The 72,089-nt window shown below is 32.1% G+C and overlaps 1 protein-coding gene across 1 annotated transcript; it reads left to right on the forward strand.

The window, feature by feature from the left end:
- Positions 1 to 698: 698 nt before the first annotated feature.
- On the forward strand, positions 699 to 17,671 carry LOC146999461 (uncharacterized). The gene is made up of 2 exons (XM_085807336.1): positions 699 to 1,626; positions 17,517 to 17,671. The coding sequence occupies exons 1-2, from the start codon at positions 699 to 701 to the stop codon at positions 17,669 to 17,671; spliced, it is 1,083 nt and encodes a 360-aa protein (XP_085663462.1).
- The last annotated feature ends 54,418 nt before the right edge of the window (positions 17,672 to 72,089 follow it).

Consider the following 72,089-nt stretch of genomic DNA (forward strand, 5'->3'; position numbering starts at 1 on the left):
GAATAATCATTGTATTTGCTATATTTCAGTAGGAGCTTTTGTTAATGTGATTTTTGCCTATGGAAAAATATACAAAAGAGAAATTTCTAAAAGTTTTAAAAGTAGTTTAAATTTTAAAAAAAAGACACATTCTTAAACTATTTTTCTTTATTGAATTTCACGATGTTTAGAGTATATGAAATAATATGAACCTAGATATCAACAAGCATTTTCAAATACACAAAGAGCCCAGAAATTTCACAGTAAGTAATTTTTATCAATTATTATTTTCACCCTTTATTTAAAAGTAAAGAAAAGTTATTGGGTATCGAGTTAGCCAATTGAGTGGAATATAAAGTTGTATTTGTTTTCGAAATTGAGATTTACATACTTCACTTATCGCTTCTACAGTAAATTAAATATTAAATCATATCAGGGCAACACAAAATAACCAAAACAAATGAACTACTTCTACCCAAGAAATACGAACAAGTTACCATAACATTAACAACTGCTTTCTTGTATACCAGTTTTGCACAAAAATTGCGTTTGGCGATTGGAAAATGACGCCAAAAGTTCCTGGCGCAACGGTTGTCTCTGATTGGTTGAATTTCTCCAGTTCCCGGCGGGTTTTAGCCGCCCGTGGATTGTCGCTTTCTGTTCTACTTTATTTTTGTTTGAACGTGCTACTAATTTTCTTAATACGTCGTTGTTACGAAATGAGTTCAAAAAAACTGTATTCTCAATATTTTCGGCCTGCTTACAAAGCCGAATTTCCAACAATTAAGGAATCCTTCAAGGGAAATAACTATGCATTTTGCAACGTGTGCTTGTGTGACTTCATAATAAGTCACGGTGGAAGAAGTGACATTGTGAAGCATGTTAAGTCTAAAAAGCATGAAGTTAATGCTTCGGCTTCGACAACGTCAAAGAAAGTGGGTGATTTTTTTTCAAATTCGGCTACGAATTCGGATGCCGATGTCATTTTGGCAGAGTGTTTGTTTACTGCATTCCTCATCGAACACAACGTGCCGCTAAGCGCTGCCGATCACGCCGGTCAACTTTTCAGACGGATGTTTCCCAACTCCAGGATTGTTCGGAAATATGCTTGTGCTCGCACGAAAACATCTTCTATTGTGAACGAAATATCTTGCGATGCACAAAGTAAAACGATAGCTGCACTCCAGCATTCAGCATTTTCGGTGTCAATCGATGGCAGCAACGACAGCGATTGGAAGCTTTACCCCATCGTTGTCACATATTTCTGTGATGTTTCTGATGAAATGAAAACTCATCTTTTGCGTCTACCATTGTTAAATGGAGACGCTACGGGGGAAAATTTTGCCTCCTTGGTAATTAATGAGTTGAAACAACTGAACATCCCAATATCAAACTGCATTTCATTTGGTGTAGATAATGCTCATGTCATGGTGGGTGACAAAAAGGGTGTAACCTCTTTCCTCAAAAAAGAACAAAATGAATTAATTGTTATTGGATGCCCATGCCACTTAATTAATTTGGCAGCAGAAAAAGCTGCAGCTGCTTTACCATTAAATATTGACCAGCTTCTGATTGATGTGTTTTTCTATCTGGAAAAAAGTGTAAAAAGGAAAGAAAACCTAAAGAATTTCCAAGAACTGTGTTCTGGTGAAACGAGAAAAATTCTGAAACATGTATGCACGAGATGGTTATCCTTAGGCAGAGCGCTAGGAAGGTTTATTGAACAGTGGGATGCATTGCTAAAATATTTCCACGAAGAGACCAAAACGAAACCACAGATCCCATCAAATTTTTCGGCATATAAGATTCCGAAAACCAACTTTGCTTCTAATCAAAGGGAAAAGCCAACACACACAATCAAACCCTTTAAAAAGAAAATGCTTAGAAGACTCCTCAAAGGTCAACTTTGTTAAAGAAGTTGAAGGGAAGAAGAAACAATCTTCTATTAGCCGGGAGGAAAGGATTTTCTATCTTCTTTCTTCGGATTTGAACAAAGCATATTGTAGTTTTGTGTTAAGTACCATTAAGATTTTTGAAAGTGTAAATATCCTTCTACAATCAGCTTCGCCAAAATCTCCCCTGCTTATCCAAATTCTTAATGATCTTTTGAAAGAACTTTATGCTAAGTTTGTAAAACCGTCCGTTGTGAAAAACAGTGTGTTGATTCGTGTTGTTTATAATAGTTTGGCAAATCAAAAGGATGACAATGATCTTGTAATTGGAAATCAAACCAGGGAACTTGTAAATTCTTTGAAAGATCATGAGAAAAAGAATTTTTTCAATGTGTTAGAAAGTACTTTTCCTCAGCCTGTGATTACATTGTAAGGAAGTTTCCTTTGCAAAATGAAGCTCTTTTAAATGCTGAAGTGGCAAATTTGAAACAAATTGAAAATTAATCTTTTGAAAAGATTCGTTTTTTTATTGATAAATTTCCATTTTTGTTAACAATTAAAGAAAATGAATGCCATAATGATGCATTAGATGAACTACAGAACCAATTTTCTGCTGCACAGTTTGAAGACTTTGCCAGTTCTGGAGAAGATAGACTTGATGTCCTCGTTGGTACCTTAAAAAGAATAAAAAGAGCTGATGGAACACCAAAATATGATAGACTAGCAAGAGTTTTGTGTGCTATTCTCGTAATTCCACACAGTAATGCTGAGTGCGAGAGAGTCTTCAGTGTTGTGAAGAAAAACAAAACTATGTTTCGTTCTTCAATTTCACCAAGAACTCTAGAAAACATTTTAATTGCTAAATGTTATGAGGAAACGAATTGTTATGACAGGAAATTTTCCAAAGAAATTTTGGCTAAAGCCAAAAAATGCACTTTAAATTCATTGCAATAATTTTTTTGTGTAACATTAAGTTCTTGTTTTATGTTTCCTAATAAATTTTTTAGTTACTACTTAATTCAGATTTACTAATGTAAGTACAATTTTCTTTTTTCTATTTGTATAAATTGTTATTTTTTTTAATATCAATGCATGATATTAATTCTTCGTGTTCTTCTGAATTTTGGAGAAATCTTCCGAATTTTTATCTTTAGAGGTTGGCAGGTATGCAGAATACCAAGTTTTGTAAAAATCGTACGAGTAGTTTTTAAAATATTAGCTCTCAAAATTTTAACTCCTCAACGTTAATTGAATTTGGAAAATATTTATTAATATCTCTTTTTTTATTTTTCCTTCCACATTCCAAATAAAATTTACCTATTTTGGCACAGCTTTAGTATTAGTCCTTTTTGGCGAGAAATTTGTTTGGCGACATTTTGGAGCGATAAATGAAAAATTATAATAACCTTGGTAACCCTAAATACTGAGCTTCAAACATGCCGCCATTTCTGTCCATGTAACTTTAACGAATTTGATAGGTATCAGAGCTTTGATGGCAGGAGGGATAAATTGTGTGTTTTTCTTAAAGTTACTTTTGTGTTAGGAAAGCACAACATTTAAAATATTTTTTAAAAAGCCGAATTTTTGATAGTTAAAACTGGTGCTTTAAATATTACATCACATGAGTCTTGACATTTTTTCATATGTCAACTCTGCATATTATTATAAACTTCCCCCCCAAGGGAAAAAAAAACACATTTTCAGTAGCATGAGGTAAACTCTTGGTGTTTCCTTTGCTAAGGAGATCAAAATTACCATGGTCTAAAAATACTTATTTACCTCATATTAGAACTATAGGGATGTGTAATTGCATGAATTCATAGGTTCAAATCAGGACCAAAATCAAGTTTCGTTATTGCTTTTATAACATTTTCATAATTTGCCTGATTATAAAAAATATAATGTTGCTTAGATTATGGAATATTGCTTATAATTTAGAGTTCTCAAATTTTGTAAATCTTACAACCTAACAGCTGTATATGAATAACCTTCACTGAGTATTATTACTTTTATTAATAGTATGTTGACACAACAGTCGACTTTTTATTTTAAATTTTATGCAAATTTTCTACATTACTTAAACATTTTATCTAATAGAAATCTGAATTTTTTGTAATAAAAACTCTATAATAAAAGTAAGAGTACAATTTATATATAAAAATTTGACTACATGGCAAGCACTTAGTAAAGTTAAGAGCTTATTTTTTAGGATTGTTATTTAGTCTAGATCGGGTTTTGTTGACAATCCGCCATTTTTTTCCTATCTTCAAAACCGGGTCTACCTTGGCGACCGAAGTTTGTCGCCAAAAGGACCAATACTAAAGCTGTTCCCCTATTTTTTGTGTTCTATGTTTTAAATTTCTATTTTTAAATAATTTTTATAAGTTTTTCGAAAAAAAAATTGAATTAAAACCTATAAAATTTTTATCATCATTTTAAAGTAAGTGTATTTCTAAGCATACCTGCAAAAAATTAGACTTTTTTATTCAAAATTTTCTAAGATATACACGAATTTACATATTTTCCCGTTTTGAAATTTGGCATATTTTTTTTGAGCGATAATAACGCCAAATGTGGTTTATGGATTTTTGTTACAGTGAATTGCCACAGCTATTTTTAACCTTAAATTTCAAGTAAAATTTTATAGAGAATTAATTATATGAAATTTTTTCCCTCAATGATGCGTATTTAAATTTCTCTCTTTCTTCCTTGTTTTAAAAAAATATTTGCAAGAGTAAATTTTTATCTTCGGCGTTTTATCGTCTGCTACTTTAATTTAACTTCGTTTAAATCGAATTGTCTAAAACTGAGAACTTTCGTCTGATGTTTATTTGAATTTTACGAAAATATTTTATGACATTAACTGCATAATTTATTTCTAAACAAGCTGTTGCTTATGAAGTGACTGAAAGAGCAGATTATACTATCATCCATATTTTTAAAGCACAGTATATTTTTATAGAAACAAAGATTTAGAATAATCATTTTTATAAAAGTCAAGCTATGATATAAAAATATAACCCTCTAGAGACCGAATAAATGGAAGTTCAATGGTTATGTAGAAATGACCTTCAGCTACTTAATGGCTGGATAAGTCAGCAGGTTCTGTGGACAAGTAAGAATAATTATATAAAAGACACCCAAATTCTGGATTCAAATAACAACGAGGGTACGATGTTTATTAAATGAATTTAAGAAGTTTTAAACATAAAAAAATCAACTCATTTTTTATCCTAAAATGTATTTTTATACGTAGCGTATTTTCAATATATCCTTAAAATTCTATTTTAGAATGTAATTGTCAAGAACTGAATTCTAATCATCAGTAATATAATAAGTAATTATTACGGTTATTAATAAATCGTTCATATAAAGTAATTGCAAATATTTCAAAAAATGAAATATTCTGTCTGAATGCAAATATTTCTAATTTTATATTAATCAAGATTGCACACGATATTATTTATTTGCACTTCAATTCTTACCGTCAGCTCTAGTAGAAGTTACAAATCAATTATATTTAATTAAAGAATGACCATCTAAGTTTAGAAACAGCGTACCGTAACAGCAATTCAATTATTAGCGCTGTATCTTCATGTTACTCCCGATTGGTAAACTACATTGCGCTTAAACTAGGTTAGTTGGTTATTTGAACATAGAAAGAACATGGGAGCTATTTGGTTAAGATGCTTTCATAGAGAACCTGGAAAACTACGAAAACTAACCATGCAGCCTGGGTTAGACTTCGCAACAAACAATTAGTATTTAACAATCTTCAAATGCTAGACAACTGGTGAGGCTCCAATTTAATATTTTATTTGTAAATATTTGAAATATTGTTGTATTCTTAGACGCAGTTTTGTTAACTCGTTAGTAAACTATCAAGCCGTAGTGCAAATGAATATTCAATTTGTTTTGAAATAATTGTATTCACTTAATATTCTTGGAATATGAGCTAAAGAAGGAATGTTCTCGGAAGATTAAAGAAGTGTTTAAATCCAGTGATATTAGGTTTGTCTTACAAGCTCAGAATCAAAACGATTCTGCAATTGCCGGAGTAGTTGACTTGTAAATGGCTGTGAATTAAGCAGATGACTTTTATTCTTACGTTATTCAGTCAGAAAGCGTATTCCAAATGTTTTGTATTGCATGACAATGCACCTTTTCATTGTTCAATAACCAATCGGAGAACCGCTTGTATTCCGAAAATAAATATGTGTACTCAATCGTCCTGCATGTTCTTCAAATTTGTCTTATGATTTTTTTTTCTTTCCGCAAAACTAAAGTTGCCTTTCAAACGAAAGTATTTTGACATTGTAGAGAAGGAATTAGGAGATAAGTCAAATTGAATATTTTCGGATAATCCAATAAATTCAAGGTCGAAGTTTCAATATTTTATTTTCGGAGGGAGGGGGGATTTTTTTCAGTTTTGGTCTATTATCCCAAATATATTTGCTTCGATTCTTTATTTTTTCCATAAAAGCGAAAATCTTACGCATGGTATACGTATTACGCATAGCTTCAAATTAAAATTTAATAATATACAGGGTGATTATAATTAAAGTTCGACTTTGAAACGGTGATAAAAGGAAAACTACTGGATCAAATGGTATCAAACTTGGTAACCGTGTAAACGAGGTCATAGGAATTTATTTTCCACGAAAAAAAGAAAGTTCGAAACCTCCCCACCAGGGGATGAAATGGCGCTGTATGCAATATTGTTAAACGAAATATGGGTCGGAATATAACTTAACATTTTGTTACACGGTTTAATATGTTGTATACCCTTAAGAAACTTTGAAGTAAGCAAATTACCATTTAAAGGCGTTAAATTCCATAAAAGTCGAGTGCTCATCCGTGTAAGGGAGAAATTCATCCGTAAAAACCACGAATTAGCGATTAGAAAATCTGAGATCGCAACATTCGCACAAGTGCGTACAATCTAGAAATCGTTTTCTTACAGATCGCTAATTTGTAATTTTTGAAGCCTGAATTCGGCTCTAAAACATGAAGAATACTGATTTAAAGCGCTTTTAATCGATTTGGGCCAAAGAAATCCCTCACGTTATCTACCTAGTTCCATTGCATTCGATTGCATGGAATGACAGCTAGTTTCATAACTGAACCATTTTTCTCTGAATAGCAGTCGACAGCTGGACTACTGTGATTGCAGCTCGCTTAGAGTCAATGTTAAAATGTTTCGTGATACATGAACTGCAGTAACGTGACATTTTAGATACTGCGACTTTTATGCAGGGCTGGGCCCCACCACACAGTTACTTAAAAAACATTTCACGAATGAACGTCTTACAAGCCAACACTTTCCCTCTTCCCACCAGACCTCAAACCTCTGTGACTGTTATCTATGAGGTTATCTCAAAAGCACTGTTTATGGTGATAATCTAAACAATTTGGCAGAAATGAAAAATGTGATACACCGACATGTCCGTAACATTTCTCCTGATATGCTAACAGTTGCAGTTGAGAATGCAATAACAGGATTTAATTTGCTTTCGGAAAATACTGGACTTTTCATTGAACATGCTTTGTAACACGTTTCGGAAACAATTAAACACATTTTAAACAATTTTTTCATGTCTTATTTCATTTACCAATATTGCATACAGCGCCATTTCTCCCCTGGTGGTGAGTTTTTTAATTCTTTTTTTTTTTTTTTTCCCTGCGGAAAATAAATTCCTATAACCTCCTTTACACGATTCCCAAGTGTGATAACATTTGGTCTGGTAGTTTTCCTTTTATAGCCGTTTCAAAGTGGAACTTTAATTATAATCACCATGTAAATTAAATTTTGAAATGCAATTCATGTAATTGATATTTTAAAAAAATTGACAAGAATGCAAAATTTATGGAAATCTAGCAATCGAAAAATCTTAATTTTCTTGTGTGAGCACTGAAAATAACTGTAGAGAAAATTAGGGAGAAAAAAGTAAGCAAAAATTTGCAGGGAAATTTGGCTGTCAGACATACCAAGATGTTACAAAACGTTGGACGCTTTTGAAGATACTTTCAGAATACTTCAAAGAATTTAGGTGTTCAAAAAGAAAACACTTGGATGTGTAAACCAGCAAATACCATCAATTGAGCTTGCACGGTTAACAGAAAAGACAAAAACGATATTATTGCAGATTAAAGTGAAGAGCGACTGGTTTTAGACTATATGGTTGTATAAATTTAAATTACGTTATAGAACATCATATCCTATCATAAACGGAGAATCCCATGATTTCTCAATCGAAGTATTTGAAGATTCAGGAGTTTATCCAGTTATGTATGTGGATATCACCTAAAGACACGGTCCGAGGTTCGAATCCCGCGAACGGGCTGTCTGCATGGGCGTTTTCGTGGTTTTCCCCGTATGTAACGTGTATACGAGCGAGTTTCCCTTAGAAAGTCCTCCACGAAGGCATCCCTTCTCTTAGGCAGATAGCCCTAGTGTGCTTTGTCATAATTAAATAAAACAAAAACTCTGGATGAAACCAGTCTTTCCTTTTATCTCATACCTTCAAAATGCTTAACTTCTAAAGACTGATAAAGTCTCTGATGAAATGGATTGAATTGGATTATTAAGTTACGGCAAAGCAGGGCTATCTGCCTAAAAGAAAGGATGCCTTTGTGAAGAAATTTCTAAGGGAAACCAGCTGGCATACACGTTACACATGAGAAAATCCACGAAAACGCCCATGCAGCCAGCCCGTTTACCGGGATTCGAACCCCGGAGTGAACTACCAGTGTTCAGCGACTTTACCTCTCGGCCGTTTGAGGGCCTTTATGAAATGGAAGGCGATAACTTTATTTAAAATGATTGTCAGAAATACCAAGATGTTTAAAAAAGTTGGATGCTTTTTAATATACTTGCAGAATGCCTAAAGAAAAAGAGCAAGAATGAAGCAGAATGTGGATGTCACCTAAAGATGTTTTTTTTCCTTCCTGATGAAACAGCGGCCGAGCGGTAAAGTCGCTGAACACTGGTAGTTCGGTCCGAGGTTCGAATCCCGCGAACGGGCTGGCTGCATGGGCGTTTTCGTGGCTTTCCCCATGTGTAACGTGTATACGAGCCAGTTTCCCTTAGAAAGTCCTCCACGTAGGCATCCCTCCCTTTAGGCAGATAGCCGTAGTGTGCTTTGTCATAATAAAATAAACCAAAACCTTTTGATGAAACCAGTCTTTCCTTTCATCTCATACCTTCAAAATGTTTAGCCTCTAAAGACTGATAAAGGCTCTGACGAAATACTTCGTGAAGAACTTTCTAAGGAAAACCAGCTGTCATACGCGGTACACATGAGAAAATCCACGAAAACGCCCATGCAACCAGCCCGTTTACCGGGATTCGAACCCCGGAGTGAACTACCAGTGTTCAGCGACTTTACCTCTCGGCCGTTTGAGGGCCTTTATGAAATGGAAGGCGATAACTTTATTTAAAATGATTGTCAGAAATACCAAGATGTTTAAAAAAGTTGGATGCTTTTTAATATACTTGCAGAATGCCTAAAGAAAAAGAGCAAGAATGAAGCAGAATGCCTGAAGAAAAAATAAATTTTTGCGTAAAATTTAGTATTTGTACTTTTTTTCAATTTAAAACTTTTTAATCTTATGATATTTGATTCTCGCAATTTCAAAAATAAAATATTTGACTAAAATGTGAATAACATTTTAAGAAACCAAATGTAGAATAAAATTGTGTAAAGCAATGAGCACAATGATAAAACTGTTTAAAGCAGTATTAAAATGTCGGTTATACATCTCTCTTATTTAAATTTAAACAAATTTAAATTTTAACAAACATGTATATATGTAAAAAGCAAATTTAAAGTTAAAATTAAAAAATGTGCAAACATTTAAAAGATTTAATTTTCGAACTAATCTACAATATCATTTAAATTCAGATAGCATAAGTAAATCAAGTGAAAAACCAAACCATGAAAATAAATTCACCAATTTAACATGTTTGTTAAAATTTAAATTTCATTCCTTGCAGCAATAGCGCAAAGAATTAATTAAATTTGTATTTAAATTAAATTTATTTAAATTCAATTCTCTCTCTTATTTATATATATCTTTTATGAACTGAACATTGAAAGGCGAGTTAAGTGTGCTTTATTGTATTTTTTCTTTTAATATATGCAGTTTTCAAATGCATCGTAGTCTGGGTTACAAAGTATTCTTTCGAAAGAAGCGCAATTCAAAAAAATAAAATCAAATTCTGGAAAATTTATTAGTCCAAAGGGGCTTTGTCCCTGAAGGACTATTGTTTTCGTTTTGCGATTTTGCGTCGGACTCATAAACGTCGGTTCACTTTTCAAACTGTTGCCACAAAATGTTAGAGTCCTGCATTATATTTGAAGAAATTAAATAATGAAAAATCTGCATAAATGATTGTCTATTTCTCGCATTGTGATAAAACAATGGTACATAGAGCCATCGAATTTTGAATGACGAAATCCTACTGCGAATATGGGCATCTGAAATCCCAAATTTGGAATTTGTTTTATTATAGATTTTATATTTTGTAAAACTTTAACGAATTTTTGATTTACAAACTCAATGCTTTAAAAGCGAGAAATGGCAACGTTATATAGAAAAAAAATACTTTTATCTCCAGCTCGCGAGACTGTGTATATCGGAAATTCTAAAGATATGCTTAATTTAACATTATTTTGCGATATTGCTCTTGAACTGAATTTTATGGTTTAAGTGCAAAGAACATGATATTTAATAAATAAAGGTAACACTCAAAACGTTAAAAAAACGCCCCTTTGGACGTAATTTAAAATCTGAAACATTTCAATTTTTTTTTTTTTTTTTTTTTTTTTTTTGTTAATAAATATATTTAAAATGCTCAGTTTGAATGAATAAATAGAAAATTTTAAAATAATTATCTGAAGAGACAATGCAACACTGCAATTAAAAAAAAAAAGTCTAAAAATTTAAAAATTACCTAAAATAGTAACTATGACTAAAAATGTAGTATAAAGAAAACTATTTGAAAAAAAAAATAAAATAAACGATATACCTTTGATTTAAACTACGCAGTTCGAATGAATAAATAGAAATTTTTAAAACAGTTATTCGAAAGAAACTATGCAACGTAAACAATTAAAATAAAAATTCGAAAAAGAAAAAAAAAAAAAAAAAAAAAATTGCTTAAAGTTCATAACAATTATAATTAAAAATATAAGATAAAGAACATTATTTGAAACAAGGAACGATTGGGTCTTTTTTCCCCCTCACGCACTATGTAAAAATGGAAATGCAAGTAGGTTGCCACATATTAAGAAGTTCGCCGAGTGAACTAATTTTGGCGCAAACTGAATAAAAAGCGGCAACATAAATTGTTGAATTTCTCCGTAAATTTCGCACCAAATTTTACAAAATTTCATATTTAGGCATAATTTGAGTCGTAGAATCGAAATAATTTGAGTCAGTTGTAGATTTACCATTTAAAAGATGGTAATGATCAAACAAGGCAGGAAATGATTTCAAATGCAATGACCGTATATCGCTGGGAAGAGTAGGATCGTTGGGAGAGTGTTTGTATGCATGTACGTATATGCATGCTGTCCACTGTAGTGAACAAACTGTAGTAAATATTTAAAACGAAATTTGAATAAAATTAATTTTTTATTATTACTAAGGTTAAGTAGAAAAATACAAACATTTTCGTTTAACTTCTCTAGATTATTTGTATGCAACAAAGGGTTAATTTCGGAAAAAGCGCGGTTAAGGGCACATAGGAAATAAGCATTATATATGGAGTAAAATAGCTGGAACACCAAGAAAAAGTATAAAGGCTTAAAAATTGAATAAGAAAACCTCCGGAAAATCAATGAGAGATAATCTCTTATCAATGTGTGACGTCAGCTTATCAGCTACATGGACTTTATAAGAGATAGACTAACCCACTGAGCGGGCCGCGCGTCACCGACATGTCGGCAAGAAAGAGTAGGGACGATCTGGTTTATTTTAGCACTGAAACCTATGGCGTTTGTATCACATAACTCTTTTTAATTATTAAATGTGATGCGTTGTATAGTGATGAGATTATGAAAGCCACAGTTTTTCCCAAATAGGATTTAATATATCTCATTAAAGCACTTTTTACTGCATTTCGCGCATTTTTTTCACGCGTAATTCTTGTACAAACATCTTTACTTTGGTAAAACGGTAGAAACTCTAAGCACGCAATTTATGAACTTAATTTTGCGTACAAATAACGTAAAATTAAATAAGATTGATAGTACGTGATGGTTTGAAATAAATAAGGTAAAATTAAATAAGATCTGATAATTTTTTTAATTTAATGACCATTTTCAAAACTATAATAACTATAATAATCATTTATTTTATTATATCATCATTAACTTATTAACATTAAAGTGGAATATTTATTTTAGTAATTTATAAAATTCGGAGCATAAAATTTTCTGATGTAATGAAGGGGGGAAAAAAAGGTAAAATAAAATCTAGAAGCACTCAGATTTTATTTTACGCCCAAAAGTAAGCTTTTTTTAACGTTTTGTGTGTTACCTATATTTATTGAATATCATGTTCTTCGCCCGTAAACCACATACATTTGAAAACAGCATATCTTTCGAATTTCCTCGCTGGAGATAAAACTGTTATTTTCCGTACAGTGCTCGCTTTGAACTCGTGGAGTTTGTTAATCAAAAATTTGTTAAACTTTTACAAAATAGGTTAAAACAAATTTCCAATTCGGCCGTCCAAATGCCCATGTTCATGTGGAGGATTACATTATTCAAAATTAGATAGCTCTAGATACTGTCGTTTTTGTCACAGTGCGAGAAATATACATGTATTCATGCAGATTCTTCATTATTCAATTTCTTTAAATATAATACAGGGCGATAATATTTGGTAACAACAATTTGAAAGGAGACACGGACATTTATAGTAAAACAGCGCAAAATGCCGCTTTGAAACCAACAGCCTTTCTAGGCTACCACCCCTTTGGGCTTATAAATTAAATTAACAGTAAATAAAAAAAATTATGCAGAACTAAAAATAAATTTAAAAAAAATAATCACTATAAATGACAAGCAAAATTTATTTTTACGGCTAAATGCAATTTTAATATTAAAATTAAACGTATAAAAATGTTTAAGGAGTCAAAAGTGTTTATCACTATGATTTATTATTATATATAATTGAAATAAAATTCCTTTATAGAAATTGTGCTATAATATTGGTCTATAATTTTAAAAAAGAAGCACAGTTTAGAATTTTAAACACAACTTTCAAAAATTCGTTTTTAAATATTTTAGTATTTTTTACTTATTTACACCAATAAAAAAACATAAAAATTGCAAGAGAAAATTGCTTATTTGAAATTTTCTATTAGTTCAGATTCAAAATATTATTTTCTAAAAGAAGTAGTTACAAATTTCCTGACAGCATAGGATAAGCGAAAAAATATCCAGCCCTGAAAGCATGCAATAGCTTTATAATTATTTGGAACGTTAATTGTGCTTGGTAAATATGCTAAATTTTTAAAAGTCAATCTCAATTTCAAAAATAAAAATATGGAGAAATTCTAATTTGTGAAATGAGCCCTACAACCAGCTTTCTCTTGTCAATTATACACGCTGCAATAGGCAACCACAGTTAAATTTCTGAAAGTCGTCTCTACTCCTTCGGATGTGATCAAAGTGACAGCCGGGAACGCCTCAGACGAGGGAGAAAACCCATTTGGGTTAGTCTATTTCTTATAAGGTCCATGATCAGCTAAGGTAAGAATCAATAAACATTCCTTCTTATCTGCTGTGCCTCCGCGTACTCAGCCTTCCCAATCCGCCTGCGAGTTTGAGATCCTGCGCTGAACTTGCCTTTTCTTATTACTGATAATGCTAAAATTATATCCTTGTAATATTAAGGTTTTCTCCAGTAGTGCGAAGGTAACTAGCTTCCAAAGCTTTTTCACTTGAAGTAACAAAACCTTTCATTACCTCTTTACTATTTTTGAACTTCAATAATTTCCTCTTAAAATATTCCGATTTATCCTCGAAATTGGCATGCTTAGATGCGAGATGTCGATGGTTTCATACTTTGATTGCATAATATCATAGTTCACTGCAAATAACACATTGAGGTTGATGGTCCATTTCATTTCCATTCCAAGTACAGTGGAACCTCGAGATAAGAGTTTAATTCGTTCCAGTATTGAGCTCATATAGCGGGGGCCCTTAAATGGCCTGCTGAACTACATTTACATGTTTAAACTTAAAAGACGGATTCTATTACATATACAGTCAAAAGTCTTTAATCCTAACTTCGCCGATTCCGAATTAGGTGCTACTTTGGTAGACGGCTGCACGGATTTTGGCGATTTTTAGGCGATTTTCTTTTGGCAAGTAATACAACTTATGGTAAACCCACTGCTAGATAAGTTATTTATGGTAACCGATACTTTGTTGTCATTTTATTTAAAAAATAATGTGTTTTATTAAGCATAAATTCCGTGTTTTAAATAGTATTTATGGCTTCTAAATATTAAAAATCAATTTAATTTTGCATTTTTATTTGAAATAAAAATTTTATTGTTTATCATATTTTATGAAATTTTATGTTGTGGTTGATGTAATCAATGACGTCACCTTACTTTAAAAGTAATTGGTTTTAATATGTATAAATTTAATCTAATATTTTAAACTATATTTATGGCTGTTAAATATTAAAATACAATTTAATTTTGCATTTTTTTAAAAAATGATTTTATTATGTATGAATTTTTAAATAATTTTAATTCTAGGCGTGATGTAATAAGCTCTCTGACTGGTTATAGAATATTTGTGCATTAACAAGCTGTAATCAGCTCCCTGATTGGTTACTGACAATTTTTGCATTTCCACGCCGTTTTAAAATTTAATTCATATCTTCGAATTCCGTCAAAGATGTTATCTAAATTATGATTCCGATTTTTTTTTTTGTGGTACTTATCAATAAACAACATGTTAAATGACTCAAAAAAATGTAAGTATATATTTTTCTTTTCTTTTATAATTGTATTCTTCAATTTTTGTTAAAAAAATTAATACACTATTTTCAAAAATTGCTGAGATAATTGTTGTCCATATGTTTTAATGGTTAAAATGAGCTTTAGCCCACTGCTTGGCGATTGTTTTTCAATGGGCAATAAACGCGCCAACATGGCTAACTCGATGTTTTAAAGCTGTGTTGTTATTCTGTTGCCACTAAATGTTATCGCCCTGTGTTATATTTAAAGAAATTAAATATTGAAAAATCTGCATAAATGTTTCTCGCATTGTGATAAAACAACGGTACTTAGAGCCATCAAATTTTGAATAACATACGTTTCCAACCTAATATGGGTATCTGGAAGCCCAAACTTGGAATTTTTTTTTATTATCTGATTGATATTTTGTAAAACTTGAACAAATTTTTGATTAGCAAACTCAAAGATTTCAAAGCGAGCAACGGCAACACTGTACGGGAAAAAAAAAAAAAAAAAAAAAAAAAAAAAAAAAAAAACATTTTTACGTGCAGAGTGCAAATGTAAAATCTAAAAGCTTTCATTTTTTAAAATTTATTTATTTTTATTTTTACTTGTTAATTCTGTTGCGGTTTGAATATTCTTATGCGGTGGTTCTTTTTTTAATCGAGTGTTTTTCTCCCCTGTGGGTTTTAGCCTTTTTTCTGCATATATTACGGAAACGGCGTATGAAACGTTAGTAAATTTATTTAAAGATGAGGAGGGATCCAAAAGGGTTTCCCCCTGAGATAAATTCATATATAAAACCCCTCAAAAAGACTTTACATTTTTCTTGAAAAGGGTAAGTGAAAAAATTTTTCTTGTATGGTTCGTTTTAAAGTTGCTTATTTTTAATATTTTGTATTTCTTTTGGGCTCAATCCTAGAAGATTGGAAAAGCTGACGTTGTGCTATTCTCTGATTTTTTTTTTTTTTTTTAATAGATTGACGATATGTACATGGGCAAAGCCAATGCAGTGCGCAAGGCCGACGTTGTGCGCGATGCCGAGTATGTGCAATTCTGGGATTTTTTTTTTTTTAAGTGAAAATAGATCGATGTGCACATGGGCAAAGCCAATGTGGTGCGCAATGCCGAGGTTGTGCGCAATGCCGAGTTTGCGCAATTCTGGGATGTTTTTTTAAGTGAAAATAGATCGATGTGCACGTGGGCAAAGCCAATGTGGTGCGCGATGCAGAGTTTGGGCAATTCTGGGATTTTTTTTTAAGTGAAAATAGATCGATATGTACATGGGCAGAGCCAATGTGGTGCGCAATGCCGAGGTTGTGTGCGATGCCGAGTTTGTGCAATTCTGGGATGTTTTTTTAAGTGGAAATAGATCGATGTGCACATGGAGAAAGCAAATGTAGTGCGCAATGCCGAGGTTGTGCGCGATGCCGAGTTTGTGCAATTCCGGGATGTTTTTTTAAGTGAAAATAGATCGATGTGCACATGGGCAAAGCCAATGTGGTGCGCAATGCCGAAGTTGTGCGCGATGCCGAGTTTGTGCAATTCTGGGATGTTTTCTTAAGTGAAAATAGATCGATGTGCACATGGGCAAAGCCAATGTGGTGCGCAATGCCGAGGTTGTGTGCGATGCCGAGTTTGTGCAATTCTGGGATGTTTTTTTAAGTGAAAATAGATCGATGTGCACATGGGCAAAGCCAATGTAGTGCGCGATGCCGAGTTTGTGCAATTCTTTGATGTCTTTTTAAGTGAAAATAGATCGATGTGTACATGGGAAAAGCCATGTACATGTAGCGCGCAATGCCGAGTTTGTGCAATTCTCTAATGTTTTCTAAGTAAAAATAGATCGACTTGTACATGGACAAAGCCAAGGCAGTGCGCAATGCGAAGTTTGTGTAATTATCTGAATTTTTTAATCTTATTTAATTGACTTCAAATTGTATAGCAGGCTTTTCTATACACTGTTTCTGGTATGCATAGTGACTGATATCTCTTTAAGAAAATACGTATGCACGCAAATAAATTTTAACAAATGAATCCTTCTCATGAATCATGCATTTTGCGAGAAATAAATTTCCATGTTTGAATGAAAATGTTGTAAATTTCTATGAGGTTTAAACCTCTCGCATTTGTTGTGAATTACACGTAGCGTTTAAGCGAAACTAATGGTATTTTGTGTTTTAAACTTAAATTTCAGATTTTATTTTGTTTTTTAATTTCGTTATATTTGTTTTCTTTTTTTAATTTCCTATCGTTGACAATATTACTTATCGTAGCTTTAGATATCGAAAAGCCATGGCTTTCACAGCGTTTTTTAATAACTAGATACGAATAAATTTCTTCGGAGAGAGCACAAATGTCCGAAGACAAATTGTCAAGTAGCAGACGATAATTTATGCTTTCAAAAATATATACTTGCAGTTAAAAAGAATTTCCAAGCAGACGATTTCTTTTGGAATTTTTACTTCGTAATTTGAGCAGTTAATTCAGTTGCCGTTTGAATGTTCTTATTTGGTAGTTATCAATCGAGTGGTTTTATCTGTGTGTTTTTGCCATTTTTCTGCATATATTTCGTTAAATAACAGTCGCTATGGATTTATCTGTGATGCTGAGAGAGGTGAGTGATTGTACATGTAAATTTATTACTTTATTTGAAGTGCAAGGGAAACGTGCCGTCATTGAATGGTGTATGAAAGTTGGTTTGATTGCTACTTTTTTTGTTTGTTCGAAATGTGATGAAAATATGCGTTTTTGTGAGAGAAAGGGAAGTATAGATGGATTTGAATGGGATGTAGAAAGCAAGGAAAAGTGAATGCGCATGATGTTTGTAGGAGTATAAGGAGAGGTTCATGGTTTAGTCATAGCCATTTGAGTATACGTGATATTTTGAGAATTACGAGGTGTTGGTTTTTGAAAATGGGAAATGAATCTGTGATTCAAGAAGTGAAAGTGCATGAACATGCTGTTGTTGATTGGTTTATGTTTTGCAGAGAAGTGTGTATGACGACTGTGATAAATGATAGTTTTCCAATTGGTGGTAAAGGAGTAATAGTTGAAGTGCATGAGAGCAAATTCGGGAAAATGAAGTATGGAAGAGGAAAGCCTGTGGACGGTCATTGGGTAATTGGTGGTATAGAGAGAGGAACGAAGAGATGTTTTTTTAGAGAGGTTGAGAATAGATCAAAGGAGAGTTTGGAGAGAGTGATAGTTGAATGGGTGTTGCCGGGATCAACTGTGGTTTCAGACTGCTGGAAGGCATATGGTGGACTAAAAAATTTAGGTTATGGCCATCTGACTGTCAACCACAGTCTGTACTTCCGTAATCCCGAGTCGGGTGCGCACACTAATTCCATAGAAGGTACCTGGTCTGGAATCAAACGTCATTTACGTCGAAATACAAACCACGTAGATGGCGAATTTGATTCATATTTAGTGGAATATATGTGGCGAAAATGGCACAACCACTCACTAAGTGATGAACATTATCGTGCCTTTTTAGCGGCAATCATAAAGATTTATCCGCCGGAAACGGCCGATAAAACTGAGTAAATTTTCTTAAAGACGGGGTTTAGGGAGGTTTTCTCCCGACATAAATAAAAAAATAAGAAAAAAAAAAAAAAAAAAGACTTTTTATTTTCCTGAAAAGGGTAAGTGAAAATATTTTTTCTTTTTAAAATTGCTTATTTTTAATATTTTCTTATTTTCTTTCACTGTGAGAAATTAGATTTTTTAAATTTATTAATGTGTAGAATTCTAATACGAGAGTATAGAACGTGATTTAGGAACTTAAGAAACAGGGAAATGAAAGCTGTGTATGATGTTAATATTCAATCATAAATATTTTTCTTTTTTTATTAATGTAAAGCTTAAAAATTTTTAGAAAATAATGAAGATTGTTTACTTACTAGTATGTAAGAGATGGTGTCGTTACGTAGCAATAAGGTAATTTTGTAAAGATGATAAGTTAAAATGTTCCGGAATATGAAATTAAAATTTAAAAAAAAATCTGTTTTTATTTGTATAAATACTAAAGCTTAAAAATATTCACCCTGTATGAGAGACTGTGACGTTGTTTACAGTTTTAATAATTGTTACAATTCACTTACCGTATTATAGTAATTTGAAATACAAAAATTTTAGTATACTTATTTCTACATCTGTAGAGAATACATTGTGACGTCACAATCTTAGTCCCACCCATTTATGAACGTCACATAGCTCCGCCTTCGCAACTTTGTTTATGCAACGTATTCTGATATTTTACTGGCGATTTTCAAAAAATCGCCGCTGCTGAAAATCGCCAAGCAGGGGCCTAAAGCACATTTTCACCGTTTTAATGTTAATTATATTCTATATAACGTATTTTAAAGTATTTGAATTTAATAATATTATAATTCTTTTAAATGTTGGTATGATGGTTTTTAATTCGATATTCAATTTCAGTAATATTTTAATGTAATTAAACGTTGGCACAATGTTTTATAGCGGTGTTTTTATTCTCTTCTTTGCTATATGAAAGTAATAATAGCCTTACTTTAGTACTTTATACTCATAGTAAATGTATTTATTTACACTTGCCTGCCATCTTAAAAAACATTTTCAACAAAAAATTAATCCATTACTTTTAACGATATTTATTTTTTTTAAAGTTTCGAATACTTTACTATGCGTAAAAACAGCGTTTTTCAAGATGGCTGACGTTTGTAAAAACCGCGCCAACAATTGCGCCAACGTAAATCGCCAAAAATCCGTGCAACCGTCTACCAAAGTAGTACCCCGGATTATAGTTCATCAGTTTAAATCTGGTAAGATGGCATGCAGAAATTATAAAATTAAAAATATGAAACCGTAATTTATGAAATAAAGAGCAATTATGATCTAAAGGGTATCAAAATTTACAAAAAAAGTTTAATATTTATTTGCTTACTTTATTAAACATTTCTTTCAATGTAAGTTGTTTAAGTTGCTTCGTTTTATGTGCTAATACTTTTTCTTTAATTCTATAAACAGAGATAATTTCTTGTTCAGTTACAAAGTTCCGCTGTTCAAGTTCTATAATTGCTGTGTCGAGAATACCGACTAATGACAAATTAGTCGGTATCGAAATTTTTCCGTTTTCAATAACCTCTCTGTCACTTTCTTCACTATCGGAAGCGATGTTTTCTGGATCTAGAACCATACTACAGATTTCGCTGTCTGTTAATTGATTGATGATTGGGGCATTGTCGTCGCAATAAAAAACTTCTGTTATTATCTTCATTTATTACTGCTTCTCCACATTTCTTTACAAAATCCAATAACTGGAAAATTTCACCTTTAGTTTGCGATGTCCGAAAACCTTCAAATTTGCGGCTATCATCTTCATCCTCCTCACCATGAAATATGGTAGCTGGCCATAAATTATGCCAAGCATTTTTTAACGTATCTGGAGACACATCCTCCCACGATCTTGCGATGCTCCACATACCAGATTTTATGCTAAAAAATTTCAAAAAGTCTTGAATAGTCTTGCCACTGTTCAAAAAATTTAACATAGATTTAAAAAATGCTGCTTTTTATTTGCATTTCAGCGCGTGGCCTATTCCCATATCCATAGGATGAATAATAGACGTACAATTTGGAGGGAAGAATAATACGGATACATTATCTTTCACTAAAACTTTAAGTGAAGTATGAGCCGAACAATTATCAACAATCAGGACTATTTTTGAGTCATCAGGTAAACCAACAGAATTCAAACGTCGCCGGGCATCGGGTATAAAATGATTTTCAAACCAATCATTCATCAACACTTGTGGCATCCATGCTCTTTTATTCGCGCGATATATAATAGGGAAAATCGTTACTCCTTTAAACGCTCGAGGTGCGCACGCTAAAATTGTTAGTCTCGCTTTGGAATCTTTGACACCATTTGGAGCCTTTTCTATAGAGGTTGCCAAGGTATTTCACGGAACATATTGCCAGAAAAGACCAGTTTCATCAGCATTGTGAATTTGTTCTAGAGATAATTGTTCAGCAGCTTCAGTATCATCTGAAGATTTTTCACCTGAAATTTTTAATTGTCTTATACCATGGCGAATTTTAAATGTGGTTAACCAACCTGTCGAATATGCGCACTCTCTGTAAGTTCATTTCTTCATGAAATATTTTGGCTTGAGCAATTACCATTGGACCCGTCAATGGCACGCCCTCACTGCGATGCTGTCTGACCCATTCAATCATCACTTTGTCATGATCGTCACTTATACTACTTATAGCACAACGAACCCTTTTTCTGTTAATTCATTGCAAGTGGGGTGTCGGAATCTACAAAAAATTCAAAAAGTTCCTTTTTCTTTTTGTTTGTGTCATATACAGTTGACTTTCCAATGTTATACTCCTCGCATAATTTTGAGACGGATATGTCTTTATTCATTTTTTGCAGCAATTCCACTTTTTGTTTGATGGACATTGAAACATGCTTTCGCTTTGTAGATCCTATGGTAGCTCCAGAATCGGAAATTCTATTTGACATAATCGAAAGTTCAAGCTTACTTTTATAAAATTGCTCTAACAGTCTGCAAAAAATAATAAGCCGGATCCAATTCAAAGATTAAGGAACAACGCAATCTGCAACATTAACTGAAATAGATAATTAGATAATTTTAGCTTAAAAGCGCATGCGTAAACGTATTATACGCATGCGTGCAGAAAGTTTGTAGCTTTGAGATCCGGATTAAACACTTTTGACTGTATATAGAAGCTTTAATTCATTTTTCCCTGATAAGTTCGGAATTGGAGTTTCAGTAAAAGAAGATTAATTAATATTTTTTCCGCTTTCGCTTTTCATTTTTATTTTTAGAGTTTGTACTACTGTGAATTCTTATTTTAATTTTGATATGTTTGGATTTTGTGTTAAACCTCTTTTGCACGATTACTAATATTAATATAATTGAGGACCTTGCTTTGATGCCAATTTACTTTTAACTTTACAAACTTTTAAGTATATATATATATATATATATATATATACATATATAGTGTATAATAGAATTCGTCTTATTTTAAGTTTTTAAGGGTCCTCTTCCTATATGGTGCAGTGACGCAGTTCCGTATATGACGCAGAAAAGGGGCCCTTGGAAGCACATGAAACAGTTACATTCAGTGTTTGTCAAAGTTAATATTCCATCATTCGACTGTGAAATAGTGACCTACCCCAGTTCAGGACGGTTATTCTACGCTACGAGAGTCGACAGCAAGTTGTGGGCCGCCAGATGTCGCTGCTAGTAAAAAACAGGTCTGCCCGACATCCTATATTCTCTGAGTACGGAAGTTGTCGAAAGCGCGTGAAAAAATGTTGCCGCGTCGTCAATCAGGATTGTCCAGTTGACGTACTAAGTAGACAATGACTTGTATGCGTTTTCGCCGCTGATTTTTTCATATTTAAACGAAGAATACGGTCGTAGATCTCTGAATCGGTGGCGAATTTATAGAAAATATGTTGATGCTTTTGCTCTGCCAAAAGATGTTTTCATTGCGTATTTCAGATTCCCAAAATTTATAGTTATTTTAATTTGGGGTGAACTGAGAGAGTATTTGGAGCCACATTCAGAAAACAAGAACGCAATTTCTACTAAAAGAAAGGTTATACTATTCCTGAAATTATAGATATAAATTGTAATTGTACGCTTTAAAAATGTAGAAGATAATAAGTTTATCAAGCACATAAACCTTCTTCATTTAATACAAATATAGACATCCGATAAGCTTCTACTCGATTTATGTACAGCAAGAATTACGTTTACTTTAAAATCTAACAGTTGAATACCTTACGAATAATACTGTGAACACAAAAATGTCGTTCATTATTACGCGAAATTCACACTACTGTAAAATAAAATTTAAAAAAAAATAATAATAATAATTATAAAACTATAAAATAGATTTATATTTTTTTCAGTAATTGTACTACTATTAGTGTGATACTTTTAAAAATAAGTTTTAGCCCAGAGGGGCTATTAATTTCGTTTTGCCATTTTGTGGCGTTTCACGATAAATGGCGTTTCACTTTTCAAATCGTTACCACCAAGTATTATCGCACTCTATTATATTTAAAGAAATTAAATAATGAGGAATCTGCAGAATGCATGAATGTTTCTCGCACTGTGATAAAACAACGGTACCTAGAGCCATGAAATTCTGAATAACGTAATCCTCCATCCTAATAGAGGCATCTGGAGGGCCAAATTTTAACTGGGAATTTGTATTACTATCCATTTCATATATCATATTTTGTAAAGCATTTATGAGTTTTTGATTAAGAAACCCAACGATTTCAAAGCGAGCAATGGCAAAAAACATTTTCATCTCTAGCGCGCGAGACTATGTATCGGAAATTCTAAAGATATGCTTTTTTTTAATTATATGATATTGCTGTTGAATTGAATTTTATGGTTTAAGTGCGAAAAACATGATATTTAATAAATAAAGGTAACACGCAAAACGTTAAAAAAATGGTCCTTTGGGAGTAATATAAAATCTGAAGGCTTTCATTTTTTTTTTTTTTTTTTTTTTTTTTTTTTTTTTTTTTTTTTTTGTGTGTGTGTGTGTGTGTGTGTGTGTAATTTTAATACGTTTTAAAACTGGTTTTTAAGTGAGAACTTTCTAAGGGAAACTGGCTCGTATACACGTTACACATGGGGAAAGCCACGAAAACGCCGGCCAGCTCGTTCGTGGGATTCGAACCTCGGACCAAATTACCTGCGTTCAGCGACTCTACCGCTCGGCGGCTCGTGGGCTTGTTAGCAGAATTATACTGTATTATTATTGTATTATGCTATAAAGTAACAATGCTATAAGACTGAGGGTTTGTTCATGGAATAGTACTTTTGTAACCTATTATAGTATTAAAAAATCATTGTTTCTTTGCAAACTTAAATAAATAAATAAATAATAAAAATACTGTTCATAGCATTCTTATTTTTATACTAAAAGAGATATTGATTATTATTAGTTTTCTATTTAAAATGTGTCGAAACGCTGGTTTGAAAAGGAGCTTGAACTGCAGGAGACCTACACTGATTATTTTTACTTTAGTACTTCCATTGTGAAAATATTACTATCTTTTAATTATTTTCACAGAACAAAATCTTTTGAGAAGGAAGAATAATTAAACTAAGCAGTTCTTATATATATACAAAATTAAAATAACAGCAATGTAATATTGAAAAAAAGATATTAGTAATTGTGTGACAAAAATTGCAAAACGAATTAATCACACATACAGGATAGAATAATTTTATTTTGGTTATATATTTTATATTGAAAAAATATTTTCTTTCATGTTAATTATAGAATAAATTATTTAAAATAAAGCATTTTGATGCGTGTCTGATAACTGAATGCAGCAGCAATCGGCCATACTGTAATAGCGAATGAATTTTATTTCTTTTCCTGAAAGAAATAATTTTCATAGAAAAAGAAAATAAAAAAGGGAAGAAATATTAAGAAAGAAATATTTTCTTTTTAATTTCTTATTTAAAGAAATATTTTTCAAATAGTAACTGTAAAATAAATTGCGGGAAAACAGTTTTAATGTAAACATGAAAAAAAAAAAAAAAAAAAAAAAAAACTTAGTTTGCTATTAGATTGTAATGCAAATTAATCATATTATAAATTTAAATAATTAAAATGGTTTATTTCTAAAAGGATTTGAAGTAAGCTTAATTCATTTACTCTTATCTATTACCATTGCTTTCGTGGTATCCCATATCACTCTTTATTTTTTAGCTCTAAATTCCTGCGTTAACTTTCCCATTAAAAAACGAGATTTTCTTTCACATAACACAGCAGCATATTCAGCATGTATTGGTCATAATACTGTTTTGTGCAATTTTTTCGAACTACAAATGCAGCGTGTGAGTTAGTGAAATAATAGGAGAATATTCCTAGAACTTCAGCCAGCGCGCGTTATAAATTTCGTCACTCAGTCTGTACTGCGATTGGTCTAAAGCTCCTTGAAGCCTTGTCCCCTTCCAGTAAAGTTAAATGGACCCACCCGCCCACCAACTGAGGACCACAGAATGGCTTTCTCCGATAAGTTGGGATGGCTGTCCATACCGGTTCTTTTGAGTCAATATTGTTCGCTCAAGTTGTAGACAGATCCAGTGATCATAGAATAAGCGTCCAGGCCAGGGCTAAAGGGCTAGTTCATCAGCTTCTCGCGGCTGAAACCGAAAGAAGAAACTGATGACGTAGTTGGGTTCGCTTGCTCAGTTCTGCTGCTCAGTTTCTTAAGCATTTGCTTGAGAATCAAAACGCTTTGAAAAATAGTTTAATAACCAATATGAGCCGAGATGAATGAAATTGCAATATACATGCATTTATATATTTATATATTCAATATACATGCATTTATATATGAACTAGAAATGAATTTACGTCATACCAAATTAAACTCTAATATGCATAAAACGTAAGTAAAACATGCATAAACATAACTATTTTTTTAATTAACAATGCGTAAACATAACTAATTTTTTAGGTCGAGTGTACCCTAAATGTAGTAATTCTTTTTCATAATCATCTTTTTAAATATATGTAAATAGAAACCCACCTATAACATACGTAAATTTCTACATTTACGAAGAATTCTTTTTGCGTTAAAATATAAGTTAGTCGCAAAGTAATTTGCATTATAGAAATATTAAATAAAAATATGCAAATACATTTTGAGAATACATACTAAAGACATTACACATCTAGCTAATTAAAAATTAGTTAATGCTAATAATAGATTTCATAACATATTAAAACGAAACAAATTTCATTTCTTCCATTTTTGCTTTTCAATTAGCGTTGATAATGAGTAGTAGAATTTTGTAAGCTTTTGCAATGTCTATTATGAAAGCAATATTATAGAACATCAGTATTATTATTTAACGTCAATTACTCAAAAAATAATGACAATATTTTAAAATAGTATTTATATATTTTGGAATAATAGCATGTATTCTTACATTTTAAAAGTATATACTCTGATACTAATTTATGTTTATGCAGAATTTCATGGTTTATTTTATGTAGTAAAATTTAGCAGTCTAAATTAGTATATAATAATATATAATATTTTATATAGTAGTCCAAATAATTAACTGGAACGTGCATAAATTAGGTCACAAATTAAGTGAATAATAAAAAAAGTAATGTTTCAAATTATTATTTTTGGTAGGAATAATATGAATCAACTTTTTTCCTATATAGTTTGGTTCGATAATCCTCTATTACTCTTCATCCATTTATTTGCTTTCTGGTCACCTTTTCTTGCCGATACAAGGGTTGCATTCTTATTCAAGTGCCGAACCCTTATAAATGTTCGTAAACGGCAAAATAAACGAATTGCACTCTTATTCACGGAGGGAAAACGTTTCTCAAGTTCAGAAATGAGATTTTGAATTACACCTCTACCTTTTCGAAAAGAACTGCCATGAAAAGAACGGAAAACATTTTCTATTTTCATCATCGTTTCCATCCAAACTGGTGACGGTACAGTTAATCCTCCTTTAGATAATAAAAATATCCAATTTGAGTCGTTAGGAATATCTACGAATTTTTTTGATATTTCACCCAAAGTAGGATCTTTATCTTTCACACGATATGCAATATAACCTGCCACATAAGCGAGCGATTCTTGTTCATATGCAGATATATCTTTCGTTGAATCATAAATTTCGGTTTCCCAAGGAAGTGACGTACATTCATCATAATGTCTTCGTAATTAATTAAATCATCTTCGTATAAGGAAGACTCAAACATTTGCGCTTTTTCATTTGAAGAAAAAGCTGTTTCTAACAGCTGTTTTGTCAAATATGCTTCAACTTTCTTCACATCTTCACAGTCATTAGCATTTGTCTTCAACGACAATTTAGGCAATTTGTTTGCCAATAGCAACCTTTTCAGACGAATTATTACGTCTGATGGAGACGGATGGTCATTAAAACGCCCTAGACCCCGAATCTGGCTGAACAAGCTTTCTAATACATCTTGGGTCAGTCTTGATGTTAAAATATATTTCACATTTATAGATTTTACATCGTCAAATAAATCGAAAAGCGAATTTATCGATATGATAATACCTTTCTGAAAAGGTAGCATTGTCTTCTTTCCGCATATTCTGAGATCAAAAATCATTTGCTTAATCTCATTTAATTTTTCTTTTTGTACTTCATAATAGCTTTCTAGGCCGAAAGCAGCTTTTAAAGGCTTATTGCTAAGGGGTAATGGTACACTACTATTCATAATGTCAAAAAAATCATCAACCATTGAAAAAAAATTACTTGTTTCAGCATTACCAGTCAAATGCATAATTGCTTTAGCTGTTGTGGAGGAAAATAATGCTTTTGCTGGTGCTACTTTCTGTCTCTCGTTCCCTTTTTACAGATAAAAATTGAGGTTTCAGTTTATAGCACAGTTTAATTTCTCCGATATCTTTATTGAGTACTTCATATATAACGTCTTTGTTTATAATTGTACCATTTCCGAGAATAAAACCTTTATCAAGAAAATGGTTTCTCAAAAGCTTTATGCAATGCGGCATATCAACGAAAACCCATATTTTGGTGACTGTAAAAGAAAGATTTATCTGTTGAAATTTGTAATTCTTTCCAGAGAGTCTGACTACCTCCCATGTCAGATACAATTGCTTTGACTCGAAGCCCAGACGATTCAAGTGCAAACAAAATGGAAGACAGAAGATTTTCCTTCATTTGACGATCAAAATCAAAATAAATGGGCTGTTTCTATTGCGAAATGAGTCCTCGAACCAATACAAATTGAGTCTTTTTAAAAGGACCTAATATCTGATCTAATTTTAAATCATAACAGAGTCTTGAATCTATATGAATTTCATCGAAACATAATACGCATAATCTTTCTTCGTCAGTTGCATTTTGGCAAGTTTTTTTCATCAATAACAGTACATCATTTAAAATGCCAGGAATGCAACTGAATCTTGAGCACCATCTTTTCAGTGTACTTGCACTTGGAAGCGGAATACCCATTTTTCTTTCCAGAAGTGGTATGACTTTACGGGTAACGATCTGATTACTATGCTTTTTGAAATGTCGTCTGGAGACCATTTAATTCGCTTTTTTTTTTTCATTAATGCATTTATTTGAGTTTCGATAAATATGTTTTGAATATACGTTTTCATTTTTCTTAGTTTTTCATTTTCTTGATTCACTTTTTTAATGTCTTTCCTCAGTTTCTGAACTTTTTAAATGCTGCTTTCTCTCAGTCTGTAAAACAGAAACCTTATTCTCAAGAGCTGATAGTTTTGTGATTAAATCATTCACATTTTTCTTGGGGTTGGAACAGTTACAACATTGCTGAGTAATATTATTTTCAGTGAGTTCCTCATAGCTATTATTGTTATCGTTTTGAAGTTCCAGACATGCCCTTTTAGGACTTAAATTCTGAATTCTTTCAAATGCACTTTGTAAATTTTTTCTTTTTTGTTGCCTTTGCTGCCTTGGTTTATTCTGATAAATGACCAAGTCAGGAATACAAGCAGTTGGAATAGCAGTTGACTTCAGTATCTTTTTTGTCGGTAATCCTAGCAACCTATTTTTCATATCATCCTCATAATCAGATTCAGTGAAGTGATTGCTGCATATTCGAGCACTCTTTGTGTTAACAATATCCGCTCTTCGACACCTATGCAACCATTCTTTCGTTGACTGAATATTTTTGTACTGAAATCTATGAAATACCACGCTAGTTTCTTTCGTATTATGATACGCATTGCTACAGGTAGTAACGGCACACGATACCATTTTTTCAATGATTTCTCATTACAAGAACTTTCTAAATACAAAATCCATTTAAAAGTATCATCAGTTATAACTTTCAAGTAAAAAAAAAAAAAAAAAAACTTTCTCTGAAATTAACAGGACTAAAGAAAGAGAATCCAAGAACTAAAGATTCCATCTTTCGCACTTGATGCTCTGGTCAGTCGACGACGGGACGAACCCAGTGACGTCACATAACATCCGGTATGCTCCCCAAGAGGGGTTCGTGTCGGCATCGTTCTTCTCAAAGGGATGACTCAGCCCTTCTCTTTCTTTAGCCCTGAGTTCAGGCATAGGAGTCAGCAGAAAATAGGAAAAGTTCCTTTGTATTTCTTAGTCTCTTACCTGAAAATTATTAAATGCGACACCCTGAAGAAAAGATTTCTACCTTTGCAATCCGAACTCAAAAGGGAGTGGAAGTGGAAATTAATTGTAACTATTTATTATAATGTAATTTTGTATATTAATTTATTTCTATATAATTCGTTTCGAATAATCAATAGACACATTTCTAAGTATAAATAAAGAAGTTACTAGGCAGGATTCTGGTACTTAATTTCGAATGACCTTTGCAAATTAAGAGGAAACGTGGTACATTAGTTGCAGTTCGAAATTTTCATAATATATCATTCCGAAGTGTTTAATTTTGCTCATATATTGAATCTGTTACTAGCACTTCCATTGAACCCAAATCAAAAATCAGGACTAATATTAAGCTGGAAATTGAATTTATTAATGTGAATGATTTTTACAATTTAATATAACTTGTATTGCGTTTGTTCACCATAAACGGCGTATCACTTTTCAAATTGTTGCCACCAAATAGTTTCACTCTGTATTATTTTTAAAGAAGTTAAATAAGGAAGAATCTGAATAAATGTATGTATGTTTCTCGCACTATGATGAAACAACGTTATCTAGAATGTTTGAATGTATGGTTCTTATAATGTAAAAAACAACCGCGCAGTCGTACCAGGAGGCAGGGTATAGGGACGGAAAATTTTTGGATTTAGAAGTATGGAACATTCCAAAATAGCAAAGTTAAAAGCGGATTGACTTTTTTTTCTCTTTTTTAGACTATAATCTAAAATCATTCGTAAGTATTTCCCCCTGAGGGAGGGGGAATCATTCGTAAGTGCTAACTCCAGAATTTATGCTTTCCTTTCTTAAAGACACAAAAATCATTGACGTAAGTTGAGTAGTCGTGGCATGAAAGGACTTTGCCCCACCCACATGTCGAAATGGTGTCCTCGTCCAGGAAACACAAAGAATTTATTACATCACATTTAGAAAAGAGAGATTTCCCGTTTCTTAGGGATCTTTGAATGAATTCAAGGTCAAAGAAAAAAGGGGCAAGTTTTATGCGACAGGCTAAGAACACAAAGTTTCATTCTGGTTTCTTAAACATGAAGCGGCAAATATTCCAGTTAATTTTTTTTTTTCGTTAAATTTATCGAAATTCATGACTTCTTCTTCACTCATGGGGAGAGGAAATGGAATGGATGAATATTTTTACTTGAAATAATGAGTAAATCAATATTTATCCAATTTTTCATATCAAAATTTTCAAAATATTCTCATATTGCAGATAAACTGCAGGTTAAGAATTCTTTAAAATTCTTAAACGAGAATTAAATCTGAAGGCATAGAACTCGTAAAATGGTTGTAAGAAAAAATGTCACCGGGAAAAAAGGTAAACGGAAAGAATGTCCCCGGAAAATAAGGAACGGAAAACTGTCACCCTTCGTTTGCTATGGGAAATATAAGGCATGTTTAGAAAGATCGCCAAGCTGGGTGATAAAAGTTTTATCTCAACAACCGTAACTTCGGATTACCGGAAGCATGTGTGAGTAGAAGCAAGACAATCTGTTAGCTGCTGATTTCTTCGTTAAGGTTAAAAATAGAGGGGTGTTTAGCGGGAGAATCTTTCGCGATGGAAGCCAGCGGGGAAGGCGGGTTGTCCAGCGTCGGTCATTGTCAGGTCTTTAGTAATTACTCTCCTCGCACCGCATGTAGTTTGATTGACGCACAACAGAAAACGAATTCATCCTGAGCTTTGGTATAAGAAACAGTTGTAGATGCAATTTCAAGTTACGGTTTGCGATAAGAATAGTACTAAATTTTTTAGCTGATTAATTTTCGCATAATTTTTTTTCTCATTTGATTTTAATTAAAAGTAACGTATCTGCACAGGAAAAAATTGTTTAATTTTGCACTTAAGTTTGAAAACAAGAATACCACAGTTATTAAAATTAAGAGGTTTATTTCAAAATTATTAGTCCTTGAGGGACTATTGTTTTCATTTTGCGATTTTGCGTCGAATCAATCTGAATGTCCGTTTCACTTTTCAAACTGTTGTCACCAAATATTGTGATAAAACAACGGTACCTAGAGCCATCGAGTTTCGAATGACGTAATCCTACTGCGAATATGAGCAACTGGAAGCCCAAATTTGAAATTTGGAATTTGTTTTATGATCGATTTTATATTTTGTAAAACGTGAACGAATTTTTCATTAAAAAACTCAAGAATTTTAAAGCGAGCCATGGCAATGTTGGACAGAAAAAACATTTTTATCTCCAGCGCGTGAGACTGTGAATCGGAAATTCTAAAATGTGCTCAATTTAAAATTATTTTGGGATACTGCTCTTGAACTGAATTTTATGGTTTAAGTGCGAAGAACATGATAGTTAATAAATAAAGGTAACACACAAAATGTTAAAAAAGGCCCCTTTGGACATAATTTAAATCTGAAATCTTTCAGATTTTTTTATTTTACTAAAATTTTAAGATCTAATTAAAATGGATCCTATAACCACGTTATCTGGATTTAAACATTTAATATGCAATGAACCCTCTTATGGGGACCTCTTCCAAAAGAATTTCCAGAGTAGAAATTAACACTTGTGCCGAGCATTAGCTCTTTAAGACGACCACTTCCACCAAAGACCAAAATAATTAGAAACGTGGATAATCGTCTTAGAGGATTTAATACATTTTACAATGCAGCAATGCGTTATCCACTCAGAACCGGATCATCTAGTAGCCCATAAACGATTGGCGACCATCTCTTAAGACGATAACTTCCAAAAGTGACAGGCATTTCTATAGGTATAAACAAACACTTACACTGAATATCATCTTTCTAGGGTGATGATCTTCACAGAATACCAAAAATCAACTAGAAACATGGATGGATTAGGATTATTCAATTATGGCAAAGCGCACGAGGACTATCTACCTAAAGGGGGGATGCCTTCATGGAGAACTTTCTGAGGGAAACTGGCTCGTATACATATCACACATGGGGAAAACCACGAAAGTGCCCATGCAGCCAGCCTGTTAGCGGGATTGGAGCCTCGGACCGAACTACCAGTGTTCAGCGTCTTTACCGCTCGGCCGCTGATAGGCTGAAATATGGATGGATATCTTAGAAAGGATTTTTACTCATAGTAGTTATATTAATTACAATTACGTGTAAAGCTTATGGAAACTTAAAAGCGACCGAACGGTTAAGTTGCTGAATACCCTGGTTATTATATCTGGGTTTGATTCCTAGCAAAGCAGCTTTTCGTGGTTTTTTCCTTATATAACGTGGTTACGAGCTAGTTTTCCTTAGGAAGCTCTCTACGAAGGCAACCATTCTCTTAGGCAGATAACTTTCGTGCGCTTTGTTATAGTCAAATAAACCAAATTAAAGAAACTTATTCATTCTACTCTCCAAATAAATCATACATGGGAGCTTTTCGTATTCATAACGTAAAATGTATCAAAACGGAAAATAAATTTAATTATTTAACTTGGTTATCTAGAATTCGAGTTTTTAATATATCTCTTGTTTCCAAAAATCTAAGCATGAATAATTGTGTAATAAAGCATAGACCGATAACTTTGAAATTCAGAGAATAACTTAAATGAATCTGATTCGAATTTAAAAAATCTGATTCGAATTTTGAGAAAGTCGCTTCGAGGTGTACTGGCTCTTGTTCAGATGCACCTAGATGCCAAATTTCGTAGCGTTATCACATTAGCTGTTTGTTGCCGGAACAAAACGTTTGCAGCAACAGTTCTGAGAAACGGCCTTTGGCGAAATAGGGTTACCATCTTCACTTGGTAAACAGGCTGAAAGCCAAACAGGAATCAGTTATCGCTCAGATTGGCGAAAGTGACGTGTCCTTTCAAGTGACATTCGCTTCTTCGTGTTGTTTTGTATCGCTCACACGCTTTTCGTTTTAAACTTTATTGTTAGTAATGGAAGATAGTAATAGAAAGGTGATTGCTATCAAGTTAATCACTTTGATCTCCACTCTGGCACTTCATGTAACAGATAAACACACTTCTGGTTATAGCAATCAATTACATCAGTAATAGCCAAATTCTGTATACACTAAGAATAGTTTAAAAACATGTGCTGGATAAGTCTATTTATCACACATCAATGAAAATTTGATGGCTCACTGGAAAATTTGTGACCTGGTGAAAGCATTTTCTGACTAACTTTATGGCTCATAATTACTGTTCTGTCCATTCAAACAAACATAAAAAAAAAAAAAAAAAAAAAAAAAAAAAAAATGGCCCTCTATGACAAAAATCTATATGGCTGATATTTACCTTCTCACAGCCAGCAGATACTATTCAGCAAAATGAAGATCAAATAAAGCATATGAATACATGAGCAATCAAACATGTGCGAATTGTTTACTGTCCCATAGAACACTCGGTAATATACCTAAAACACATTAATTATACCAACTCTAGAAATTAGGTGTTCACATCATGAGTTTGTTTTATGGTTTGGTTTATTGAGATTACAGCAAAGCACACTAGGGCTATCTGCCTAAGGGAAGGGATGCCTTCGTGGAGGACTTTCTAAGGGAAACTGGCGGCTCGTATACACGTTACACATGGGGCAAACCACGAAAGCGCCCATGCAGCCAGCCCGTTTGCGGGATTCGAACCTCGGACCGAACTACCAGTGTTCAGCGACTTTACCGCTCGGCCGCTGGTGGGTTCAGTTTGTTTTATGTGATTACCGGAAAGCCTCGAGGGATAACAACAGGAGGGATCCCTTTGTAGAAGATTTTTTAAAACTGGCTCGTATACCAGTTACAAATGGGGCAAACCAAGGAAACGTCATGTAGCCAGCCCGTTCGCGGCATTCTAACCTGAGACAGAACTACCAGTGTTCAACGACGCTTCGGCCACTAGTAGGCCCGTGCACTTAATTGGAAAGTGCAATTCCTTATGTAAACAGACATGGAGGTGATAATCAGTTGTGCGCTGTTTTAAGTAATCAAATGTGATAAATGCACAGCTGTTACATTTCTTATTATTTATTAGTCATGTTTTTATTACGTAGATCATACATATGATATAATTATGAATTAACCCAATAACAAAATGTGTACACTCTTTAGTACTCAAATACTCATCAATTATTTTTCAACTGATTATTACATACCCATAATAATTTGCAAAGAACTGATAACTTTAGTTGCTGCCAATTACATAATCGTTATCTGAATTAAAAGCAACTTCAAATAAACTTCTTGGCAATGTTCATTTTTGTATTCATACATACATATATATACACACATCTAATAAGTCATATATTTACATACAGATAGAGAGATGCGATGGTTTAGAAGTTGTTAATATATATTTATTAGTATTAATGTAATGAATAAGATTTATATTAATGAATGTATATACAAATGTTTTTCATCATGCATAATAATAAATCCATAAATTTCCAATGTTTCAATATGTAGCATTTACAATAAAAGTATAGTTTCTAATGTATTTATAATCCAAAAAGTATTCCATTAATAACATGAAAATAATAAACAAATTTAATGAGTATTCTCATTATTACATAAGCTATGCTTTCCTTTTTTTTATGCATCTTTTATGCTGTTTAAAATGTGTCACTGATTATGCAATTAACAATTTAAAAGATAAGTAATTAGGAGAAAAGCCGCGCATATACTAACGGATTTAAAAAAAATTATTCAGCTTAAATTTAAGAAATAAAATTCTATTATATAACAGTGATAATACACGATCAGCACGAAATACGACAAATCTGGCGAACTTTTGGCGACGAACAATTTGTAAACAAATCCGAATTGCAAGAACGTCGTAAAATACTGTCAACTCTGAAATTTCCATGATTATATATTTAATGAATATATACACATTTAAAAAATGACTCAGGCAATTGTATTACAACAGAACAGCAATAATTAAATCGGCCTCTATTTCCATCGTCCATTACTTCACAATGAGAGCCATCGACATATTGAAAGTTACCCGTGATCCTTCAAAAGCAGAACTTTCATCTGATTGGTTGAACGTTCGAGGAACACGTCTCCAGCCGGAACATTTTCGGATAAGTTTTAAAATGTTGCTCGTAGCCGGGACAGGTTCCTTCACGCGACGTTAAATACAGACTTATTCCGTGCTTTTCTCCCATAATAACACATGGAGGTAGGAAACTTACTTCCTACCTCCATGTAATAACAGTTCAGCTGCGCATGCGCATAAACCTAGGGTTACCTGAAATTTGTCATATTTGGCGCTTTATCGCAAAAAATATTTCCATTATTTAGGAAAATAGCAAAGTATTGCCGAGAGAATAAATGATCCGTACTAAATTTATATGTAGTTTATATAACTTTTTTTTAATTAATGTTATTTATTCTCATCTTTAATCCAAAAAATTGTTTGAAAATTTCAGGCTGTTTATGTCATAGGACATAAAATTTCGTTTCGGAAAGAAAAATAGTTTAGAAAATTAACAAACTTTTGAAGATGCTTATTATTAATTTATGGTTTTTTCCTCATTATGTGGTAAACTCATATGAGAATAAAATGAATAAAAAAAGAATCGTTTGCCTGAAAGAAAAAATTACTCATGTATTTAGTAGTAAACTTGAGAAAGCTTTTTTCAATCAAAATTTTGTGTCAGTATGTATGTAACAGTAAACCAAACGGAAATATAAAATACATTCAGGAAGTAAATATGCATGATTTGTATGTATATTATAAATCAAAATATATTGTATACATTTTGTATACATACATTTCTGAATGCAGTCCCAATAACAGGAGAGCACGTCTCTGATTTCTATAAACACTGAAATATAGAACTCAAATTCAAAATTAACTTTTCTCAATAAGTTGAACTTTACATTATTTCAATTTTTTAAACACTCTGTTTAGTTTCAGTTCATGAAAAACTGTATTTTTCTGCACAATTAAGCTTTTGATTGTAGATAATTTTGTAGTCAACTCAGAGTTTTTTTTTTCCCTACATACAAATTAATATAAGTAGCCACACATATTTCCATAAGATTTTATTCTTTATATACAATTAAGCTTTTGATAGTAGGTAATATTACGAATTTGGTATTTAAAAAGCTAATGTTAGTAGTATAAAAATGGGCGTTCTGCGGCAGGTGGATCAGTGGATCAGGGGGCGTGGTCAATGACATCACAGAGGGCGGGGCCAAAGGCAACGTCATCACACTAGGAGGCGTGGTTTCGAGTGGAGTTGAGTTGTTCGTAGACTACTGATTGAGTTGTAGACCTCCTGCTTTTCATTTAAAGTTAGTTTTTTTAATTTGGCAACGGAGTCATGGCGTCCTCTAGGGACGAAAAAAGAAAATAATGTATTTAGGAATTGCTTATGGCGTCCTCTAGGGACGAAAAAAGAAAATAATCTATTTTAGAAGTTTCTTTTATTAAAAAAATGTTCTATGATTCAAAATATAGGATCGAACCGTGAAACAAAATATCTCACCAGCTGAGTAGTTTGAAGATTTTAACCACTAAGCTGACGGGATACATTCAGATTTAGGTAAAAAAGCCTATATAAGAAAATGGAATTTGAATCGACTCATCAATTTATTCTGATACTTTTATCCTTTCTAGTTTTTAATGAAACTTTAACTTATTTCTCAGGTTTTCTGTTTCATAATAACATATTCATTTACTGTCATATTTTTTAATACTTAACGTTTCTAATTTATTTGTAATATTTTATTTAATTTCCACATACTATTTTTTTTCATACCTTTCATAAATTTCAGAATACCTGATTTTTAACTTTTACGTTATATTTCACAAACCGCACGTGCTGTTTATTTGTTACATTACTTAATTTTAGATGCAATTTCACCCTTTTCTTTAACGTTATAATGTTTGTTCAATATATTCTGAATTTTAACTTCATTTACTTTTTTTAAACCATTCTAGTATTCTATACACACTTTAACTTAGTGGTATGAAATTGTATTTAAAAAGAAACGTTTATTTTTCATGATCTTAGTTCTTTTACTAAATTTTCTACAGAATTTCTAATTTCTTTCACGTGTTTAACAATATCTTCCTTACATTACCGAATATTTTTAAAAAAACTTAAGTCTATAACTGTTAATTGCTTTTCTTACGTTCATGATTTCCCTTCTGTGTTTATATTTCTTAATTCTAGCTTAACTTATTTATCATAATGTTTTTATTTCTGTCTCATCACTCGTAATTCCAACATTTTATCCCTTTTTATTCATTTTAACGATATGGATTGTTTTCATTTACTCCATATTCAAATATTTCCTTACAATTTTTATAATACTTGTTTTATTCCTCGATCATAATAGATCATCTACACGTTTTACTCAGAAATTTCCATTCACAACTTTACAGTTTAATACAATTTATATCTAAATGTATTTCTTTCTCATATAGTTTTATGGTCTTCAAAGTTTCTAACATCATATTTAGTTTTAAATCCCGATTACCTTTAAGTGTGTTGATAATTTTCATTTCTAATTTTACAGCTACGTTCAGTGTTTCATCCACACATACCAAAATATTTCTTACATTTTCTGATATTTAGTCTATGCCATATTTCAGTACTTCAAATGAATTTACACTGCTCACACTATTATTTTTTCATGTTTTAGAGACACTAACTATACTAATTTTACTATTTTTCCTGCACTAATTGCATCTATGTCAGCACTCATGATAAACTAGCAATTGTTTTGCATCACATGCATAAAGAAATTCTTAAAACCAACTTTTTCAATATCGTACTCAAATTACTGTTTTCCAGATAGGAATTACCAGTATTCTTTGGTTTTACTCTGTTACATCTTTTTAAATTTTAACATCTTACCTTTAATTCTAACATACATCTTTTAAACAGTTTTTTCTTTTAATGATAGCCTTACCTTATTTGTTCAAATTAATTCTTTCATTCACCTTCTTTACTACCTTTCAGTACCTTCATAATTCACTATGCAAACGCAATGTCTTTCACTGACATTCTGTTTAATAATACCACAAGTTTCCTTAATTGACAAAAGCGAATTATTTCTCATTTCAAAATAGAACTACTATATTTTTGCACAAACATTTCCTTTATCCATTCAAGCCACCCCTTAACCTGTAACTGATGTAGCGATAGGAAAGGAGATTCTTATCATATGCTCTTTCGACATTTGAGGTTTCTAGAACTTCTTTGACAAGTATATCAATACCATCAGGAAATATACGTAACACTTTTACCCAGTTTAAAGGCAACATACTGTTATAAGAATGGTTTTAGTTAAATTTATAACACAAATAAACGCATTTTGTGCTAAATAGGCATAAACATTTAGATTCAGAGTATTTCTTTTTAATCCGATGTAAGACTTGAATTTCATTCATGATACGGATTGTCTCTTGATTTTCTTTTTGTTTACCTTACACTAATAGAAAATTTTTATTTTACAAGTTCAGCTTTTAATGAAATAGAAATAAAAACTACGATACACCTGCTGATTTTAAGAAAAGGAACTTTGATATATTTCTGGAAATGTAAATGCTTTTAGAGTTTTCTTTCAATAACGTTGATTTTCATTACTTTACTAACTTCAATAATTCTCTTATTAGCTAATATGAATGAAAGAAGATTGTCAAAAATGTGACACAGTATAATTCTTACGAACATATGTACCTTTACCAGCATACAGATATTACCGATTGAAATGAAGAAAGATACAGATATTTTACTCCAATCTACATTAAATTAAAAAAAAAATATTTAAACTTTCATACATTCCAAAGAATAAACGAAAACTCAATAGATATTGTCATGTTTGTATATATGAGATAAAAGTTTTATGAATGGTATTTAAAGTAATGCTTAGAACTTCATAAAAGCGAACATTCACTATGTTAATACACATATCATCAGTTATTTACATTAATCAATGTAATATTAATCATTACATATACTATATGCATATATATTTAAAGTTTAATTGTCTTACAATTGAATAATTAACTATTGAGAGAAAGAGGTTCATATCTTACACTATTTAATTCACATGGAACAAATTTTTCCATCAACCACATTGAACCAAGTTTATTAAATTCGCCAAAGCTCTTTTATTTCTGCATTTTCACACTCATGACACATTTTAAATGTAACTATTGATCACCATTTCAAACACATATATAACTCAGTGTAAAACTCAGTGTAAAACTACATCATAACTCATTTTTTCCCTACTAACTACAATTTTATATATTCAAGAAGTACATCTAAGACATGATCATTTTCTATGTTCTAGCAAATCGATTCAATTGCGAACATACTATTAAGACTTGCGATTTTAGAAGACTTGTATGTATTAACGATGTCAACGTTTCTTCGTTTTTATAGGATTCACATCAAATCATGTCGCATTCGAATGTGGTGTAAGAGATCACTTTTTCTTTTAAACACTTGTAAACAATGGATGCAATTTATAAGAAGAGAAGTATCATGCTGTTTCAAAACATCATCATCAGCATATTTCTGTTTCTTTTGACACCGGCGAACATTCAATACGATGTAAAGATTCATATTGTTTTAAATTCTTATGCTCACTAAATATTTTTTATCACGATTTACTCTTAAAAGTAACTTTATAAGTTTTCATATCCTTTTTACATGAAAAGAACTTGTGATTATTCACTACAAAATTCTAAGACGAGAAGCTTCGCGACTTTTCAAACTACAAACTTAAATTTCTTAGGACATACACTACATCTGATGTTTCTTTCATGAGATTTCAAATATCTCTTCAGATTACTCCTATTCAAGAAACCTTACAAATATATCACATAAGTTCAGCGAATAATCGCTTCATAAACTCTTAAATTTTCAACACGAGTGAATCACTTGATGCATATACTGCACTGTAAACATACAATACTTAAAAAAATTGTTATAAAAAATAAAAATACATTCATTTGACCAAGAAGCTTTTCTATTTAAATACATTTATTTAAATACATTTATTTATTTCCAAAGAACAAGTTTCTGTATTATACATAAAATATACTTAGAATTTTCTTTCATTAGTTAATATCAAATTAACAACAATATCCATTTACTGATATTTGATATACATGTTTGCTTTAAAATTAAAACTAAAATTTCAATATATTTCTATTAAAAAAAACATAAGGAAAAAAAAAAAATACTCATAACATCAACCAAAGACAGAAATTTAAATAGAATAGCTGTACTTATATTAGTGCATTTTTATAATCTTCAAAACATTTCGATTCAAAAAAACCTATTACAAAATAAATGAAACATTTTTTTCTGCCTTAAAGAATCTCTTATATTTTTAAAATTAATACATAAAAATATATCTTCCCCAATATATTTAATTCTATCCTCAACACTTATTATAATTCAATCATGTCTTGTTTGTGAAGGATGATTTACAATACAACCTTCGCATTTAAATAGTTTTTTAATCACTGAATTTAATTCAGTTTTGATAGAGTTTATGAGTTCTTTAAAAAGTTCATCATCATCACTTACCATATCCGAACAATTGTTTTTACATTTGATTTGCAACGGTAAAATAATTTCAAAAATACTTTTATATAAAGTATTAGATACATCAGGAATAATTTCTTTAAATTTTTTTAAAATATCACAGTTTACTTTTAGGTATGTAGGTTTTAGTTTAAAAGAATTTTCATCTTGTTTAAAAACTTGTTGAAAAATACACTCACCTTCTTTGTTGAAAACTACCAACTCATTATTGCAAATGATGCTGGCAGTCGTATAGACAAGATTAAATTCATATATTTTTGACCTGAAAGTGATATACCTATCATCAGTTTAGGTGCAAAACGTCAAATGGTATTTACCAGGCGAAATTTCACATCTCGAAGCGTGGACTTAACTCATGGAACTCTCCTTGTAATGAAACCCCCAACGAATCAATTTTGGATGCACGGAATACCCTCTCAACCTGACGTTAAAGATCCTAGAATTAGTATCACATTCCGAAACATAAATATTTCGAAAATTAAAAAACGACGCTTGGAAGATAATGAGGATGAACTTCCAGAGGATGACTGGTTTGCCCACTATATGAAGTCTGTTCCTGAAAATATCTTCATGCCGAATAATCGAGAACAGAAAAAAGAAAGTTCGAAGTTGATTGCACAGTGGACTCTTGGTTGGGGATATTTTGTGTCCATAAATCAGTTTGAAAACAGAATGAACATTCATCTACGTGAATGTGTGGAACAAAATAAAATATTATACCCTACTACACGCGGTGTTGTTATAACTCCTGCAACATGGCAAGAATTTTCGTCAAAAATATATGAATTTAATCTTGTCTATACGACTGCCAGCATCATTTGCAATAATGAGTTGGTAGTTTTCAACAAAGAAGGTGAGTGTATTTTTCAACAAGTTTTTAAACAAGATGAAAATTCTTTTAAACTAAAACCTACATACCTAAAAGTAAACTGTGATATTTTAAAAAAATTTAAAGAAATTATTCCTGATGTATCTAATACTTTATATAAAAGTATTTTTGAAATTATTTTACCGTTGCAAATCAAATGTAAAAACAATTGTTCGGATATGGTAAGTGATGATGATGAACTTTTTAAAGAACTCATAAACTCTATCAAAACTGAATTAAATTCAGTGATTAAAAAACTATTTAAATGCGAAGGTTGTATTGTAAATCATCCTTCACAAACAAGACATGATTGCATTATAATAAGTGTTGAGGATAGAATTAAATATATTGGGGAAGATATATTTTTATGTATTAATTTTAAAAATATAAGAGATTCTTTAAGGCAGAAAAAAATGTTTCATTTATTTTGTAATAGGTTTTTTGAATGGAAATGTTATGAAGATTATAAAAATGCACTAATATAAGTACAGCTATTCTATTTAAATTTCTGTCTTTGGTTGATGTTATGAGTATTTTGTTTTTCCTTATGTTTTTTTTTAATAGAAATATATTGAAATTTTAGTTTTAATTTTAAAGCAAACATGTATATCAAATATCAGTAAATGGATATTGTTGTTAATTTGATATTAACTAATGAAAGAAAATTCTAAGTATATTTTATGTATAATACAGAAACTTGTTCTTTGGAAATAAATAAATGTATTTAAATAAATGTATTTAAATAGAAAAGCTTCTTGGTGAAATGAATGTATTTTTATTTTTTATAACAATTTTTTTAAGTATTGTATGTTTACAGTGCAGTATATGCTTCAAGTGATTCACTCGTGTTGAAAATTTAAGAGTTTATGAAGCGATTATTCGCTGAACTTATGTGATATCTCATGAAAGAAACATCAGATGTAGTGTATGTCCTAAGAAATTTAAGTTTGTAGTTTGAAAAGTCGCGAAGCTTCTCGTCTTAGAATTTTGTAGTGAATAATCACAAGTTCTTTTCATGTAAAAAGGATATGAAAACTTATAAAGTTACTTTTAAGAGTAAATCGTGATAAAAAATATTTAGTGAGCATAAGAATTTAAAACAATATGAATCTTTACATCGTATTGAATGTTCGCCGGTGTCAAAAGAAACAGAAATATGCTGATGATGATGTTTTGAAACAGCATGATACTTCTCTTCTTATAAATTGCATCCATTGTTTACAAGTGTTTAAAAGAAAAAGTGATCTCTTACACCACATTCGAATGCGACATGATTTGATGTGAATCCTATAAAAACGAAGAAACGTTGACATCGTTAATACATACAAGTCTTCTAAAATCGCAAGTCTTAATAGTATGTTCGCAATTGAATCGATTTGCTAGAACATAGAAAATGATCATGTCTTAGATGTACTTCTTGAATATATAAAATTGTAGTTAGTAGGGAAAAAATGAGTTATGATGTAGTTTTACACTGAGTTTTACACTGAGTTATATATGTGTTTGAAATGGTAATCAATAGTTACATTTAAAATGTGTCGTGAGTGTGAAAATGCAGAAATAAAAGAGCTTTGGCGAATTTAATAAACTTGGTTCAATGTGGTTGATGGAAAAATTTGTTCCATGTGAATTAAATAGTGTAAGATATGAACCTCTTTCTCTCAATAGTTAATTATTCAATTGTAAGACAATTAAACTTTAAATATATATGCATATAGTATATGTAATGATTAATATTACATTGATTAATGTAAATAACTGATGATATGTGTATTAACATAGTGAATGTTCGCTTTTATGAAGTTCTAAGCATTACTTTAAATACCATTCATAAAACTTTTATCTCATATATACAAACATGACAATATCTATTGAGTTTTCGTTTATTCTTTGGAATGTATGAAAGTTTAAATATTTTTTTTTAATTTAATGTAGATTGGAGTAAAATATCTGTATCTTTCTTCATTTCAATCGGTAATATCTGTATGCTGGTAAAGGTACATATGTTCGTAAGAATTATACTGTGTCACATTTTTGACAATCTTCTTTCATTCATATTAGCTAATAAGAGAATTATTGAAGTTAGTAAAGTAATGAAAATCAACGTTATTGAAAGAAAACTCTAAAAGCATTTACATTTCCAGAAATATATCAAAGTTCCTTTTCTTAAAATCAGCAGGTGTATCGTAGTTTTTATTTCTATTTCATTAAAAGCTGAACTTGTAAAATAAAAATTTTCTATTAGTGTAAGGTAAACAAAAAGAAAATCAAGAGACAATCCGTATCATGAATGAAATTCAAGTCTTACATCGGATTAAAAAGAAATACTCTGAATCTAAATGTTTATGCCTATTTAGCACAAAATGCGTTTATTTGTGTTATAAATTTAACTAAAACCATTCTTATAACAGTATGTTGCCTTTAAACTGGGTAAAAGTGTTACGTATATTTTCTGATGGTATTGATATACTTGTCAAAGAAGTTCTAGAAACCTCAAATGTCGAAAGAGCATATGATAAGAATCTCCTTTCCTATCGCTACATCAGTTACAGGGTAAGGGGTGGCTTGAATGGATAAAGGAAATGTTTGTGCAAAAATATAGTAGTTCTATTTTGAAATGAGAAATAATTCGCTTTTGTCAATTAAGGAAACTTGTGGTATTATTAAACAGAATGTCAGTGAAAGACATTGCGTTTGCATAGTGAATTATGAAGGTACTGAAAGGTAGTAAAGAAGGTGAATGAAAGAATTAATTTGAACAAATAAGGTAAGGCTATCATTAAAAGAAAAAACTGTTTAAAAGATGTATGTTAGAATTAAAGGTAAGATGTTAAAATTTAAAAAGATGTAACAGAGTAAAACCAAAGAATACTGGTAATTCCTATCTGGAAAACAGTAATTTGAGTACGATATTGAAAAAGTTGGTTTTAAGAATTTCTTTATGCATGTGATGCAAAACAATTGCTAGTTTATCATGAGTGCTGACATAGATGCAATTAGTGCAGGAAAAATAGTAAAATTAGTATAGTTAGTGTCTCTAAAACATGAAAAAATAATAGTGTGAGCAGTGTAAATTCATTTGAAGTACTGAAATATGACATAGACTAAATATCAGAAAATGTAAGAAATATTTTGGTATGTGTGGATGAAACACTGAACGTAGCTGTAAAATTAGAAATGAAAATTATCAACACACTTAAAGGTAATCGGGATTTAAAACTAAATATGATGTTAGAAACTTTGAAGACCATAAAACTATATGAGAAAGAAATACATTTAGATATAAATTGTATTAAACTGTAAAGTTGTGAATGGAAATTTCTGAGTAAAACGTGTAGATGATCTATTATGATCGAGGAATAAAACAAGTATTATAAAAATTGTAAGGAAATATTTGAATATGGAGTAAATGAAAACAATCCATATCGTTAAAATGAATAAAAAGGGATAAAATGTTGGAATTACGAGTGATGAGACAGAAATAAAAACATTATGATAAATAAGTTAAGCTAGAATTAAGAAATATAAACACAGAAGGGAAATCATGAACGTAAGAAAAGCAATTAACAGTTATAGACTTAAGTTTTTTTAAAAATATTCGGTAATGTAAGGAAGATATTGTTAAACACGTGAAAGAAATTAGAAATTCTGTAGAAAATTTAGTAAAAGAACTAAGATCATGAAAAATAAACGTTTCTTTTTAAATACAATTTCATACCACTAAGTTAAAGTGTGTATAGAATACTAGAATGGTTTAAAAAAAGTAAATGAAGTTAAAATTCAGAATATATTGAACAAACATTATAACGTTAAAGAAAAGGGTGAAATTGCATCTAAAATTAAGTAATGTAACAAATAAACAGCACGTGCGGTTTGTGAAATATAACGTAAAAGTTAAAAATCAGGTATTCTGAAATTTATGAAAGGTATGAAAAAAAATAGTATGTGGAAATTAAATAAAATATTACAAATAAATTAGAAACGTTAAGTATTAAAAAATATGACAGTAAATGAATATGTTATTATGAAACAGAAAACCTGAGAAATAAGTTAAAGTTTCATTAAAAACTAGAAAGGATAAAAGTATCAGAATAAATTGATGAGTCGATTCAAATTCCATTTTCTTATATAGGCTTTTTTACCTAAATCTGAATGTATCCCGTCAGCTTAGTGGTTAAAATCTTCAAACTACTCAGCTGGTGAGATATTTTGTTTCACGGTTCGATCCTATATTTTGAATCATAGAACATTTTTTTAATAAAAGAAACTTCTAAAATAGATTATTTTCTTTTTTCGTCCCTAGAGGACGCCATAAGCAATTCCTAAATACATTATTTTCTTTTTTCGTCCCTAGAGGACGCCATGACTCCGTTGCCAAATTAAAAAAACTAACTTTAAATGAAAAGCAGGAGGTCTACAACTCAATCAGTAGTCTACGAACAACTCAACTCCACTCGAAACCACGCCTCCTAGTGTGATGACGTTGCCTTTGGCCCCGCCCTCTGTGATGTCATTGACCACGCCCCCTGATCCACTGATCCACCTGCCGCAGAACGCCCATTTTTATACTACTAATGTTAGTTCAATTATAAAGTAAATGGTTTTATTTCTCGCGCAGTGCAGCGCGTGACGAATATTAAAAGAAAGCTAAGCCGGAAAATTGAAAATAGAAGAGCGCGTGCATTAAATAAATAAATATTTCTCTTTTTGATTTCGAGAAAGTACTGGAAAATTCTAGCGCGTGATTTTTAAAATCTTATAAAAGGAGGAAAACATCTCAGTTAGTTGTTGTTGCTTAGTTTGTTGTTGTTTAGAAAACTGCTCTTGTTGATTGTAGCGAATTCGCGGATTAGCTTTCTTTAGCTGTTTTGAATTATGTTCTATTGGACATTTGAGTAGTTAAAAGATAACTACTGTGAGATATTGTAATACTGCACGATTATTTGAGGACATTTAATCATATTTGTTGTGATAATAATAAATTTTTGTTCATTTTTCATCGGACTTGTGCATTCATTTCGTAACGAACCCGTACGCAAGCAACAATAATTTTGTAGTCAACTCAGAGTTTTTTTTTTTTTTTTTTTTTTTTTTACCTACAGACAAATTAATATAAGTAGCCACACATATTTCCATAAGATTTTATTCTTTATATATATATGTATTGCATAACATCTGAAAGTACCAAGAATGAGCCCTGTAAAGCAGAGTACTTTTTAAAAATTTATAGTTTAAATTAAGGATTGCCAGGCTTTTTCTTCATTAACCCTTTTATATTTTTCTCTATAATATATAGCATACAACATAATAACAATACAAATAATTGTGCATGCATAAAATTTCTTAATTCTTAAATCAACTCGTTTAGAAATATTCAGCATGTTTCTTGATTTCCGTAATAAGTTATTGACTTGACTAAAGCTTCTTTCCAGTGGGTAAGAGGAAGAAAAATTCTATAATATTGGTTTGGTAACATCTTTAATTTTGGGATATTTCTCTCAGATCATTTATAAATTACTAAACTTAGTGCACTCATATGTTTTGAATATGACTTGATTTATTTGCATAATAGGGATTTATTATTTATTTGCATAAGTAACTGTATAAATATCAATATACAGTTACTTATCTTCTTTCTCTCTCTCTCTCTCTCGCTCTTTTTTTTTTTTTTTTTTTTTTTTTTTTTTTTTTTTTTTACAGTCAGTGGGATCTTGATTGTGCTGATCACTTGTCATTGCATATTTGAATATCGAATCGTTGACCATAGAGACCCTTTAAAAATTCATCAACCCAAATGAGAAACCCTGGTCTAAAGTCTAACTAATAATACTTTTAAACATTTTTAATATTAGAATTCATTTTAAATTGCTAAAGGTTTTGCCCAATATCTTTGCATAAACCATTTTTATAAAAACCTTTTTAGTAATTATTTTATGTAAGATCAGATTGGATTGGATTATGGTAAAGCACTTAAAATTCCTATTGAGAATAAAAGTATTTGTGGAAGATTTTTTAAGCAAAACGTAAAAAGGACAAAATTGAGCCAACCCATTTATTTGCCATTTCAAAACTTCCACCATTTACATCAGAAAAATTCCACCATTTACATCAGATAGTATTGATGTAAATGGTAATTCCACCATTCAAAGCTATTCCACCATTTACATCAGAAAGTATTGCTAAAGATAAAAACTTAAAATAATTGCCCATATACTTATCTCAGTATAAAATATGAAGAATGCATAATGAATTAAATTTATAGGTCTGGATGTTGTATTCATCAAAGAATGAAAACAGTCTATAGTGCTCATACGACAATACTAATTAATGCATATATTTTTAATTATGTCCAAAGAATACATTATTTTCTATAGGATATCCATCAATGTTCTGAGGCAATATCAATATTGCATGGTACACTTAGATAAGGACTGAATTCAGTTTGGGCAATTCCTAGAATTAGATGGTGGTGTAGTGTATTTAATTATGGCAAAGCACACAAGGGCTATCTGCGTAAGGTGAGGGATGCCTTCGTGGAGGACTTTCTAAGAGAAACTGACTCGTATACACGTTACACATGGGGAAAACCACGAAAACGCCCATGCAGCCAGCCCGTTCGCGGGATTCGAACCTCGGACCAAACTACCAGTGTTCAGCAACTTTACCGCTCGGCCGCTTGGTGAGCCTCCTAGAATTAGAATTTGTACTTTCTGGATTGATTTTCGTTCCTGAATTATGTCTGATTCTTATTCGTATAATTACTAAATGACCTCTGGCAAGGAAAATTCACAATCCTGCAGTTTTTCTGTCATTAAATTTTCTTTGAATTTTCAATCTTACCTTCAGTTCTAGTATGGGCAGAGATTTGTTGCAGTTACAGAATTTCATCAAGTAACAAATGTTGTCAGATATTACTTACTTCATAGGCTGCCTTAGAAAGCTAATTGTTATTATTTATTTCCTTTATTGAAATGTGTTAGAGATTTGAATAAGTTAACAGATGTAGATTGAGGAATGTGTTGCATCAATTTTCTTATACGTATATTATTTTTACTTCTTTGTATGAAGTAAAGAACGTTATGTAATCACAAAAAATGTCAGGTATCATATTTCAACAGAAATATCCATATCGACCAATCCAACAATAAAATAATCCATCATTTAGGTAGCAGGCCATCTCACTGTGTCAATGCCACCCAGATGGGAAAATGGTTAGTGATGCTGACTGTACAAAGGATCCAGTTTCAAATCCTAGGAAAAGCATGAATGTTTGTAATCATTTTGAGCGCACCTGCACAGCAAAGGCGCACTCAAAAATACATGGTGAGCTGAAATCTTAGCGAGAGGTTGGTGTTGGAGACTCTCGGACCGCAACCTAGGATGCTGTTTCTCCGAACTCCATCTGGGACGGAAGTAAGCAATAAGTAATTCTGAAAGAACGCATGGATGTAGTGCATATAGTACACTAGGTGTACCCGCCCGGCGTTGCCCGTGCATTTAGAAAATGCAGATAAGTGAATAGCGCAGGAATAGTAGTGTAGGACATGTAGACTGTCTCTCTCTCTTCCCCCCCCACAAGCTACAAAAAAGAAATGAATTGTAATTAATCGATTTAATGTATCGTCAAAACAGCAAACTAACGCTAGAATAAAGAAATCAATTGTTACAATCGAACGTTATTTGAAAACAAATAATAATATCAGTGAGTCAAAAAAACCGTGATTAATAAATTATAAATAATTTTTTTAAAATTTTTCTAATTCAAAAATCGAAAATCGGGCTTCGAGGTCTGGTGGCCAGCCCCTTTGTGCTTCCGTATAAAAAATTCCAGGTCCCTGCGTGCGATAGATTTGGCTGGAGAGCTCGGTCAGACAGACAGACAGACACATTACACTTGCTTTTATTATTATAAAAGATAAAGCATATAGTGCTTGTGTGGTAAGGGGACACTCAACACGCACAAAAAGGATAAATCCTCTCAAGAAGTTGGTGGTAGGGAATGAGGAACAGAAGACCCTCAGAATTCCATTCATGGTGGAGTTCAGTAATTAGCAAGACCACACAATACCTAATATGCCTACTTGGATGCAAAATGTCAGTCTTGCTTCAACTTGTGTTAAAAAGGTACTGCATTATCTTACTTGAATTTGAATTTTCAATTATTTTTTATTTGAGGAAACAGCCACAGTTATGATAAACAGTAAAATAAACTTTTCCACCTCAAATTGTTGTGAGAAGTCATCAAAATAAATTATTTGTCTAGATAGTTGATGTAATAAGATTAAGAGTTATAGTCTTATGTGATAAAAATAATGTATATATATTTTTGGTATGGTAAGAGTTAATCATTTTGTGTATGTATTTATTTATGATACAAGTTATGTATTTTGTGTATATATTTAGTTATGCATGTATTTCTATGATGAGAGTTATGTATTTTGCAAATAAAATCTTTCACCTCAAGTTGCTGTGAGAAGCCATCAAAATACATTGCTAGTCCCGGCAGTTGATTTAGTAAAATTAAGAACTATAGTTTATGTGATAAAAGTACAGTATATATTTTTTTACTAATACTACACATTAAGCTTTTGTGATAACAGTTATGTATACATTATCGTAGTAAATGAAAAAATCAAGACAAGTATCTCATGTACATTTCATACATTGTTTTTTTTTATTTAATTAAAGTTATATTATTATAATCAGATTTATATTATTTGTCTAAGTTTCTGAAAGTACTGCGAACCCAGAGAAAATTTTACAGTATATTTATTGATGTGCATATATGAAACTAGAGCAGTTCAAAGGTTCACTTTTGGAATAATTTATTAATATTTTTTAAATGAAGACACAATAACACGCCGAATAAATATTAATTCAGAAGTCAAACAACAAAAATCAGCGTTATATTTACAAAACTAATTCAGAAGTCAAAGAACAAAAATCAGCGTTATATTTATAAAATTTTTCACAGGACTAGTTTCGATGGTTTTACCGAACCACCATCCTCAGCTGCAAAACCGCAAAATTTTGTAAATATAACGCTGATTTTTGTTGTTTGACTTCTGAATTTCTTAAATGATTAAAATGTCTTATAGACAATAACATATACAATAATATAATTAGATACTAATTATCATGATTAATGAAAACTGGCAAAGCGTTCTGAAGAAAAACGGTGTACAGACTTATTCTTTATCAACTACGGGTCGAACAAGTATCAATAAAAATAAATTGAAAGAAAATGCATAAATTTATCATAAAGCAGCAGTCAATAGTCTGTTTTCAAATTCTATATTCATTTCATTTAGATGAATAATAGCCGATTTATTGTAATTTCTAGCTTTGCAAATGCAAAACTACTGTTTACTTGCACATGATTGCTCATATCAATACACTTCACATCACAGATTTTGTTTGATAACGTAATACGAAACTGGCGGGAAAATGAGACTCTTTTGGCGCAATCTATGGCGAAATTTCGGACAGGGATCAATCTGTATTTAATGTGACCGGGTTCCTCCTACCTAGACGAAACATTTCTCGGAAGCCTGCCGCTTAAAGCCGTACTACTAGAATCTCGTTTCTCGGAATTGTCCCGTGTTGTACCTCTCATCATACAGCGAGGATAAGTCTGGCAACAGCTGCAGGAAGAAAAACTTGGCAGTGCTGGAATAGCAACAGCGGATGATATTCTACAGATTTTAATATTTTGATTTTGACTCGATGTTTTCTTGCGTCTTTTGCGATACTATTGCGTCACCACATTTGAGTTTTGGGTGAATGAAATGAATCCGCTGTCCCGCTGCAGATATTAGTAAAATATATTTAGAAAATTAGCTGCGTTGGAAAGGATGAAACCTTGTGTTTGAATTTGCGGTAATTTTCCTCCTAAAATTGCGTCGAGTTCAGAATATTATGCCAGGTTTATTCACGCTGTTGCAGATAAGTTTAAATTTTGTTTGTCGTGTTTATAGTGTATAACTTGCAAATATATGAATAGAATTCTATTAAATAAACATTTAAATTTCTGGAATGGTGTTTTTAAAATTTTAGATGTAGAGTATTCACATTGCTATGTCGGAGCCAGTGGCAGTCAGGTGTAAAGTAAAATTGTTTTCGCTCCAAGACATAACAAAATGGCGAGCCAGCCAGGATTGCGATCCTGATTCGAATGTGTTGGGATTATTATATTAATATAGTTGAGAAAGTATTGTGTTTGCTATATTATATTATTGTAGAAGTAAATATTAATTTAAGTGTTATTTGGAAACGTAATGCGTTTTATCGTCTGCAATGTTGAATTTCGTATTTGTATTCGAATTAGTTTCAATTTTCAATCGAAATGCTATGCGTTAAATCGTCTGCAGTGTAAACGTAGAAAAGGTTATGCGTTAAATCTTCTGCGGTGATATTCAAAATAATTTTGTTTTGCTGTATTATGAATGTTATGACATATTGTTATTCATTTTTATTATACTGAGTTATATTTTTGGAATTGCTGAGTAAAGACGAATTTTGAGGATTTGTCGGATTGGTGATAACATTACAGATTTTAAGTTTTGAGTGGGTCTACATTTAAAGATAAAATGGATGTTGATATGTTGAAGAAAAAGCGTGCAACGGCACGCAATGCCTTTACTAGGACGGCTAAGATTCTAAAAACCGAACTTTGTAAAGATGTTCAAGCGGATAGAGATGTATTGAAAGACAAAATTTTGAAATTGCAGATGATAATTGCTGAGTTGAGATCTTGCGATTCAGAAATACTAGATTCAATGATTAAGGGAAAAGCCGTTGAAGATGATCTGGAAACAGAGGTCATAGGCTGCGAAGAATATTCAGATGAGTTTATCACACTTAATCGTCGGGTGAAAGAGAATATATATAATGCGTTTGACCGTAGTGTCAATACGAGTTCTAACACGGATAGTAGCATAAGTGCTTCTAATGGAAAACGGTACAAGTTGCCGAAAATTCAAATTAAAAAATTCGATGGACAATTATTAAGTTACCTTACATTTTGGGGTCAATTTAAAAAGATCCATGAGGATAAGGAGCTTAATGACGTTGACAAATTCCATTATTTAGCTCAATCAATGTTACCCGGAACTCGGGCTAGTGAGTTCATAGATAGTTATCCTTTAACGGCTTAAAATTACCCGAAAGCCATTTCTGCTTTTGAGGAGCGTTTTGGAAACAAGGAAATTTTAACTGAGATATATGTGAGGGAATTGTTAAAATTAATTATCCAAAATGTACGCTCACAAGGGAAAGATCGGTTGCCGCTACTGTCACTGTTTGACAAAATCGAATCCCATCTCAGATCTCTAGAGTCTTTAGGCTTACCCCTGGATACTAATGTTTCCTGGTTATATCCCATGGTCGAGTCTTGTCTGTCTGCCGAGATGCTTCGAGTATGGCAGAGAAGCGTTTTGTTCAGTAAAGAAGGATCACGTCTCTCAAATCTCCTGGAATTTTTGCGTAAAGAGGTCGAAGGAGAGCAGAGTTAAACTAGCTAGGTCTGGATTTGAAATTTCTTCTACTTCGCGCAATGAACATTTTAAAGATGTAAAAGTTAAGACCAAAAAACCAATCGCTAGCGCAGCAAGTCTAGTGGCTGTCAAAGAACAAAAATGTGTTTTTTGCGGAAAATCTCACGAAAGCAAAGAATGTTTTACAACTCGATCGATGAGCTTAAAGGAAAGATTAGAGAAATTAAGAGAATTAAAATGCTGCCTCCGCTGTCTTAAACCTGGGCATTTTGCGAAGAAGTGCCCACAGTTTATTCAATGCTATTTGTGTAGGCGATCTCACCCTATAATTTTATGCCCGGAGGTATCAGAAAACAATGCTGACAATAAGGAAAAACGAAACGAGTCAGTAATGGTACAATGTCTTCTCCCTTATGTATGAATGAAGTCACTCTTATTACGTTAATGGTTGAAATAGTTGTAGGCACTGTAAAGAAGGTGGTCAGGTGCCTCTTGGATTGTGGATCCCAACGATCTTACGTTTTACAATCCACAGCTGAAGCTTTAAATCTGAAAAGCACTTCCTCTGAAACTTTAACTCACGCGTTATTTGGCGGAACAAGGACGGAGTCAAAAATTCACAAGAGATATTCTATAGGTCTAAGCCCGGTTGGGAAAAACAAAGTGTACCAATTTAGTTTTCTGGATCAAAATACTATTTGTGGAGACATACCACGCATACCTAAAGGACCGTTATTGAAGGAATTAAAAAGACACAGAATTTGGATTTCAGATGTCGGTGAGGGTCACCCGGAAATAGAAATCCTCATAGGGAGTGATATTTATGGGCAAATACTTACTGGTGAAGTAATTCAGCTTGAGGGTGGTTTGACAGTCATAAATACTAAACTGGGATGGACGCTGTGCGGGGAATCGAAAAGAACGATTATCCAAAGTTTTGAGGGTACCCCATCTATGTTAGTAACTAATCTTCTTATTCAAGACATGGAACGTTCCTTTATGTGGAAGTTAGAAACTATCGGCATTGCAGATGATGCGCAAAGCATTTCCAGGTTCGCAGAAGATCAAGCAGCGAAAGAGCAGTTTCTTAGGGGCCTTCGCAGAACCGGAGATGGTAGATATTGCGTGAGTTTACCGTTGGCTCTAAAATTCCCTCCTGATATTCCCTCTAACTGGCATATTGCAGAAAAGAGACTCTTTGCTATTACGAGAAAATTGAGAAAATTAAATAAATTTGATGAGTATAGTACAGTATTTAACGAATGGCTAGCGGAAGATGTCATAGAAATTGTCCCAAAATCAGTAAAGAATGACGGAGGGCATTATTTACCACACCATCCAGTAATAAAATTAGGTAGCCTCACTACCAAGATTAGGCCTGTATTCGATGCGTCGAGCAAAGTCGTTGGTTCGCTTTCGCTAAATGATTGCTTGATTAAAGGTCCAAACCTTGTAGAAGAAATCTCAGCCATTCTAATGCGGTTTAGTGAAAAGGCAATTGGTGTAACATCCGATATTAGGCGGGCCTTTTTACAGATTGAGGTAGAGCGTGAGGATCAAAATTACTTTAAAGTTTTTGTGGTGGGTAAGTAATAGAATTGAAGTGTTTCGTCACAAGAGGGTTGTTTTTGGGTTAACTAGTAGCCCCTATTTATTGGCAGCTGTGATTTCATTTCATTTGCCCCACGTTTCACCTGAATTCAAAGCTGTTGCGAATAAACTTGCCAAATTATTTTATGTTGACAATTGTGTCACGTCAGTCGATGATAACGAAGAGCTAAAGGTTTTTATGAGCCAGTCGATTACTATTATGGCAGAAGCCAAAATGGATCTTCGAATGTGGACTTTTAATCAATATGGTGATCAAGAGCTAGCAGCTGAAGATAGTGATCCAGTCTCCGCAGTTCTAGGCTTGCAGTGGGACTGACGAGATGACAGCCTTACAATATCCGTCCAAAGAGAAATCGTTAAAAGAGACTTATCAAAAAGGAGACTATTGTCTCTAATCCATGCTGTTTTTGATCCGCTAGGTTTCTTTGTGCCCGTCATATTACCTGCGAAATTAATTCTTCAAGAGGCTTGGGCAACAAAATCGACCTGGGATAAGCCATTACCGGATGAACTTCAAACAAGATTTGAGAGATGGTACGAAAGGTTGCCTAGTCTTTCCAGCCTTAAATTACCTCGTCGCATGGGTCATGGAATTAAGGATTCATGGACTCTACACGTCTTTTGTGATGCCAGTCAAGCTGCTTATGCAACTGTCATTTACTTACGAAGTAAGGAAGAAGACAAAGTTTTCGTGAAATTCGTCATAGCAAAATCACGGGTATCGCCCTTAAAGAAAATAACTATTCCGCGTTTGGAGTTGCTAGCCTGTGTTCTAGGTGCACGCTTGGCAAGGTATACTATTGAAACCCTGTGCTTAGTCGATGTCCCGATATATTACTGGACAGACGCTACTGTGGCTCTTAGCTGGATACAACGAGAGGAAAACCGGAGAGTATTTGTGAATAATAGAGTAAAGGAGATTCGGAAACTCTCGAAGCAGGAATGTTGGAGACATATCCCTGGGAAATTGAATCCGGAAGATGTGGCATCTCGTGGCTGTACGCCTGAACATTTGCGGCAATGCAATTGGTGGGAGGGCCCCGAATTTCTGAAAAGCTCTCCGAAAGAATGGCCAGACTTTGAGTTTACTCCAGACGAAAATTCTGTTGCAGCAGAAATTAAGAAGGGAGTAATTGTCAATTTGAGTATAAAATTAGAAGATTCTGAGTGGTACAAACGTTTTTCGAGTTTTTCTAAAATAGTTCGAGTATTCTGCTGAGTTCTACGCTTTACTAATAAACTCCTAAAAAAGCCCTCGTATTCCTCGGATACCTTAACAGTAGAAGAAAAAACTAACGCCGAAACATTTTTGTGGAGTTTAGAGCAAAGGAAGCACTTTCAAGAGAAAGGAGATTCCGTCCATGGATTAGTGGTAGTGAGAGACAACGACGGAGTCCTCAGGGTCAAAACTAAAATCATTGAACGTGATGATGAATTCTGCTTCCTTTATCCCCTGTTGCTTCCGTCAAAGCATTATTTAACTGAATGCCTCATAAGAGAGTATCATGAAAAGAACTGTCATGTGCAGATATTAGCTGCTAAGTTAAGAGAGCGATACTGGATCATTTCGTCGAAACGTAATATAAGATCTTGCGTAAGTCGATGTGTAGTATGTAGCAGATTTACCGCTAAGGCTTTATCTACCCCTCCGATCCAGTTACCCCTTGACAGAATAAGAGATTCGGCAGTCTTTGAAACAACTGGAGTCGATCTTTGTGGACCTTTACTTCTGAGACCAAAGAGTAAAGCTTGGATCGTCTTGTTCACCTGCGCCGTATACCGGGCAATTCAACTGGAGCCTGTCACCTCTCTGAGTACCGAAACGTTTCTACAGGCTCTGAGACGGTTCATTGCCAGACGAGGCCGTCCTGCGACAATGTATTCAGATAACGGAACCAATTTTACTGGAGCAGACAATGCTCTGAGATGCCTGGATTGGAGAAAAATCACAGAAAACGAGTGTTTTCCAATAAAATGGAAATTCACCCCCTACGGCTGCGTGGTGGGGGGGGATGGTGGGAGCGCTTAGTTTGTTCCACCAAGACTCTTCTCGTGCGAATTCTAGGGAGATCGTCGGTGAATTTCGAGGAGTTACTGACCGTCCTGTGTGATGTTGAATCCACATTAAACAACCGTCCTTTAACATACATCTATGATGATTCGGAAGAGCTCGTACCTCTGACACCTTCCCTGTTTTTGCAAGACATAAAACAAGTGGGGGTACCAGATCTGGATTACATCGATTCCCAGAAACTGTATGTGCGTGTAAATTACTGCAATACGTTGAGACAAGAACTGAGAAGTCGCTTCCGCAAGGAATATCTGGCTCAATTAGTGCAGAAGGCAAGCGCTTCATGTCAAAACCTAAAGGTGGGGGATGTAGTCCTCATAGAACTAGACAATAAAAAACGTTTAATGTGGCCAATGGGCAAAATTGTAAAAATATTCAGTAGCAGAGATGGGGCTACCAGAGTGGTACAGGTAAAAACAAGCAGTGGATATTTGGTAAGACCAATCAAAAAACTAGAAGTTTCAACTACCAGTGATCCTGTGCTAACTCTGGCAACTGAAAACAGATCTAGCTACGGTAGACTCTTAAAACCAAGGACATGCTCTTAGACATAATGTACAATATAGACAATTTGGACTTATATCCTCTTTTCTTTAGCAATGACTTTAATTAGAAGTTTATTCTTTATTGATCTCATTTTAGTATGATCTGTCATATATATTGTATGTTAACCGAGTTTCTTTTATGTGTTTTCGAAACTAATACATAGTACTGTTTTGTTTTATTCGTAATGTTAGAAAATTATATGCAATGTCTGATTTTGAGAAAGTCAGGGTGGGAGGATGTTGTACCTCTCATCATACAGCGAAGATAAGTCTGGCAACAGCTGCAGGAAGAAAAATTTGGCAGTGCTGGAATGGCAACAGCGGATGATATTCTACAGATTTTAATATTTTGATTTTGAGTCGATGTTTTTTTGCGTCTTTTGCGATACTATTGCGTCACCACATTTGCGTTTTGGGTGAATGAAATGAATCCGCTGTCCCGCTGCAGATATTAGTAAAATATATTTAGAAAATTAGCTGCGTTGGAAAGGATGAAACCTTGTGTTTGAATTTGCGGTAATTTTCCTCCTAAAATTGCGTCGAGTTCAGAATATTATGCCAGGTTTATTCACGCTGGTGCAGATAAGTTTAAATTTTGTTTATTGTGTTTATAGTGTATAACTTGCAAATATATGAATAGAATTCTATTAAATAAAAATTTAAATAGTGCTACTTTGGTAGACGGTTGCACGTTTTTTGGTGATTTCTTTTTGGCGAGCGATACGACTTATGGTAAACCCATTGCTAGACAAGTTATTTATGGTAACCGATACTTTGTTGTCATTTTATTTAAAAAATAATGCGTTTTATTATGCATAAATTCCGTGTTTTAAATATTATTTATGACTTCTAAATAATAAAAATGAATTTAATTTTGCACTTTTATTTGAAATAAAAATTTTATTGTTTATGATATTTTATGGAATTTTATGTTGTGAGTGATGTAATGAATGACGTCACATTATTTAAAAAGTAATTGGTTTTAATATCTATAAATTTAATCTAATGTTTTAAACATTATTTATGGCTGTTAAATATTAAAACACAATTTAATTTTGTATTTTTTAAATATGATTTTATTATGAATGATTATTTAAATAATTTTAATTCTACGCGTGATGTAATCAGCTCCCTGATTGGTTACTGAATATTTGTGCATTACCGCGCCATTTTAAAATTTTATTATTCATCTCTTCGAATTCCTCAGATTTCAAAGCGAATGGATGTCTCCGTTTCGAAGATGAATGTTGTTAGTGGTAATTACCAAGAATTATTGGTATCGGCATAAAAAAATTGCCGTTTGAGACCTTATTTTGGCCAACCTGGATTTCCTAATCAAAGATTTATTTATTGTTACAAGGGTCAGAGGAAATTTATTTAAAATATTTGAAGGAAACCTCGCTAATTGTTATTCAATGAAGTGCGAGAAATGTGGATAACAGATGAAGATTTTTTTTTTTCCTGGTGCTTATCAATATGCGTATAGTAAAATGCTTAAAAAAATGTAAGTACATATTTTTCTTTTACTTTATTATTGTATACTTCAATTTTTATTAAAAATTTAATACATATTTTTAAAATTTCCTGAGATATTTATTGCCACATGTTTTAATGTTAAATAATTATATCCTATAAAACTTATTTTAAAGGATTTGAATTTAAGTAATTGAAAAACTTTAATTCTTTTAAACGTTGGTATGATGTTTTCAATTCAATATTCAATTTAAGTAATATTTTATTCCAATTAAATGTTGGCGCAATGTTTTTATTCTATTATATGAAAGTAATAATTTAACCTTACTTTAGCATTTTATATTCTTAGTAAATGTATTTATTTACATTTGTCAGCCATCTTAATGAAAACAACGTTTTCAACAAAAAATTAATCCATTATTTTTAACGATATTTATTTTTTTAAAGTTTCGAATACTTTAGTATGCGTGAAATACGTAAAAACAGCATTTTTCAAGATGGCTGACGATTGTAAAAACCGCGCCAACAATTGCGCCAATGTAAATCGCCAAAAATCCGTGCAACCGTCTACCAAAGTAGCACCATTTAAATTTCTGGAATGGTGTTTTTAAAATTTTAAATGTAGAGTATTCACATTGCTATGTCGGAGCCAGTGGCAGTCAGGTGTAAAGTAAAATTGTTTTCGCTCCAAGACATAACATCTCGGGTAAGCGCGCGAGTCCATAGAAGTGATAGGGCCATTACGCGCAGCACGAACGAAAGACACACACTCTTTCTTTTATTATATGTAGAGATTTTCAAGAGAAAAAAAATCACAATGAAATAAGCTATATTCCTTAATCCAAATATTAATTATTCTAATAAAAAAATTAACCAACTTTCCGTTGAAGGAAAAAAATCATGCAAATCTTTCCATATCTTACAAACAGTGAAATAAGCAAAAACTAACATGGAAAAAACTCAAAAAACAAAAAATTCCGCGCAGAAGTTTACTCTGCAGAACAACTTTATCAAACAAAATCAATAAAAATGTATTATATATATAAAAAAATCTGATGTGTACACCACAGGACTTCCTTGTATTGGAATATTAAATTATACGCATTTTTCTTGCATTTCATTTAAACTTATTGGATTGAATTAAATCTACTTCGCCGACAGCGCATAAACCACAATAGAATAAATGCATTCTTTAAAATTCACTCTAGTATATGTTTACCACTCTGGCGCTAGATTCACTTAACAGTATTAATAATTATATAACAGTTAACTTATATAATAATTATATAATGGGAACTAAGTTAACTGTTATATAATCCAATAATTATATAACAGTTAACTTATATATTTCGTTCATATTATAACTCATAATGCACAAAATTTATATCATTTAAAGAACAGAATTATCTAATCGTTGCCACATGTTCTATTCAAATACTGTAATAAAGCTAGAATGATGTATAAAAGAAATTAAGCAAACAAAACAAAAAAGAAACAGTTTTTCACAGACGATTGAGTATTTCTCATTTAATTAATTTAGTTCTCACTTCGCGAGAAGGCAAAAATACATAAAAACTCAAAATATCTATATTAAAAATTACGAAGTAAATCTCAAACACTTATTTCCTCGAAAAAATTCCAGAAAGAATTAAGCATGATTTAATTGGCAATAATAAATGAATGCGTTATCTTTGTTGTTGCAAAGCTAAGTTTCTCTAGATTGGCAACAAATCCACTAGTCTCCTGTTTCAAATGTAAACATCAATGGCCGCCATTAAAAAAAAGACTTAGCAGCAATTGACCAACTTTAAAATTGCTGATAATTCTAAAAATATTGCACACATATTTACTAAAGGCATAAAATCCTTAACCGGAAGATAAAAACAACATAATTCAATCATTTTTAAAGCAAAAAATGTACAATTTACAAACATATAAGAGTAAAGAAACTGAGATCACTGAGCCGGGTAACAGAGGGGATATATACATATAAATATATTTATATACGTTTGGTGCGGCCGACTGCAAACAAAATACGAGGTGCACATCTACATGTTATAGCAGTCCTATATACAAAATTTCAACGTTCTGAGGCTACTCGTTTTTGAGTTATGCGAGATACGTACGTACGCACGTACGTACATACGTTCGTACAGACGCCACGAAAAATTCTCTTCAGAATTAATTTTAATAATTTTTTTGAAGGAAAAGAGTATTTTATTCTGTCCTTACGTACAGATATCACGCAAAACCATCGTTAAATTGCATTCGATAGCGGTCAAAATGGATATTTTCGTTGAAATATGCTGCCTGAAACTTTTCGCGAGTACAATACTTCCTTTTTACTTCGTACAAGGAAGTAAAAATGACAATGGAATATGCCAATCTCTTAAAAACAGTGACATAAGAAATACGATGAAAAATTTTGCCAAACGAATATTTCTAAAAGAATGAAACTATTCAAAATGATGCGATTTCATTAAAAATCTATCAACAACAATAAGAAAGGAAAATTGTTGCCAAAATCACATTTTTAAAGATGTGAGATGTGAGAAGTGTACTCGGAAGCTTCATTTAAAAAAATTTTTAAAAATACAAAATATTATCATTTTTCCAAAATTCTTTTTGTAAAAGCAGTCGCAAGGATGAAAGTTTAACGTGTCCAAAAATCAAAGAAAAATATACCGTACATTTTTAAAAATAAACATTTTAGAAAAAATCCCGTTGAAAAGGTGTTAAACTCACTTTGTTAAATAAATTCGTAATTAATCGATTTATTGAAACACGAAATTTATTTTAAGTTCGTAAAATAGGTAAGTGCCTACGTTTCATGACGATGTGAAAATGGAGTGCGTAGAGTAAAATCTCGCTTTCCTATAGCCCATTATGTCTCAAAATGGCGCGATTTCGTCACAAAACATAAAATAAGAAAAACTTTGAATTCGAATTTCGAAAAAATCGCTTCGAGGTGCACTGGCTCTTGTCTAGATGCACCTATGTACCAAATTTCTTAGCCGTGGGTCTATTAACTTACGCGCAAGCGCGAACGAAAGACACATACACACAGACAGACTCTTTCTTTTATTATATATAGAGATTTATGCAGATTTTTCATTAATTTATTTCTTCAAATATCTCTAACATTTGGTGGCAACAGTTTGAAAAGTGAAACGGACATTTATAGTGATTCAACGCAAAATCGCAAAACGAAAAGTTCCTCAGGGACAAAGCCTCTTTGGACTAAAAAAAAAAAAAAAAAAAAAAACTTTATGCTAGTATGTTTATTAGAAAATTGCGAGAGGTCTGTTTTAGGGGTGGGTTGCATCATGGGGGACTTTCTGAGGGAAGCTGGCTTGTATTCACATTATACATAAGACAAAACCTTGATAATATCTATACAACCAGCTCATTCGCAGGGATTGATTCAGACTGAACTACCAGAGTTCAGCTCTCGGTTACAGGTGGCTCACTTTTACAACTGGTAAATAAACGAAAAATATTATCTCTGTGGACACATAATAGTTCCCTCTAATATTTAAAATCTTTCTTTCGTAACGTCGAAAATGACGCCTACGATCGGTAATGTGTACGATCAAAACAACAGCTCGCGCCCACCAGCGGCCGAGCGGTAAAGTCGCTGAACACTGGTAGTTCGGTCCGAGGTTCGAATCCCGCGAACGGGCTGGTTGCAAGGGCGTTTTCGTGGTTTTCCCCATGTGTAACGTGTATACGAGCCAGGTTCCCTTAGAAAGTCCTCCACGAAGGCATCCATCCCCTTAGGCAGATAGCCCTAGTGTGCTTTGCCGTAATTAAAGAAACCAAACCAAAACAACAGCTCAATAACCGGTTTCGATTTGCATCGTTGTCGACCTTATGCAGTTACCCTGGAAATTGCTAATTTTATCAAATTTTTATTTTCTTGGTTGTACACGGTTGGCTATTATGAAAATGCCGATTATATATAGGCAAACTGTATGATAACTATCGTTCGTATGTCAGTGTCGATTCTACGTGTGTCGAAATTATTCTTATAACAGGGCTTGCATTCTTATAACAGGGCTTGCCTTGTCGGTCATATGCAGTATCGATATGGAATGTCGAACCCATAAATAAAAGCCTTAATGGGAGATACAATTTTATCCAGTAAGTACCACTACCGTTCTTTCAAGGTGTTGATTAGACACTGTAAATCCAAAGTTATAGATATAAGTGCATAGAGTTTATGTGCTTTTCAAGTGTGCAAACTAATTACGAGAATTCCTTTATAAAGTACTTCTTAAAAGCATTCTTTCCAAAGCAGAAAGCCTCTACCCCTTAATCAATAAATTTTCAACTCCCTTCGTAAGTAGGAACACACGTCAGTTTTGTTAATATTACAGTTTATATTTGGATGAAAAGAGAGAAAATAAAGGAAAATCTGAAAGCTTTCCATATTTTATATTACGCCCAAAAGGATGTTTTTTAACGTTTTTGTGGTACCTTTATTTATTAAATATAATGTTCTTCGCACTTAAACATAAAATTCAATTCAACAGCAATATCACAAAATATTTAAAAAGAGCATAATTTAAGAATTTCCGATATACAGTTTCGGGCGCTGGAGATACATTTTTTTTTTTTTTTTTTTTTTTTTTTTTTTGTATAGTGTTCCCATTGTACGCTTTTAAATCGATGAGTTTGTTAGTAAAAAATTCGTTAAAGTTCTACAAAATTGGAAATAGCTAATAAAACAAATTCCAAATTCGGGATTACAAGTGCTCATGTTTGGTTGGATGATACGTTATTCAAAATTGGATGGCTCTAGGTACCCTTGTTTTTGAAAATGCGAGAAACATTAATGCATTCATGCAGAATCTTCATTATTTAGTTTCTTTAAATATAATACATGGTAATAATATTTTGTAGCAACAGTTTGAAAGTGAATCAACGCAGAAAGTGAAGCCATGCAAAATGTAAATTTGAGACTAATAGCCGTTTGGGTCTAACGCCCCTTTGGGCTAAAAAATAAATAAATAAATAAATAAAATAAATGTTAAATTAGCAAGTTAAAAATCGGAAATAGCAACATTTAACCGATAAGAAAGTCATAACTCCTTACTACCTCGCTCGAAAAATGCAATTTTGAATACAATGATAATTTTGCTTCTTTATTAAATTATTCTTATAACAGAGCTTGCATGAATGGATTATATTCTACTACACGAAATTTTTTCATACCAATAAATTGCTACAGTTAGGGAACGAAAGTACAGTAAACCCTTTCTAAGATGACTAGCACAGGTTCATAAGATTTGGGGCTTTTGCGAATTATAGAAATAGCTCTCAGCACCAATGTCCAAATTCTCAGAAATATTAATCATCGTAGGAAGATAATCACCAGAAGAAAAATCACTCTTCACATTCTGAAGTGCATTATTCTATAAATGAAAATACATTAAGCCGATTCGATTGCGTGTATGCCCGTATCTATATTTATATATAGGAAAAATTATAATATAAAATAAATATTGTGTAAAATATATGTTACCGTTAAAGCGTGTAAAGCAGTTATTTCCTCGAATAAGTGAGTATTTGACGGGGAAAAAACTAGCCAAGCCGGTTAAGCTAATTATTTTAAAATAACTATATTAATTAGTATAGAATATAGTATTCTATCAACTAACTAATGATAAATGCTGCACAGACGGTGTAGTGGTTAGGGGAGCCAACTGCGATACCTAACGGCCTGGGTTCGAATCCAAGGGAATGCATAGTGCTAATTGCCCGTCCTTTCATAGCAGGCAAAGGTGGCCCACTTATTAGCTGCCTGCACAATAAAGTGACAACTACTTCTGGCCTTAGTCGAAGTCGGCTGAAGGCCCATCATTCATATTAAAAAAAAAAAAAAAAAAAAACTTAATAACCAAAAAATCTGAAAGGTTTCAGGATTTAAATTACGTCCAAAGCGGCGTTTTTTTAACGTTTTGTGTTACCTTTATTTATTAAATATCATGTTCTTTGCGCTTAAACCATAAAATTCAGTTCAATAGCCAATGTCGCAAAATAATTTTAAAATGAGCATATCTTTAGAATTTCCGATACACAGTTCCGCGCACTGGAGATAATTTTTTTTTCGTATGGTATTGCCATTCCTCGCTTTTAAATCGTTGAGTTTGTTAATCAAAAATTCATTAAAGTTTTACAAAATACGAAATTGATAATAAAACAAATTTCAAATTTGGGCTTCCAGATGCCCATATTCGCAGGAGGATTACGTCATTCATAATTCGATGGTTCTATGTACTGTTGTTTTATCACAATGCGAAAAATACACATACATTTATGCAGATTTTTCATTATTTAATTTTTTCAAATATAATTCAGGTCTCTAACATTTGGTGGCAACAACGTAAAATCGCATAACGAAAAGAATAGTCCTCTAGGAGCAAAGTCTCTTAGACTTAAAAAAAAAAAAATAATAATCTATGTTTCCTTTTGATGAATAATGACTAATGATAAACCGTTAAAGTGAAAAAGAAATTGACACTAAAAAATATCTATCGCTTTATAAATTAACTGATAATAAATCGTTAGTGTTTAGAAAATTATATTTCATATTACGGGTAGATTAAATAATATAGGAATGCATAATATAATATTATTGCTAGAATCGTTAAACCGTAGTAAAGTATAACAGACTATACTACGCCAATAGTTCTGTTTAAATTTTTACAGCTTCTCAAATTATTAAGCTATTTAGTCCTGCAAACAAGCAGCTTTCGCGTGCCGTCTTTACTGACAATTCGTCATTTATCAACACTTTAATGTGACACAAACTGTTAACTTCCAGTTAGGAATGGATAAAATTTAGTTTCAATGGCGGCAATCATTGATATAACAGAGAAGAAACATTTGCTCTCTATGAATTCTTTCATTCCGGTTGATGTGGGCCGATTTCCTAAATGAAACGGATGAAGCAAACGCGGGGGAGAACATACGATTTTCCCGCAGGCAAGTTGGAAAAACCTCCCATCGAAATGACCTTGCTCGGCTGCAGCCAGCTCAACGTCTTACCCTTAAAACCTCCCTCAAGAGAATCTGCTATAACACTGCAGGTTAAATTAGAATTTGGCCGGTTTCCCCAACTAAGATTGGCGACATTATTTGGCGAGATTTTAGAGTTCTTTTTTTTCCGTACCTTATTTTCCGGGGACATTCTTTCCGTTTCCCTTTTTTCCGGGTGACATTTTTTCCGCACACCCGTAAAATATATCTTATTTACTAAGCATATTTTAATGCTTGAGGATTTACATGATTTGCTTTAGGAAAAAAAAAAGCTGTGGTGTTTCTTAGCCTGTAAATTACCCATCTGCCAAAAATTCACAGTAATCTGTAAAAGATAATTCTGAAGATATTAAATTTGTTTTGAAAGAAATATTTTAATTTCCCTTCGTTTGAAAAAATACATTAAATTACAATTCTTTTTAACAACGTGAAACATTTAATCGTAGAATTCAGTAATGCACAATAATTTGCACGTTATTTAAATGGAATTTAATTACTATATAATAATAAACCACCCGAGGAATATTTGCCTAAGGGGAAGAACGCCTTCCGTGGAGTACTTTCTAATCGTTATTTGAAATGAAACTTTAAAATTTACATTTTTGCTTTTAATTTATTTAAATTTTTATTCTACTTTTACTTTCCACAGCATTCAGTACGTGAAATCATCAATAATAATAATGATAATAAAAATGACATCATGCAACTAAAAGTATATACTACTTCGTTAATTTCGATAAATTACTGAAAATATTAATAATATCAATGGCAGCGTTGACCTAATAGTTTTAAATTGCTTTTCAACATCTGAAAGAACACGAATTACATTGCAATTTTCACTACTACAGAATGGAATATTTCAGAAAAGAATTTTCCCCCTTTATTGCAATATTTCAATAATTTTCACAATTAAGATTAAGTTTTGAGAATTACGAATGCTGCTTTTTGACAATAGATGGCGCTGACCGTTGCCCTGGATTTCTGACGTCAGAATTATGTGTTGCTATCTTTGGCGAAGTTTTCGCTCATGTTAAAATACAAGCTCTTGGCGCCATATTTTATTATGAATTTGTGCAACGTAACAAAATATTTGCAAGTAAAACAAACGTGACAGTATAAGAAACGCATTCTGGTAAGTAAGGATTCTTTTTATTCGGGGTTAGTATTTTTATATTGTCCATATTACGTACTTTTCATCAAAATTTTTTAATCATATTAATTCGAATAAATAAAACTTTTATGGTGAGTAAAGATCGTTTGGCCTAGCATGTGTGTTCAATGCAATTAGTAGTGAAAGTGCTCACGCTATACTGATATTTAGACGTGTTATTTAATTTTTGGTTGAAACATTTTCAGTTACCGAATATTTTGAAATTAGGAAATTACATAATTTCATATAGGAGGAGACATTAAACAAGATTTGCTTCTTAACATGCAAGAAGTTAATGCTATCTGTTGAATATTTAAGTTTTATCATTATAGCATTTAAGAATTATCTTGTCTCCAGCAGTTTTCGTAAACTAGCAGTTTGTTTTACAAAAATGCTATTTAAAAGCGATGTAAATGTAAAAGCTAGTTATTCATAAACTGTTTGTTAACTGGACAATATTTCTTTCTATTTGTTAATTCATTGTTATGTAGTGATTGGTTGTAATCAGTATTATTTGATAATCAGATTAATTTTTACTTGCTATGTGTAGGCATTAATTTCTGTTCATTTATAGTTAAAAATTAGGTAAACTGATGCGATATTTTTAAAGCACTTAATAACATAATTTATTTGACATTTATCAATTAGAGAGATCATGATTTTTTTTGTGTTCTTTTGTTAACTTTTATTTCTTATAAAATGTGTTTATTCTATGCACACAATGTACGTTTGTTTTCAGAAATAGCATTTAAAATTAAAATGAAAGCTATCATTAATCAGCACTGTCAGTTTAGTAATTTTTACATAATATGAAAGCATTCTATATGTTATGAATTTGCTTCATATATAGCAGGGGTCTCCAAACTTCTTTAGCCTGCAGGACATATTACCTCTTTTACTATCTTTTGACGGCCAATACGTAGTTAATTCATCACTCCGTGGTGATGTAATATAATGAATTTGAATCTATATTGCTATGATAATCCGAAGAAATGAGGTTTTTAGACTTTCATGTTGTTTCACCTAACATGAATTTCTTAAAATTGTTTAAACGTTTGCAAAAACAATCTTGTCGCAGCATATCAAAGATTTCTTTGGTTTGCGATGTAATTTTACTTATAAGTGGATTTCCTTGCTTGTTGTAACAATTTAGCATCACATTTTTATCAGATGAAAACTTGCTCATAGGCATTTCATATTTGTGGGGGGCTCAAAATGCGATGACAAATTTTAACATATACATTAAAAAAATTTTTTTGAATATTTAAACAAAATTGTTGCTAAAAATTTTTATGAACAAATCTAGAATACTACTATGAAAGTGGGTATGGAACCTTTTTTCTCATAAAAAAAATATGACAAATTTTATAATAGAGTGTTGGCTGTATTTTACTCATTGTAAATTTAGAAACAGTAGTATAATATTTATAATATGCTTTAGAAAGAACATGCATGACTGTAAATATATTTATCGATTATTTGTTATATAAAATAGTTATTGTGTATGGTATCTTGCTTCTTTTAAATTTTATAAAACTATTTACAAATTGGTTGGCTGAATTGATAAGGCTCGTGGGCCAAATTTGGACCACGGGCTGTAGTTTGGAGACCCCTGATATAGAGGGTAATGTTTTATTTTATTACTGCTGTGTAGGTTTGCAATGTACTCACTCAGTCTGTTGTTCAGCAGTTGTTTTTAATCTAGATTGCAGAAATCTACATTTGATTGAAATTTGATATTGCATAATTAAATTAGGTTAGGTATACTTACATTAGAGTAATGCACACCACATTGTACACCCTTCATCAATATAATATAAGAAATTTTTCTTTCATCATCTGTAAAGCTAAACTATAATTTAAATGATTTTATTATGCTTTTGTTCTAGCATTTATTATTTTAAATTTGCTTCCTGATAGATAATTAATGTTTGATTTAATAATAATAATTTAGGAAATAAATAAAAATGAAAAGACTGAATATTAGCCAGTTTCGACACGTATTTGCAATTTTCTGTCAAATGTAAATAAGTAAATGAATACTAATTCAGAAGTCAAACAACAAAAATCAGCGTTATATTTACAAATTTTTCACAGGACTAGTTTCGATGGTTTTACCGAACCATCATCTTCAGCTGCAAAACCGCAAATGAACAAGATAGGAAATAATGATTAGATAAGATAAGAAAGCCTGGACAAGAATAAGCAAGTGGCGCCATCTGTTGGCGAAACCAGAACTAAAACATAATTTCTCTAAAAGCCGAAGGCAAATTTGGATTGGAATTAGGATCGTTAACTAGAACAGGAAGATTTTTATGAATGTGAAATGCCTCTAGAAAATCCAGTTCTCCAATGGAAGATGTTTTTTGAATAATTTTGGCAGCAGAAAAATTGAAAGTGTGATTTTCGGACCAACAATGTTGAGCAACAGAAGACTTCTGTGTTTCCTTTTTTCTAACATATGCCTCATGTTCTTTGACGCGAAATTTTAAGGCTCTCTTAGTTTGGCCAATGTAAATTAAACCACACTGGCAAGGAATCCTATAAATACCCCAGGAATTCATATCCGGAATGGGGTCCTTGAGTATAGAAGTTGGAATTTTATTGATGGGAGAATAAACAACCCGAAAGTTAAATTTCTGCAAAATATGTGCAACTTTATAGCTAATTGATGGAAAGAAGGGAATGACAACAGAATTTTTATAATCTCCTAAAATAAGAGTGTGGCTTTTAGTGTGTTGAGATGAAAATTTTTTAACTGCTTGATTAATAATGTTGGGTGAAAAGCCCCTGTCAATAGCTATTGCTTTTAAATAATTTAGTTCTTCATTAAGGGCTAGTTTGGAGGAGCAAACTTGCAGAGCACGGAAAACATAGGAATGAAAGGAAGCTAACTTTTGTTTAGTCGGATGACATGATTTAAAGTGTGGTGGAAGGCAAACCGATGAAGGTTTACGGTAAACTGTAGTACTGAAGTTGGATGTGTTACGTGTGACCAGAAGTTGGATGTGTTACGTGTGAACTCTTATTTTAGGAGATTATAAAAATTCTGTTGTCATTCCCTTCTTTCCATCAATTAGCTATAAAGTTGCACATATTTTGCAGAAATTTAACTTTCGGGTTGTTTATTCTCCCATCAATAAAATTCCAACTTCTATACTCAAGGACCCCATTCCGGATATGAATTCCTGGGGTATTTATAGGATTCCTTGCCAGTGTGGTTTAATTTACATTGGCCAAACTAAGAGAGCCTTAAAATTTCGCGTCAAAGAACATGAGGCATATGTTAGAAAAAAGGAAACACAGAAATCTTCTGTTTCTCAACATTGTTGGTCCGAAAATCACACTTTCAATTTTTCTGCTGCCAAAATTATTCAAAAAACATCTTCCATTGGAGAACTGGATTTTCTAGAGGCATTTCACATTCATAAAAATCTTCCTGTTCTAGTTAACGATCCTAATTCCAATCCAAATTTGCCTTCGGCTTTTAGAGAAATTATGTTTTAGTTCTGGTTTTGCCAACAGATGGCGCCACTTGCTTATTCTTGTCCAGGCTTTCTTATCTTATCTAATCATTATTTCCTATCTTGTTCATTTGCGGTTTTGCAGCTGAAGATGATGGTTCGGTAAAACCATCGAAACTAGTCCTGTGAAAATTTTGTAAATATAACGCTGATTTTTGTTGTTTGACTTCTGAATTAGTATTTATTCGGCGTGTTATTGTGTCTTAAGTAAATGAATATTTTGAATTCTGCATATTAATTTTTTCTCATTCTGTTATGCTTCTCAGAAATAAAATTGAATGTTTCCTTTTCAAGCAGAGTTATAAACAAGAAATGAATGCTGAAAGTTAAGAAGACAAACATTTTTGTGTGTTTTTTCAGTGTATCTACATTAATTATATATTTTGGAATATTTATGACTGGATATACAGACAGCTTGCATATTTTAAGTTAGGTAAATTCTATTTACCGTGTAGTATTTTTTTTCCAATATTGCTATGATTCACTTATTTGTAACATGTTTGATGATCAACTATTTCTCTAAACCACAGTATGACTATTTATGATAAGCAGATCTTTCTGTTGGTAATGACTGTTCTGATAAGATTTAACATTTGATGATAATTTTAAAGCATCTCTTAAAAAATCTTTAAAATGTATTTTACAAGGAATTCACATATAAATTAAATATTAGCAAAAAAAGAGTTCTGAATTGTATAAAGAAAAGTGCAGAGGAAATGCCTGTATTTATTTCTAATGATCTTTTAAGGTTGAATCATTTTCAGAAATTTGCTAAATCAAGTTTAGTTTTGTGTGACCTGGAATGAAAGGCACCAATAATAAACTTGTTTTGGCAATGATGCTTATAAAATACCTCTAAAAAAAGTGTTAAAAATTTACTTGTACTGTACCCTTGGCAATTTTTTAAAAAAACTTGCCAAATCCAAGATGGCATCAAAATGCTGTCTTAACAGATAGAGAGGAATAAATAACCAAAAATATAAATTTTGAATGATAATAAAATAACAATTTTAATTTTTGTAACATAAATTTTTTGGGCCGTTCCTGACGGGCAGCTGGACTCTAAAATTTTATTAAGTATTGAGCACTTTTTTAATTTGAGGGGCGACAATCTTAGGAAAGTACACAGGCAGCCAATGGCCTAGGAACAGCGCTGTAAATTTAGTTTCGATAACTCAAACAACATATTTCCTTTCACACAATTTCATATCATGCTACACATAGGACATTCATATCTCTCAGCAATTAAACCAGCTTTCATGCAAAAATAAAATGTCTGTCATCCATCATCTAACCTATACAAAAATCTCAAATTTACAATTTCATCATACTATAACCAGTCAACATTCATCCTTGTACTTACTTCAGCCATACTTAACATTAGCACACATACTCAAATGATGGTACCCAGAACAAATTAACACAGCATTATCAACATTAGGGCTTCCAAAAATATGTTTGGTATAGAAAAGTTTCCAGATTTGGTAAAAAACCAAACCCTTGGCGATTTTTTAAGAAAATTTTTTAAGATTTTTAAGATGACCAATAATGTGGAGTGCCATACAATAAAGATTAGCCAAAAAAGTTGTCACTGTTATGAAAGAATGAATGAATAAATAATTGTCAGTATTATATAATACAATAAAGAATTAAATTAATAATACAATAAAGAATTAAAGAATTTGCCATACAATAAAGATTAGCTAAAAAAGTTGTCACTGTTATGAAAGAAT

This window comes from Stegodyphus dumicola, chromosome 1 (genome assembly GCF_044657685.1).
Source record: "Stegodyphus dumicola isolate Sdum_Otavi_A_Nest chromosome 1, ASM4465768v1".
NCBI classification, from domain to species: Eukaryota; Metazoa; Arthropoda; class Arachnida; order Araneae; family Eresidae; genus Stegodyphus; species Stegodyphus dumicola.

What these genes read in the sequence shown, in the direction of transcription:
- LOC146999461 (XM_085807336.1), top strand. Translation starts at nt 699, where the DNA reads ATGAGTTCAAAAAAACTGTATTCTCAATATTTTCGGCCTGCTTACAAA. An exon ending in TTTCCAAGAACTGTGTTCTG is followed by an intron (nt 1,627 to 17,516) that starts GTGAAACGAGAA and finishes CTTTATTTGAAG; the next exon opens with TGCAAGGGAAACGTGCCGTC.